Raw genomic sequence first — 72,089 nt, 5'->3', positions numbered from 1 at the left:
AAAAGTTTCCGAATCCTTACCCAAGACTGTTGCTTCGAGAAGGGGCATGGGGTGCGGGTGGGGGTAGGGGGGCTTCCTGGCATCATCACTCTCAAGAGAGGAAGGAGGGAGGGAGAGTCTCCCCGAACCAACAGGCACACACTTCGCGATACACGTGCATACAGAGACACTAGACTTTGCCTTCCCGTCTCTGACTTAGTCAACATGTTCCCATGTGGACCCAGGAACAGATAACACTGCTACCTGTCAACTGCAGAGCTAAGAAGCGAAGATGGAGTTCTTGTTCTGGGGCCGGGAGACAACAGACGACGCGGTCGTGTTAACGGTTCCTCACTGGCCACAGTGGTACCTCATTAAAGGAGCCCACCAGCCTGAATCCTATGACTGTCATGATTTCACATGTTATTAACGGCTTGCTAGCGAAGACACCCGAAAAGGAAATTTCGTTCACACTGACCTGAGGCCAGGAAAAAAACCAAAAAACAAAAACACAGTGACTGAAAAGTAAAGTGGAAAGACTTATCATTCTACCAAAAGAGAAGAAGAAGAAGAAGAAGAAGAAGAAGAAGAAGAAGAAGAAGAAGAAGAAGAAGAAATCCTTCTAAAGAAAGACTACAACCCAAACTACAGTATTTTCAAGGCCGCAGAGTCCCTGTTGGACAATCGTGTGTTTACAACGAGCCTAAGCATAATTGCTCTGATGGGCTGTCAGGGAAAAGATTAATTTGGCAAAGATTCGTATTGACTCGCTGTTTATTAAGGCTTTTAAACAGCTGTATCTGGCAGCATTCCTGTAAGTGCCTGTCATATCTGAAAATCAGCCTCACACCCTGGTGCTCGCCAGCTGTTACTAAACAATCTTCTACCACTTTGAATGTCTTTCTCTAGGCCAAACAGCAAGAGCAAACTATTGCCAAATTAGCCCTTTTCTCCTCCTGTCACTTTTTTTTTTTTTTTTTCCTCTCTGAGGTGGGGGTGGGGAGCTTCTGAACGCTGAAATGTCAGCTCGTGGCCGATGGCTTGGCTGATAAGAGCTGCCGGAAGTCAGTAGGTGGTTTGGGTGCGAGATGAATCCACTCCCCACATGGAGAGTGGCAGGGCTGTGAGTCACCTCACGCAGACAACAAAACCACAGCCTGCAACTGTTACAAGGCAAAAGGTTTTACAGACAGTTAGAAAGGGGGCGGCCAGAGGTTCGGGGCCCTCAGATTTCCAAAACGAATGCTTGGTCTCCTCAGGCCGGCGCTTGCCCAAATCCGGAGCAGAGCCCGCAGGGCTCTTTCCTCGGGGAAAGTTCGGGAGCTGCCTTTGGTCTTTAGCATGGGGACTGAGGTTGCTCCCTAGCACTTGTCAAAGTGCTAGGAGGTGCTAAGAGGACCAGTCACTTGGTAAAACATGCACCTCGCGTTTTGATTCAGTGGAAACCTGTAGAGTAAGACGGGTTCGGATGTTTTGAAGTCTGGAAAAAATAAAGGGGGGGGGGCAGATGGAGTTTTGCACTGGAATAAGACCTAGCAGTTTCAAATCCAAGTACAGTCATAAAGGCAGTGGAAAGAATGACATTCCAATGTAGTTAAACGTCAGGCTATAAAGGCCCCAGTGTTATGGGGAAAGTCACATTAGTCTTTCCAAAAGGACTGCTTTTCCGAGGATTAATCGCAACCTGTTGGAGTTGCATCACACTGAAATAAGCTGTCAGAGCAGCTGCAAAAGAATATTGTCATCTCTTCACCCACGCTGGCACTTTCTGTTACTCTGCGTGCAGTGGGGGGAGGGGAGGGAGTTGGCCTACGGGGCCGGGTTTTCTGGATGGGCATGGAAAGCGGGTGTTTGTCAACGTCTAACCTCCGGGTAACATTGTTTTGAAGTCCCGACCGTGGATGCAGTCTGATGCTTGACGCGGGAACCGGGATCACACCCCGTGGAACTGGAAGGCGTAGACAAATGAACCGTACTGCTCAGCCCTGAGAGTAGGCCCTTCCTCCTCAGGCAGCCACGGTTCCTACTTCTTTCCATGCACCATGATGGTGGGTGAAAGGCCGAGGAGACATACTACTGATTCAGCACTTCCAGTGGGAGAAATGAAGTGACTCACTATGGAGAGCAAAAGGCAAGATATGCGTTTCACTGAGCCCCACCGAACCCCTCCGAGCTGGGCTCCCTGCTGAGAGCTTTCATTCCTGGTCCCGCCCAGGTGAGGGACAAAGGAAAATCCAGAGTGCGGAAGCTACTGAAAAATTAATCTCTGACCGTAAGTCATCGAGCATTGCAAATCCTGAAATAGGCCTAGACTCGTGTGGCCATCTTCCAGGGCAAGAGCTCCCGCCGTAGGAGGCCTGCCCGCTCTGAGAAACGAGGCCACATGTCAGATTGTGCAGAAATGCACGCTCTCGACTTGATCGGGTGGTGCCTTAAACCTTATATAAAAGGAGCATCTCCATTGGTGGAGTCAAAGCGCACCTGTTGCTAGTTCAGTTAACCTGAGCGAATACAGCGTCAGCCATTTATTCCAAAAAATGAATATTAGTAGAATTCAAGAAACTCCAGGGTGGGGTGGGGAGGGGATCACTTCGGTGTATTCTTTTTTTTTTTTTTTTTTTTTTTTAATTTTTTTTTTTCAACATTTTTTATTTATTTTTGGGACAGAGAGAGACAGAGCATGAACGGGGGAGGGGCAGAGAGAGAGGGAGACACAGAATCGGAAACAGGCTCCAGGCTCCGAGCCATCAGCCCAGAGCCCGACGCGGGGCTCGAACTCACGGACCGCGAGATCGTGACCTGGCTGAAGTCGGACGCTTAACCGACTGCGCCACCCAGGCGCCCCACTTCGGTGTATTCTTAATCATGCTTTGCGGGACAGCATTTGGCAAACGTGTTCTTCGTAGCTTCTTTTTGGTTCGGTTGCCACTCACTGGCCTGTAATTCTTTGATTATTCACACGAGTAAACGGAGCATGGGAGGTGAAGGAATAAACTCCTTGGAGGGCTCACTGTGCTTACACAAGAACCAAAGAGAACAATGAATGAAGGGAAGCCATGCCCATGGCGCGTGGTTCATGGATAAAAGTCCTTCCAGGAACTTAGCATTATGGGTATGAGGGTGAAACCCGTAGAAATTGTAGCATAGGAAAGCAGCTGGCCCCGAGAATCATTAAGTCTGTCTTTGATCTGGTTCCATCCAGTCTCCCAAGCCTGAGGAAACTGGTTGGAATACCTCTCTCCATAAACTGTAACCAACTCTGTGGAGTATTTTGTATCTTGCTGTGTGTGTGTGTGTGTGTGTGTGTGTGTGTGTGTGTGTTTATCAAGGTAGACCCACAGAAACCTAAATCTGGTCTTGGTTAGAGTTTCGTACAAGAAGAAAAAAGAGTGGCAGATCTAAATGAAACTGCAATTTCCGGGTAGTATTACAAAATACACATATCTACAAAACCATTCTAGCTGTTGAGTTGGGTCACTTTTAACACCTGGTTTCAAGATGTGGTTTCAGCAGACCAACATAACAGAAGTGACAGTCCTTTACAACGCCGAGGTCCCTTGGAGTAGCTCTAGATTAGGTTTTCTTCTCTCTCTCTCTCTCTCTCTCTCTCTCTCTCTCTCTCTCCCCCTCTCTCTCTTCTCTCTCTTCTCCCAGGGAAAGAAGCTGCTACTTTATATAACCTATCAGTTTCTCTAAATGATTCTGGCCTTGCGTTCCCAGCACAATCACCTTCAGCACATGGACAGCTGGGGGAGCCAGATTGCCCGCAGCCAGCACGAGTTGGTGTCATTGTCACTTTGCTGATCACTTTGTTAATTCTCAGATAAATGGAGAGAAACTCCATTTTCTTCTCTCCCCCTCTTCTTTCTAACATAGTGTAGAGCAATCAGAAGTCTCCGAGGACTTTTCTATATGACTTCCCATTTCACACCACAGATGGTTTAGATAAAAACTATTAGTTTCATTTATTCCAACAGCTTCATTTCACCAAAATGAGCGTATTTTTAGCATTTTGCCTAAAGGTTTGCTCCCCCATTTTTTGTAGATGTAAAGGAGTTTGGCTGATGCCTCGGGCTTGTATCAGCACCTTTCCTGCCGCCCCCCCCCCATCCCTCACAGCTTTTGGACTGAAGCAAAGTTGAGGAGTCCTCTAAGACACAATTTACTTTTTTAAAAAGTGGTGTTACGATGCGTTCACAGATGTGATCTTGTCTTACAACCCTCGACTGTTTGCATTTTTCCGTGAGGTTAGTTGTGATCTTTTCCATTGGAGCACAGCGACTGTAATATGCATGCCTGCCTAACCGGGATGCCAGCTCTTTGTCTCGGTTTTATCTTGATGGCATTGCTCTGGAGAATATTTTCATTTGCACACCACCCTGAAAAAAAGAACACTTCAGAATACACATTCAAAGAGAGGACCTACCAACAAACAAGTTCAAAACTTTACCCACTTTTGGTTGTTGCACAGAGTAGATGGCGGATGTTATCTTACGTTCAGTTCCTGGGCCAAGACAAGAATTTTTTAAAAAATTGTCTGTTATTACTTTAGGATTAAAATGGCTGGCAGGTGGAAATATATATATATAATGTGATATGTAATACATGATATGTGATATATGATTATATACATCCATCTGCCATTTTGAACCTTAAATAACAACACATTTTTTAATTCTTGTCTTAAAAGTATTGGGGCGCCTGGGCGGCTCAGTCGGTTGAGCGCCGACTTGGGCTCGGGTCACGATCTCGCGGTCCGTGAGTTCGAGCCCCGCATCTGGCCCCTGTGCTGACAGAGCCCAGAGCCTGTTTTGGATTCTGTGTCTCCCTCTCTCTGACCTTCCCCCATTCGTGTTCTGTCTCTCTCTGTCTCAAAAATAAATAAACGTTAAAAAAAAAGTAAAAAAAAAAGTATTATAGATTTATATATATAATGATCAACTCTAGCATAAGCAGATTATATAAATATAATAATCTACTCTCTATATAGATTATGTATGTAAAATAATCTATTCTAGTATATATAGATTATATAATAATCTGTAGTATATATAGATTGTATATATCATAATCTAATATATATAAGTTATTATATAATAATCTATATATTGATTATTATATATGATAATATACCCTGGTATATATGTTATATATATACATAAATATATAAATTATATATATAATCATATATATATAACCATATATATATAACCATATCTATGTTATTTATATAATCATATATATATAATCATATCTATGGTTATATATATAATCATATATATAATCATATCTATGGTTATATATATATAATCATATATATAATCATATCTATATATAATCATCCATTGTAGTATATATAGTAATCTACTCTAGTGACTCATAACAAGAATTATACAGTGGTGTGAAAACTAGATTAATTTCGTAAAGCTTAGCTGGTATAAACTAACCATCCTGGCTTTCAGATCCAATTTCCCTCCCCTCTCCCCATCTCCCTTACCTATTTGGGGATATTTCTGTTTTTCCTAGAGGGATCATGTGTGCCTATGGGCTCAATGGCCATGGATATGTAAATATTCCCTTATTATTTCCCCTTCTTTGTTTCTGAAACCTTCAAGCCCTCGCATTCCTTCAGAGACTTTAAAGGCACCAAATTTTGATGTTTTATAGGATTAAGCCAGAACATGTCAGCATCCAAGCCTGGCTTTCTTGACCACTAGGTTTTCAAGTAACTCTTCAATCGTTCCTTTAACCCATTTAGATACAGGCGTAACCATCCACCCTCAATATAATGAACACAAAGCCGCCTTCACTGTATGTCTACGTGCATGAATCTAAAAATGGTATAGCAGAATCATATATTCAAGCTGTAGTTCTCAAACTTTAGTCTATTAAAAGTAGATTCCCAGACTCCATTCTCAGATAATCTGATTTAGTTAGTCTAGAGTGATGCTCTCATATCTGTATTTTTATGGACATCTCAAGAGATTCGATGCAGGTGTGCACAAACTAATCCCATAAGGGGATGTCAAGTAAATCTTTCCATCACCTTTGAAGACTCTGAAATGCTCTGCTGCCATTGCCTAGAGTTAACACTGACTTGAAGAATGAGCTTCAGATGATTTTCATGATCACACACTCAGCTAACACATCTCTAAATTGTCCGATTAAAGCTCTTAAACAGTCTTGCACAACAAGAAATCCAGGGATACCTTGACCCCGGGCTATACAGTGCTCCACAAGGCCATCTCACCCATCATCCTCATTGCCTCACTGAGAACTCTGGGAAGGAAGAAGGAAGAGAGAGGAAAAGGAGCCATGCCTTCAAAGACAAAAATCTCATAAGCACGTGATTCTCTAGACCAAGAGATAGAGCAAATCGCCACCCCCCCCCCCGTGGTGATTTTTTTGGTTCCCCAAACCAAAGGAGAAATCAAATTCCTTTTACAATCACGGCCACCTTCTAAAGAGTCTGAGTCCTCTTACAAGAGGTGTTTGTTTGGTTGGGTTTGTTCTGCAGAACGCCACGATGGAATCTCATATGCAACAATGAACACAGAACTGAGTTCAGGTGCAGAGTCTAAAACGAGCTGAATTGCTCAACCAAAAACAGAATGCAGATAATTTTGAGTGACTGAAACTATTTTACACTAAAAAGAGTGAGGATGAGGAGTTAAAAAGGAAGAAATATTGGAGTCAGTAACATGACCCTAGGGGCTCTGGGAGAGATGAAGTGGTCACCAGTGGCTTTTTAAGGGTATGTCCCTTAAGGAAACTCACGTGGCATTGTGTGTGATAGCTATGACTGAAAACAAATCTACATGTTTATTAGTAGAAAAATGGATAAATTGTGGACTATTCGTGCGGTGGAATACTATACAGCCACTAAGGAATGAGTGGGAACTACATGCATCGATGTTGAATACAAGAAAAGCAAGTAGGGGCGCCCGGGTGACTCAGTCAGTTAAGCGACTGACTCTTGATTTCGGCTCGTCATGATCTCATGGTTCATGGAATTGAACCCCAAGTTGGGCTCTGTGCCGACATGGTGGAGGCACCTGCTTGGGATTCTCTATCTCCCTCTCTCCCGTCCCTCCCCCACTCACGCACATGCAGTACGTCTCTCAAAAATAAATTAACTTAAAAAAAAATTTTTTTAATGTTTAATTATTTTTGGAGAGAGAGCTACAGAGCGTGAGCAAGAGAAGGGGCGAAGAGAGAGAGGGAGACACAGAATCCGAAGCAGGCTCCAGGCTCCGAGCTGTCAGCACAGAGCCCGACACGGGGCTCCAACCCACAAACTGTGAGATCGTGACCTGTGCCGAAGTCAGATACTTAACCGACTGAGCCACCCAGGTGCCCCCCCCAAATAAATTAACTTTAAAAAGAAAAGCAAGTACACAATGTCATATACAGTTGGACGTCAATTATGTACAGTTAAAGACATGTAATACACGAACCTATACTGATTCCAGCCACATATGTAAGTAAAAGAAAAAGTAAAAAAACCAGGCATGAGAATAACACTTATTTAATGAGAGCAGCTGTCTACTGGCAGAGGGAAAGGAACAAGATTATATTCGGATATAATAATTATTATTAATTAATAACACTATACTATTAGCTGCTTCTGCCTCTATATTTTAAATATTTCAAAATTTGAGTTTTCTCCATTTTAATCCCCAATACTCACTAACTTAAGGACATCTGAGTCCAGGAACATTAAGCCTGAAATAGCCTGCATTTCAAGATTAAACAGTTTGCTCTCCCCCTAATTCCCTATCCCCACGAATGTTCCCCCACAATTTCACAAAAATCCTCTATACGCACGGAAATGTATAAGCATAATTTTTGCAGAGATCACGGAAAGGAGTTGAGTCCCACGTCTGGGTCAGCACAAGGGAAAAGAGTAACAACTTGCACCAAGTGACAAAATAAATAAGAACTTCCCCCAAATGCAGCAGATGTTGGAGCCTAGGATCTGAGGCGCCCAAGAAGTGTGAGCCTCACCCTCCCTCCCACTGCCCATGAATCCTCGGGAGCATGGAACGAGCTTTGGATTTCCACAGGACACGGGAGAGGGGCTTTGAGCAGATCTGACCAGGTCTCCAGAGCAAGGAAGCTTCAGACACATGTCCCCATGTACGGTTGACATCAATGTAATCATAAAGAGAGTTCCACAATCTTTGGGCAAACACCTAAATATGGCTTTAATAATCAGAGCTTCCTTTTTTTTTTTTTTTTTAATTTTTTTTTTAACGTTTTGTTTATTTTTGGGACAGAGAGAGACAGAGCATGAACGGGGGAGGGGCAGAGAGAGAGGGAGACACAGAGTCAGAAGCAGGCTCCAGGCTCTGAGCCATCAGCCTAGAGCCCGACGCGGGGCTCGAACTCACGGACTGCGAGATCGTGACCTGAGCTGAAGTCGGATGTTTAACCGACTGAGCCACCCAGGCGCCCCTCAGAGCTTCCTTTTGTCTCTGTTTATTTTATTAGAATATGACATCCCTCCCCCCTTATATACTGTGGCTGGACTGAAGAAGAAAATGATAGGAAATTTTCCAGATTTTTGTTTCCAATCTCCAAAACAGTTGTGTTCTGACTCCAGCACGTGGGGAAAGATCATTTGAAGCAGTCCTATCAAAACCAGAGAGTGTAAAGACAAATCGTGGATACCAACCAAAGTGCCCTCTAGACATTTCCCATGTCTGAGTCTTTCCCAAAGCCAAGGTTGAAACCAGAGAACAGGATGGGTGCAGAATGAAAGAAGATACATCAATAAGGGGAGAGTGTCTACCTCACACATGATAGTAATGTGGTAAGAACTAGGTTGCAGAGTTTGCTTTTAAGCCCTAGCAAAATATCTCTCTTCAAAATGGCCTCATGAAACAGAATATAACCAAAGGCCACATCAGAATGACGAGGACTCACATTTTCTGGAAGCCTGGAAGGGTAGCGAGGAAAGAAAGAAAAAGCAGGGGGAAAAGTCCTGAATGAATCACTAAAGGCAGAATATAGTAACAACTGGGCTGAGTGGTGACTGAAATATTTCACATGGTTACAGGCCTGAGTAATTCCGATAAGAAATCTCCCGGAGACTGTATCTATTTTCTATCTACCTATTCCATGCCTACGTCAAGCTTGAGACTTCTTCACTCTCTTCTCCTAAAGATGCCCAGTAAGTCATTCAGGGAATGGATAGCAGCCGTTAAATGATCTCTCTCTCTCTCTCTCTCTGGCCTTTTCCAATGCTTTGATTCTTATTTTAATTCTTAAGCGAGTCATTTATTTAATAGACAATCCTCTCCTCTGCAGCTATATGGAGAAAATGTTACTTGGAAACCCAAATGGTGTCAATGGTTCTTATGGAAGAGTGACATTTTCTGTCCATTTCTGAACCTCAACCAGAAGAATTCCTAGCCTGCCTTTGGAGAGGGTCTTCCCGGCCCGTGGCTTTTGCTTTTGGTGTATCGATTGGTTTTTAAATTGGGAGCTTTCTAATTCTCTAATTTAGTTGCGTAGTTTAGTAAAGAGTGAAAGCTCAAAAGAGACTTTGTTGTTTTCACAGACATAGAAGAGACCCTCATTTCTCTCCTTCTGCCTCTTTTACTCTGGTAGGTAAAAATCACTTAGAAAAAGAAATCTCTCCTCTGTCAACCGTGTGATGAAAAAACTATTGAAAAGCATGATTTTAAGTTTTTTTTTTAAATTAATGTTACTTTTTAAGACTACTCAAATCATTCCATGCTAAATTCTAACCCGAAAATGTCTTTGTGTATACCATTAATGGGAGATGGGGGGATGCCATCTTTAATAAAAATAGAAATAGATGCTTTCTGCTAAGACCAGCCGAATCTCTTTGAAGTGATGTCTAAGGGACGGTGCCGTAATTCCTACTATGAATAGATTTCTGGAGGCTGAGCCAATCAGTTAGTTGTTTCAAAGTTATGAGTCATATTAAGCTAATAATATAGAATGTTTTTTTCCTGAAGTCATTCTCCGTCATCGCTCTTACAACTATCAGACCAGGGAGGTTTGATAACACTAGGGGTTATGTGAGGGTGGGGAATTTTCGAGACGTTTATCTCTGGCTTGTAGTGTTATGATCTGTCTTGCCATGGGGCAGCCCAGGGCAGGCTGCAGCTGATGGGAATGCCTTTCTCACTATGCTGACACTCTCCCACCTGACACCTCCCAGCCTCCCACCTGACACCGCCATCAAGAGAAGGCCAACCGTCTTGTACCAGAAGAGCAATATGGGTTCTTCTGACTGGGAGCTGCATTCGCATTTCCTGGGAAAATACCAAATATCTTCTTGGGCACTGGCTTGAAGATCACTTTGAGAACCTAAACTACTCATCCACTCGCCAGACAGTATAGCGCAGTTATAAAAGTCAACACACATCCCAGTGCCCTGAGTTGTAAAAAGAACGCCAGAGGGCCTCATCAACCTAGCAAAAACTTAACATCTCTCCGCCTTCCATCGCTTTTCCTTGGGGTCAGAATTTTGTGATCCTACATGTTTGGGGGTGGGGGGGAACCCTTCCTGAAACATGTGGTAGCGGCCCATTGCCCCCGCTCCGTGTCATGGAGGAAGACAGAAGACCGTTGGCAGAAACAAGGACACTGTCATGACTTTGACAGGCTATAACGTTCTAAGACCATGTGCGAGGCATTAGAGGAAGCCTGTGAGATTTGGTGTCAAAGGAACGGGACTCAAAAGCCAGAGGACATATCATCAGACTCAAGAAACTGGAGTCAATGACAGAACCAATGGGCTGACCAGGGCCACGCTGAATACGCTGGCGGGAGCACCCTGCCTCTAAGCCACACGGGCCTTGAGCAAGTCAGTGCACCCCACAGAGCCTCTATTTCCCCATCCATAAGATCAGGTTGGAAGAATTCCTACATCTCAGGGGTTGATAGCGAGCACTGCACAGACGTAAGGTGCTGCGTGCGTGGATTGTGTTGGGAGCTGTGTCCCTCAGTGGCGGGTATAGCCCAACTCTGGAGCTTGCAGACCTCCAGTTTTACCGCACCCCCCCCACCCCCACCCCAGGAGAACACCACAGCCCTCTAGAACCTGGCAGTCCTTGCAGCCAACGCCCCAGAGCCAAGACTCCTCAGGGAGGCGTGTGTTTCTCTGGTCTAAGAACATATTTCCCTGTCCAGACTCCACAGAACGGTCACAAACTACTCTTAGATGGAAATGCTTTTTTTTTTTTTTTTTTTTTTTTTTTTTTTTGTCATGAAATAGCTACAAACACTCAGGCGGTCAGACGCGGAGACCTTGCAGCAGAGTTTAAAGGGATGTATTTTTAATTGTTAATGTTTATTCATTTTTGAGAGATAGAGAGACAGAGTGTGAGCGGGAAAGGAGCAGAGAGAGAGAAGGAGACACAGAATCCGAAGCGGGCTCCAGGCTCTGAGCTGTCAGCCCAGAGCCCGACGCGGGGCTCGAACTCACGAACCGCGGGATCGTGACCTGAGCCGAAGTTGGACGCTTAACCAACTGAGCCACCCAGGCGCCCCTAAAGAGACATATTTTTAGAAAGCTCATTTTAAAAGCGCCTCCCCTCTCCAGCCTACATCTGCCTCTGTGCATCTAGAAAGACTCGTAAAATCCTGAGCCTGTCAGCATAGCACATCAGGTTAGAAATACAGAGATCGTGTAAACACAAGCAATAAACATAGATACAGGATATAGGATGGGCATATGTACATACATACACATGACACAGAGGAATTCTAATCCCCAAACTCAGCAAATATGTTGACAGGAACCAGTCCCATGGCAAAGAGGCACCATGCAGATGCCACGGTGGGCATCTCTCCCTTCACCGTGGAGGCGCTCACTTTCTAGCCGTTGAGTGTTAGCTCCTGGACTGTCAGCCGAGTTCCCCTTTGGGAATTGCTCTCAGCCCAAGAAATCTGCCTTGCCCAAGTTCAGGGCCCCTCTCCAGGGGCCACACGCATCCAGTGGCTGGCAGACACGGCGGCCTCAAGCTGGGACGACTCTGAAGGACCATCCCAGCCCCAGAGCTCCCGACCCATATTGTTGCCCATAGAGCTCCATTCCTGGGCCAGTTTCCTAGGAAACGGAACCTGAGATAATGCGCTGTTCCTCTTTTTGGTTTCTTGGAGGCAAGAGGAAGACTTAATAAATGAAAAGAAGCTGTGCTAAAGGGGTTCCCTGAGACATTCGACACAGGTCTCAGGCATGAGCCGGTGAGAGAGGCACACTGTGGGCCACCTGCAGCCAAGCGAGCGTCAGAGAAGACACAAGCACAACCCACAACCCGCCCACAAAATAAGGGCTTGTGTCTGAAGGGCATAATCCTCCCAATAAGCACTGAGTCTTTTAACTGTTCTTTTAATGAAGGCATTTATGACCATATTCTTTAAAAAAAAAAATTGCCTATCAATCCAATTATTTCACATGGCACTAATCACATCTGGGAACACACTATCCCCTTATCGTCAACTCACTCCCTTGGGGAAACCTACCTGGCCTGCAGATCTCTCCAAGATGGAAAAGTCCCACTATGGAGGTCCGATAGGCAAATAGGAAGGTTCCGTCGTATTTTGATAACGCAAAGATCAGAGGAACAACTCTGTATTCCTGAAATCTAATTCCCCATGTGACTCTCAGAACACTCTCCTCCTGGCTCATTTCTTTGGCTGAGTACTGTTGGGAAGGAAATCCCTCTCATAGTTGACCTTTCGTCTTTCTACACAGATCTGTGTAAAGAATCTGGCTGGAGGGCTTTCCCTCAGGCTTCTGATGGGACAAAAGTTTTACAGTGTGACAATAGGAATTCTCTAAAGCTGATCAGTCAGAAAGGTGGGCCCCTGGACAAGTCAAAAAGTGCCCTTCAAGACGCAGTTTTTTATTATCTGCAAAGCCCTGTGAGCTCAAGGGCAAAAAAGACACTATGGAATAATAGATCCTGAGTCTACTTTTGAAATTGCCATGTGCACATAAATCCTTCCTTTTAAATTATGAACCATAATACATTAGTAGTGAAATTGAAACTAGGTGAATGAAATTCAAGGAACCAGAAATTATTACGTACGATTTGCTACACAGGATTCTGGTCTATCTTGAATTCCTAAAGGGACTGTGAACAAGAGCTAAACAAGGGAGGCATTAGCATTGACCCCACGATGTTGGACATGGGCAGATGTCAAACCTTCCCTTACGCTCACAGGCCATGGAACTCAACTGTGAGCTGACGAACCACATGCATTCCACAGGCGACGGTCTGACCCTCTTCCTAGCTCTTTAGGCTCAGGATTTCTAGCTACCCTCCAAGAGTAGTTTAGGAATGGGACTAATTTGCTCCTGTGGTATTTAATCTTTCATTTAATTCATGGCATAAATGCGAACTAACCTCTACAAGAAGCAAAATGGAGGCCGCTCCCCTGCATGATCTAACATATCCCCCAATCCGTTGCTTTTATGTACCTAATGGAATTTATAATTTAGAGAAGTGTTCGGGAAGAGCTCTTAGAAGTGATGAGCCAAAGAAATCTGAAATTCTAGGAGTGGAGAACTCAAAGTGGCCACTCATAGCAAGCCTCTACTTTGTGTCTGGCCTTCTTGCTCTGTACACACAGCAGCAGGCTAAATCGCCAAGAGAAAGCCTAGAAGGTGCCAGACGGGATTTCTGTAGGGGCAGGTAGGTCACATGTAACCGTTTATGACAAGATGTTGCCAAGGTGATGGGCATACTGTGCCTGGATAGAGGCAAATCCAATACCGTTCTGGGCAGGAGCGGCTGCCTGAGGGAAACTTCTGCTCACTATCACTCATGGGCTTAACTGTGAGGTTCTTATCACCTAGAAGTGTTTGTCTGCACAGCACATGCCCTGCCTTACGTCCAACATCAAAGAAATACCCGGACTAATACAAAAGCAACCCAGAAGTGCTGTGTAGTATTTGACTCAGAGCCTGGCACTTTCAACCGATTGGATTAGCTTCTTTGATAAGGAGGACAAACACACAAAAAGATGGACTTTGGAATTGGAAAGAATTGCCTGGAATTTTTTTTTTTTTTTTTTTAATGGCAGTTTGAATCAGGCAGGAGTTTGAGAAAAGAAAATTAAGCCTATTTCCTTGTTCCTGTTTCCTACTGGGAGTTTCTCCCCAAACGAATCTACAGGTCCCCAGTATAGAATGAAGACTTGATACGTACATCTACTGAGCTCATCCCGGTTATATCCAAGTGGTCTACCAAAACGCAGGCAAAATAAAGCTGTAAACCATTGGCCCCTGTTAAACAAAATCTTCAGCTTTTGACCTTTGTGGGCCCTGCTCCTGGGCTATACTTTGACTATACTTTAACATTGACCGGTGTCAAAATGACTCTGCAACCCCTCAGAGCATGGGCTCTATTTCTGTGCTGAGCACACAGTATACGTCTGCTTTGTCAAATAATACCAATAACCAGAAAGATGCATTGCAAACAGGAAGATAAGAGACACAAAACACAACAAAAAACCTCCTTGGTTCCCATAAGATTAAAGTCATGCAGCCTTGCACACACTACAAACATAAGCTAAAAGTCTGCAATTTTCTGGAATGGCCTTCGTCATGATGATTTGTAACTCTCTATGTAAAACATATATATAACGCTGCCCCCAGTGTGCCCTCCCCGGAGCACTCTCCTCTTTGTGAAGGGTGTATGTCCTGGGCAGCTGGCCTATTCCTTGGGCTGGAATAAAACTCTTTATTCTTTCTCTTTAAAAATGTCAAGTGTGTTCATTTTGCATGGACAACCCATCCAGAGGCTTCACCTCCCTTCGTATTCTGCTTTCACTCCCTTGCTGTACTGAGCACCAGGCAATTAAATTGAAGGCCCAGTAACGGCCTTCACCGGGCTTATAGTCCAAGGGGGACACACAAACGTAAGAGTGCGGTCTTCTCTAGTTTTGCATGAAATCTTGAGGACTCGGAAGGAATCTCTTGGCCAAGAGATGCACAGCAAATCCCTAGTGACAGAGGAGAGAGAAGAACTCCTAACTCCCGGTTTCTGTTTTCTTTTGCTATTGGAACCCAAATGACCTTTGTCTCACCCTCTAACCCCAGTCCCGGTCCCTCCCACCTATAAACTGTGTGCCTCATTTCAAAGATCTACCTGGAAACTCCTTGCTTAACTCAACATAATAAAAATATTTGCTACATTCATGTATTTTTGTGCCAAAGAATCAGGTAGCCTTGTCTGCATGGGATAGTACCTGGGAAGATGAATGGAGGCGAAATAATCCTAGAGAACCCTAAAGAAATCACCATCAAAAAAGTCTGTTAGCACCACCAAAGCAGATGAGGTTTTATTGGCCTGTCTTCTCTAGGGTTTCTGTTATGCAAATATAATTCAGTTGATATGGGTACTTCTGGGTTTTTTGGCCTGAGTTTCAAATCGTTCTGCCTTCCTACTCCCCCTTCCATAAAACCCCTGCTACGGAGAATATAGTGTTAGTTTTGTAGGATACAAAAATCTTCCATTAGAACATCTGCCCCTCATAGAGGAGTTTTGATTTCGTTTTGTTTTGTTTTTTTAATCCCAGACGCATTTACAAGTATGACTGAGTCTGGAGAATTGAGTTATTTCTACATTAAAATGAAGGCCGACTTCTGAGCATGTATCAATTCAAAGACAAAGTCATTCACAAGTGGCCTGTCGTGGGCTGTCAGACAATGAATCTGTCAACCCTTCCCTCCTTCAACAACAACAAAATTATTCACTACGTTTCCTAACAGTAACACGGGGGTAAAATAAGGACCAGATGTTCATTCCTTAAAATCTCCAAATTCCATGTATGTGACTTTATTTTCCTTTGAGTGACTATTGAAAGATTATACCATAGTGACTCCATGGATTTTTTTTAAGTTGTGTAAAAATTTTGGCAAGCGTTTCTGCTAGAGTTGAGCCCACTCCCTACTTGAGTTTTAACCCTTCCTCTTTCTCCATTTGAGGTTTACTGGAGGGGAACCCGGTTGGCTCAGTCAGTTAAGCGTCTGCCTCTTGATTTCGGCTCAGGTCATGATCCCAGGGTCGTAGGTTCGAACCCCACATCAGGCTCCACGTTGAGCATGGAGTCTGCTTGGAATTCTCTCTCTCTCTTTGCCTCTCTGCCCCTCCCCTGCTCACACACTCTCTGTCTCTCTCAAAATAAATAAATGAACATTTAGGGGAAAAAAAGGTCGACTGTATACATACAAAGAAGAAGAGACTAAGTGCCAGGAAGATGCAATAAGGTAGAAAAAGACCATCCTTTCCCTCCCGGGGTGCCCTGTTCATTTTTGTTTTCCTCTCTCAGTGCTTGTCTGCTTTCTCAGACTCTTTCTATCTCTCTATCTTTGTCTCTCTCTTCACTGGGGGATTTCCCAGCCAATACATCCAATGATAATATTTCCACTAATATACAATGCTGAACCCATTATGTCCATCCTTCTTCCTAAACCTACTGGTTTTCCCAGAGCCCTCCACTCAATTAATGATGCCACCATCATCCTCCCTCCCTTCTCATTGATCCCAAACCAAAACCTGGAAGTCATTCACATTTCCCTTTATCTCTTTCATCTCCTAGAACGAAGCAGTCATTAAAACCAGCTGTAGCCTTGTAAAGACTTAGACTTTCTTGACCTATCTTTTCTCTCCATTCCCATGGTCATTGCCTCCGTTCTAGTTGTCCTCCTTTCCCATTTAGACCCTTGCAAAGGATCTTCATGCTAGCTAACCCTTTGTTCTGATCCATCCTTTTGTATCACTGAAGAGATTTTTCTAAAAGAGGAAACTAACCATCGAAACTCCTGTTTAAAAATCGTTCAGTGGCACCTTACTCCCACAGATGAAACTCACACATGTAGCACACATGCATGATCCTTGCGATTTATGTTCTGCTGGCTTTTTCAGTGGCATGCATCTCGTGTTCTTGAGCCATACTTAACTTGGTGCCATCCCCAAGCACCAAAATCTCATGTCGCCTCTACTCTGCCCATGTTCTTCATCGATCTGTAATACCCGTACCTCTCTTTTCCACATGGAACGCCCTCGTCAAGACTTAGCTCAATATCACCGTCTCCAAGAAACTTTTCACAATTCCTGCTCTCCTGCCCTCTTCTCTCTTCTACCACAGCACATGATGTTAATGTGCTCTTTACCTCATTGCGTTTGAACTACTTTCCCATGTCTCTCACACACCGTATTGTAAGTTATGTGAAGGTGAGTTATTTTGTGTATGTTCTTTGTATCCCTAGCCATGCCCCACGAATAATATGCTCTCCTAAATGAATGGCTAAGTAAATGCTGATTTCCAACTTCCTCTCGGTTCTACAACATTCAACACAGTCACCTGTCGGTCCTTCTAGAATTTTCTATGCATCTGTTTTGCCAAGTACTATTCTCTTCTTATCTTCCCCTACTTCTCTGGACTATGCTTTATCCAGATCCTCTGGTGATGCCTATTATTGTTCTTATTCCTGTAATATTTGATATTTTAGTGACTCCTTCTTCCATTCTTTCCTTTTCTCCCCTATATCCTTTCCCTGGATGGTAGATTGAGACCTTGGCCTGTACACGTAGCCTCAGATGTAACCAGCATTAACCATCAGCTTGAGGCAACTATCACTGAAATGCTATTTTTCCGATATTTCCCTCTGTTCTCAAAGGTGTTTCTCCAGCCATGTTTTTAGTCTTTCATGACCCCATGAATATATTTTCATGCATATTCTAGATTGAATCAAATGATTATCTTTTTGTCATATATGAGGAACAAATAAAAGAAAGGCTTAAGGAAATTTCAAGACCATACATACTATCCATGAAAATAAATAAAGTCTGTGAACATCATAACCAAAACTACACTGATAGTTGTAGACTCAAGAGAATCCAGATAGACGCTGAACACAGGTCACCTCTATTTTTTGTTTTTATTTAGGGGCTATTCGTGGTGGTTTGTGGGCATCGTGCAACTCTTAGAATGATAGCTCATTCCACAATGTAAATCCCACTGCTGGGGCCTCACCTGGTAGGGTGTGATAGATTTTATTCAAGTCTTGAGTCCGTATGTGGGAAAACTGTTTAATTCTGGTGGAAGGAAAGCCGGCATTATGCTCCCAGTACGATGTCTTACTGGGGAGGCAGAAGCAGGTGGGAATTCTTCTCCTGGAAGGACAGGCTTGACTCTCTCAGTGGTTGATTTTTTTTTTTTTTTAATAGCTGATCTCTCACCAGCTACCGTATTTGTTTTCTTGGGACTAGAGCAGGCAAGAATCACATTCATTCATTACTCAGTTCGCAGACTTATTGTTGGCAGTTTATTTAGCTTTGGCATTATGTTCAGGTCTTGGCCTCATAAGGGAAAAGTTTAGGATCTGAAAAGATAGGGATTATCTCACAATTCAGTTATTTCCCCTGATGGAGAGAACACAATTTACCAATAGCATTTTGTTGTGTGTGTATGCGTATGCATGTTTGAAATCAACTGCTTGCCCTCAACTCCACAGCTTGAGGATTAAAGAAAATCACTGATCCTTTCTTGGACTCACCATAAATTGTGCCTGGCCCTGGCCATCTAGCTCTCAGCAGGACTGATTTAGTGCAGTGATGAGGTCCCTGCATACTCCCTTGAAATGACCGATCTTCTCTTCCTAGATGCTCAGTGTCCTCAACTTTGCCCCAGAGCATTATACTTGAATTCTGATATCATAATTCATGCTCTACAGAGCTATGAAAAAAAAAAAAAAATTCCCTATAAGGACTCCCTAGCACTCACATCCTAACACTATTTCTCTTAAGCTGTCCAATCAGAGATGTAGCAGGCATTGTTGGCCACCTACATAACATTCATCCTCCCGAGCCTCGTCCTTTCCATCAGAACCCCAGCCTGGGAGAAATCCACTGCTCCTTCACATGGCCACGCAACTCCCCTCCCACTACTGCTGACTGGGTTAGAAACATGTGATATAATCCCAGTCAAGGAAAATTCGCTGGGAGCAGTAGTGGTTTCTCAGAAAGATTCCTTTACTGATACAAAGACACACACACACACACACACACACACACACACACACATATTTCTCTGGGTGCTTCATGTGACATGACACTTATTTTGCTACGTATTGAGACAACAGACATCAACAGATGTGAATTTCATGATCCTTTGGCAATAGTAATTTGAAGAGGCAGGAGTTTGTGTGAAATACACACGTTTATTTAATATTTTCATTAATTTTTTTTTCATTAGGACTAGCCACGATGAGGTTTAGAAGTTAATACAGATGGAAGATTCAATTGAAATATAGAGAATAATAATGGATCTAATTGTTTACTCTGAAATAGGGGAAGTAGCCCCAAAAAGGAGCATGAAAAATCCTCCAATCTTTATATCCTAATAATTTATGATGTTGGCTTCAGGGAGGAACAAGGCCCAGTTTTTTTTTTTTTTTTTTAAATTTTTTTTCAACGTTTTTTATTTATTTTTGGGACAGAGAGAGACAGAGCATGAACGGGGGAGGGGCAGAGAGAGAGGGAGACACAGAATCGGAAACAGGCTCCAGGCTCCGAGCCATCGGCCCAGAGCCCGACGCGGGGCTCGAACTCACGGACCGCGAGATCGTGACCTGGCTGAAGTCGGACGCTTAACCGACTGCGCCACCCAGGCGCCCCAAGGCCCAGTTTTTTAACATCAGAACAGACCCACTTCTCAAGCTCTACCATGTGGGTAGAAATCACCCAACAGGACGGATAGAACATTGGCATGGAATGGAAAAGGCCAAGACTCGAAACCAGCACTGTGGTGGGCCACAAGGACTGTGGAGCTCTCTTTCTCTCCCCTTAAACAGAGAGTTGAACTCATTGGTCTAGAAATCCTTTCAGTTGAATCCTTCAACATTATGGTGTTGACTAGGGGCCCATACCACAGGGGGAAGTCTCTGGGCCCAAGACATTCAGAAGTACAGGAAGCGTGGGGAAGGGACCCTCAATTGTTGGGACAACTCCAAGTCATCTCTTTCTTTTTCTTCTAAAGGTGTGAAACACTTAATGAAATGTGCTCCTTTTTATGCCCTGATCTCCTCTCCACTTCTGTCCTCTTTCCATGTCCTGATGCTTCTGAGCTGGCTCTATTCACTCTGCTTCCCAAAAAAGTAACCAAACAGGGAGGAAGATTAGACCTGTGACCCAGCTCAGGACAGGCAATAGCCTGGGTCTTCCTTGTGTCCACATCATCCTCAAAACCACTAACTCTGTCCCGCAGCAGGGTGCTGTATTCCTACAGAGATGAACCCTAAAGGCACCAGCTTCCTTCCTCTTTTGTTCAGTCACAGTTTTCCTTAAAGAAAATGTACCCTTCTTGCGGTGGTTCAAGTGTCACCTTGGCTAGGCCATGATACCCATTGTTTGGTCAAACACCAGTCAGGACATTGCTGTGAAGGGATGTGTTGTTTCTTTGGAGAACTATGACTAATATATCCCTAAAAACACAAACCCAAGTCCTCCTGAAGCCGAAGGAGAGAATCCATAACAACCAATATATTTTTGGCTCATTGGTCTCTCACCTGGCTTTCACGCTCCACCAAGGCCATTGAACACTTTGTGAGTGATCATCCAGAGGAATTTTAAGATCTTCCTGGAGTCACCACAAGAATACAAGACGGAAGTAGGAAGTTTGATTTTACATCTAAATTAATTTTTCATTAATTGAGGAAGAGTAGTTGATTTACCAAAGCCCCTTCCCCTTTCTGGATTGCTCTTTTGGCGGTAGTACCTGAAATTCACACTGTGTTTTGCAATTCTGTTATAAGAAACAATTTCTCTTTGTTTTCTGTAAAACCTCCCTAGTTGGTCTTAGTACTTTGCTTAGTGTCTGGCGTTCCCTTTATTTTTAGATTTGGTATGATGTCTGGTGCATAATAGGTTTTCAATATATATATTAAGACTGGAGAAACTTTCCGATAGATAAATAATCTTCTTCCAGCTAAAACATTTAGGGTTTTATAAGAGAAAGATGCCTGGGATTTTTTTGTCTTCCATTTTGAAATCTGTTTTAACACTCAAGCAAATTATTCAAAGGGGGGAAAGTCATCTGTATTTGCTTGATCATAATATATTGTTTTAATTCTTCCATGATGTCTGGGGACTTTGAGAAACTGAGACACCAACTGAAAGTCAATATTAGGAGTTGATTTCATTTCATACTCATGCTTAATAGGGCTTTGGGTATTTCCAGTGCTGCGATCTCAGACTCCCTCACCAAATCATGGGCTAGATAATATGGCAGGGACATTTAGCCTTCACCGAGGGATATTTAGATAGGTGTCTCCAGCTCCCATTGGGACCACCCTTCTGCCTGTTATTGAGGGCTTTGGTCTCTTCCTTCTGGGGCACAGCATTAATTCTGGAACTCTGGCCCTGCTTCAGCTCCTCCAAAAAGCTACATTTGGAGATTTTAGTAGGAAACTACTTCTGTATCACCTCATTTCCTCAGAGGTTGATTGAAAGTTGCCTTTCATATTTTGTATTTCTGTTGTACATTTTCAGAATGCCTGACCCAGTTGCAAAGCCATACTCTGTAGTAAAGCACAAGAAAAAGGTGATAAAAGACCGGCCTTGGTCACCCACCCAGGATGAAGCCTCTGGCAACAGCCCCTGGAACTTTCGAGATTATGGGTAGTTTATTTTGTTCTTTTTTTTTTTTTTTCAACGTTTTTTATTTATTTTTGGGACAGAGAGAGACAGAGCATGAACGGGGGAGGGGCAGAGAGAGAGGGAGACACAGAATCGGAAACAGGCTCCAGGCTCCGAGCCATCAGCCCAGAGCCTGACGCGGGGCTCGAACTCACGGACCGCGAGATCGTGACCTGGCTGAAGTCGGACGCTTAACCGACTGCGCCACCCAGGCGCCCCATATGGGTAGTTTATTTTGAAAGTCTGGTGTTTATGACCCTTAAACATCCCCACTTTGCTTAAAAATTTCTGAGTTGCCTGGGCATATCTTCCCTATAATTACCTAAATCTCCTTGGACTTTTAACCTTTCCTACCTTCACGTGGCTATCCCAACCACATCCGAAGACTCACTTTGCGAAGACATGTATGCTTTCATTGGATATAAAGCAATGTTTCTCAAGTTTTTGTATACTGGCATTCTGTGTTTAATTAAAAGCCCCCATTGGGGTGCCTGGGTGGCTCAGCTGGTTAAGCATTGGCTTCGGCTCAGGTCATGATCTCACGGTTGGTGGGTTCAAGCCCCACATCAGGCTCTGTGCTGACAGGTCAGAGCCTGGAGTCTGCTTCAGATTCTGTCTGTCTGTCTCTCTCTCTCTCTGCCCCTACCCCTCTCATGCTCTGTCTCTCTCTCTCTCTCTCTCTCTCTCTCAAAAATAAAATAAATATTTTTAAAATTAAAAAAAAAAAGCCCCTATTAACCAGATCCACCCCTGTCAGGATGTTGAAGACCACATCTTTATCCCAAGGCAGTGGAAGACACGGAAGGAAGGAAACAAAGCCCCCACTCCAGTAGAGCTTACTTCTGGTGGAAGAAGACAGATAATAAACAGTCAAATCAATATATCATATGGTGGGGACAGGGCCGAGCAGAATAACAGTTGGGCAAGGCCAGCTTCATAGGCTTACAAACCTGTGCAAGCTATACAAGGGCCCACACTCAGAAGTGCCTCACACTTGTGATTATAATGCCCTGTGGTCACTGCCTCCAAATTCTGAATCTTATTTTTACTTTAGGTTTAACGAGTGAAGTCTGATGTGACAATGAAGCATACACAGGGGGTTGAAGCTCCAGCCAGATCCCGCCTCCTGAGCTTCCTCAAGACAAGTTCTCCGCTGCCTCTCCTCACCTTTGACACCCCAGGTCCCACCTGGCCTTCCCATCTCTTTCCCCATGCCATGACCACTGCCACCCTGCGGCCCCAGTGGAGACCCGAACACAGACATGGAAAGGGTCGGGGTTGGGTGCGTCTCAGGGCAGGGTGTAGCAACGGTTGTCTCCATCACTGGATTTGCAGTGCTACGGTCATTGGGTGGGTGATTCACTGGGGCGAGACTCTGTCCTACCCCTGATCCAGGTACCTAGTGTGTGACAGTGCTGAACTTGTCACTCCCACTGCAGTGCCTGTAGTGCCAGATCCCCTCGCCCACTGGCTGCCGGACTGCCACGCTGTGCCCAGATAGGGATAGGAAAGTCAGGCCGGACATGTCCCCTTTCAACGGGTCCAACACACTGTGGACAGGCAGCCCCACCTGCTTCTGAGGGTGTGCTCTCATTCTACAAGTGTCCCCATGACTTAGCAGTATGACATTAAATAGCAAACACCACGACAGGTTGACAGAGAGGTCAGGGAGGAAAGGGAAAAAGCTACCTATTTTGGTACCTTTAACATTCCCATTGTCCCCCCGGTTTTTGAACCAGGGATCCCACATTGCATTGTGCGCTAGGCTCCACAGAGTATGTAATTGGTCCCTGGGTCAGGAGAAAGAAAGTGACGGATGAAGGAGCTCTGGTTGATTTAGTGTCTCCTGTGAGGGCTTCTCTGATAAGGTGACATTGGATCAGAGTTCAAAGAAGGGAGACTGAACCATGCAGGTACCTGGAGTAAAAGGGTTCCGGGAAGTAAATGGAACAAATGCAAAAGTCCTCTGGCAGGAACTTGCTAGGCTTACATCAGGAGCTACTCAGGAAACCATTGTGACTTGGCCCAAGTGGATGTGGGTGGAGTGGTAAATGAGGTCATGGTGGGAGTGGGAGCCAGTTGTATAGGAAATGACAGAGATTGTAAGGACTTTGGATTTTACTCTGAGTAAAATGGGAAGCCACTGGGGATGTTTTAATATTTAAGCCAAGAAACAACTTGATATGATTTCTACTTTAGGAGAATTCCCTACGAGTTCATACCGACCATTTCTAGAAAATATCTCCTTCCCTCTCTCCAACATCATTCTCCAACCCTCTACCCTGACTTCTCCTACTTCACTATACTGATCATCACCTGATATATTGGATGTATATTTTTATTTGCTTATCTCCCCAGGTTAGCATATACACTCCGTGGCAACAAACCCTTGTTTACTGTGTCCCTGGAGACTCGATCAATGCCTGACACGTAGTGGGCTCTCAATGATTATGTCCTGGGTGAAGGAATGAATGGACCTCTTAAGACAGAGTACAGAGCATCTTGAGAGACTAGAAAACCCAAAGCTCTCTTTCTTCTCAATTGACTTGACAGGTCATCAGCCAGAATGAGCAAGCCAACCCAATACATTCCACTCATGAAAATGTATCATTGTTAGCTGGTTCTTCCAAATACTGACCGAAATCTGACCGCCTTAAACTCCATCCATAGTCCCCACTCTGTCTCTTTACCGTTCTGAACATCGGTTTCCTTTTTAAAAGACGTTTTCCTTAGATATACATGCAATGTTTTTGTTTATTAGAGAACATTGGGAAAGAATGGGGGTGGGGGAAATAAAGTATAATGGCCAAGATTGTAAGCTCTAACATCTCACAGAGCTGGGTTCAAACTTTAGCTTTTTCTCTGCTAGCTGTATGAACTTGGAAAAGCCACTCACCCTGGCTGGCCCTCGGTTTCTCCATCAATAATAAGGGGACAAGACGATTGTCTCAACAGATTTTCTTAAGGATTAAGACAAGTGACATTTATGAGGTGTTTGACACAGTGCCTGGTGGCACTGTAAGCAATCTGCACTGTTGGGAATGCAAGCTGGTACAGCCTTTCTGGAAAACAGTATGGAGGTTCCTCAAAAAGTTGAAAATAGAACTACCCTACGATCCAGCAATAGCACTGCTAGGAATTTATCCAAGGGATCCAGGAGTGCTGATGCATAGGGACACTTGTACCCCAATGTTTATAGCAGCACTTTCAACAATAGCCAAATTATGGAAAGAGCCCAAGTGTGCATCAACTGGTAAATGGATAAAGAAGATGTGGTTTATATATACAATGGAATACTACTTGGCAATGAGAAAGAATGAAATCTTGCCATTTGCAACACTGTGGATGGAACTGGAGGGTGTTATGCTAAATGAAATAAGTCAGTCAGAGAAAGACAGGTACCATATGTTTTCACTCATACGTGGATCTTTAGAAGCTTACCAGAAGACCATGGGGGAAGGGAAGGTTAAAAAAGTAGTTTCAAACAGAGAAGGAGGTAAACCATAAGAAACTCTTAAATACAGAGAACCAACTGAGGGTTGATGGGGGTGCTGGGGGAGGAAATGGGTGATGGGCATTGAGAAGGGCACTTGTTGGGATGGGTACAGGTGTTGTATGTAAGCGATGAATCATAGGAATCTACTCCCAAAGCCAAGAGCACACTGTATACGCTGTGCTTTAGCTAACTTGACAATACGTTATATTTAAAAGAAAAACAAAAACAAAAACAAAAACCCACAAAAATAAATAAATAAATAAATAAATAAAACTATTTTAACTTCTTTTTGGTTAAAATGAGCTCTCTGTAGAATGATGTCAGTGAGAAAAATGAATTTCTGTCTAGAATTTTTAAAAGAGTTATAAAAAGTGAGGTTTGTTGGGTCATCTCAGTATATGAAAAGGAAAATAAAATATCTTTTCTACAAGTAAAAAAAATAATAAATAAATAAATAAATAAACAAAAAGAAAAAAGAAGAAAATGAAATTATTATATAATCACACCAGCTAAACACAACCATTTTATCACAACATTCCTTATAGTTGAAGACAATTCTTATTTTCCCCCCAAGTCTTCATATCTCTGAATTAGCTCTCCAGGCACTGAGCCAATGTCACACAGAACAGTAACAGTTGAGTTCAAATAAGTACTGAGCCATTCTTCTCATCCTCTTGGATCTTCTCAGTGGTGCTTCTCCTTAAATATGTTTCCCAGAACTGGACACAGCATGGTCTGATTAGCACCAGGTGTCCTGGGACCATCACCTTGACCTGAACACTAGACTTTGAGGAGAACAGCCTAGGTTGCAGTGACTTATTTTCCCAGGATTATTTCCAAGCTTTCATCCTTTCCTACATAATTTCTTTATCTTTATTAAAGTACAGTACAGTTACTCTGCTGGATGACATTTCATTGGTTGAGCCCATAAAGCTAGCCCCGTGAGACCATTTTGAATCTCAATTTTATCATCTAATACCTAAGCTGCCTATTCAACAGGCATATAATCCCTGTTTATAACTATGCTCTTGATTCTAATGTTAACCTCCAAACCTAGGGCATGCCTCCAGTGGCCTCTCTTGAGTTTGACAATTATCTACTAATCCATATATTTTGATTTCAAAAAAAAAATGCATCTACCTAAATTTATCATTTTTTAGGGTATAGCTAGGATATCTTGTTAAAATCAATTTCACCATTGCTATGGACTGAATTATGCCCCCCCCCAAATTTGTATGTTGAAGCCCTAATGCCCAATGTGATTGTGTTTGGGAATATGGCTTTTAGGGGTAATTAAGATTAAATGAGGTTATAAGGGTGGTTTCCTCAGTAGTATTGGTGGCCTTACAAGAAAAGAAAGAGAAAGATCTCTCGCTCTCTCTCCACATGCATACACCAAGGAGAGGCCATGTGAGGATACAGTGAGAAGGCATCTGCAAGGCAGGAGGAGTTCTCACCAGGAAATCTCACCAGGAACTGAATTGGCTTGCACCTTGGTCTTGTACATCTAGCCTCCAGCACTGTGAGAAAATAAATTTCTGTTGTTTAAGCCACCCTGTCTATGATATTTTGTCATGGCAGCCCTAGCCAGCGAAGAAAGCCATCTCTGTAACATTCTTCATAGCTGACAGAGTAATAATCCTATTGAAAAGGGGAATAAATTACGTTCAGCAAGATTTTCTTGTCGCGAACTGATTCTTACTTCCAGGGTTGAATGGTTCTTATCAAAGTGCTCATAAAACTTCAAATAATGATTTCTAGAGTTTTTTCCACAGTGTCATCATTAAACATTAAATATACTGATTTGCAGCTCCAAGAAGCCGCCTTATTTTCCTTTTGAAAATCTAAACTTTTGTCCATGTTTTATCTTCTGGCAATATTCCAGAACAAGATTATCATTGGTAGTTCCATAATCACCCATGCCATTTCTTTTGGTGGCTTGTGACTCAACAAATACATGATTATGTAACTAAGAACTTTCTAAGTTTTAGATTCCTCTTATCTCATCTTTGGATCACCTGGGCCCAGCACAGTGCCTGGTTTGTGGTAGGCACTCAACAGCTAACTGTTTGCTCAAATGAAGCCGATCTTACTGAAGAATGAATGATGTTATCTAGTTTGCCAATGACTCACAGAATTGTTGAAAGATTCAAGAGATGATGAATGTGGACATGCCCAATAAACTATCCAGCACCATGCAAAGAGTCTCAAATTGTAGTACGTGAGGGAGCGTGGCAGAAAACGTAAATGGGTGGCCCTTTGGATTGTAAGAGTCAACATGGAGTGGATCATGCCATGCTAGAGATCTTGTGATCCTTGTTACAGAGCATGTCAATTAGAGTCAGCTAACTGTTGCACCAGATGGACCCAAACATACCCACTGGATCGAACATAACAGGAATTGTTTATCATATAATCTTGTTCCAGGTTGGGGCATGGTTGTGGGGAGGGGTAAAAGTGGGTAAGGAGGTTCTGCTCCACACTGCCATTCACGAAACAAACTGCCAGGTTGCTATTATGTTAAACTGCTTGCCCTGGGTATTTAAGTACAGTCAAGGGAAGAGCAACGAGCTGGGAGGGTTGCTCATTCATGATTGGTTTTTATGAGCCATACCTAGAGGAGGTACCCATAACTTTCATTCACATTTCATTGACCAAAACTCGGTGACATAGACATACATTACTACAGTGGAAGCTGAGAAATGAATCAAGCTGTGTGCCCAGGAAGAAGCAGGAGTAGTTTGGTGAATAGCCAGCCTGTCTGTGATTTTAAATCTGGGTAACCACTAAAAATGTTTGCAAACACTATCTGGCCAATGCTGCATGAGCCAAACAAAACATAGCTGGAGGCTGAATGTAGCTCAGGGGCCTTCAGGTTGCACCTCTGCCCTGTTTATAAATGTTAAGCGCATTCTTATTAGCTACAATGTCATTCTTTGGGATACTGAGACATGAACTCATTTAAAGTGGCATATGATTGCTTTAGTCAGACTCCCCTCCTCATCCCACCTCTATCCTCTTAGAGCCACGGGTGCAGTGTTTGCTGCTCTAAATTTGTCATATTCTGGAAATGCCAAGAGGAAATACCAAAAAACAAACACACAAAAAAGTTACGTTGAAAGGAAAGGAAATTCTAAATGTGAATTTTCATTTCCAACTACTTGAAGCCATCTCTCTCTCTCACTACTCTTTAACAAATAAACAGATGACTTTGTTTAAGGCCTGGATCTGTTTTAAAGTTGCAAGAATTTCTGAGGAAGAAGAAGTGTTTGCTCTAGATTCCAATGGAATGGACCACTAATGGACGCTACCAAAATGAACGAAGGGTGCTTTCTTCAAGGAGCCCATAGTCTACAGGAAATAAAAACACATGCATGTTTTTAAAGGCTGTATGACTAGGGATATATTGATAAGTTAAAAGAATAGATGAAAAAAATTAATCTCGAGAAAGACATAGTCTTTCGTGATTCTTTCCTTGCCTGAGTATTTTCTGAATTTGACTCTGATATGCCTTGTTGATGGTTGGTTTCTGTTGAATCTACTGGGAGTCCTCTGTGCTTCCTGGATTTTGATGTCTGTGTCTTCTCCAGGTTAGGAAAGTTTTCCTCTATGATTTGCTCACATAACCCTTCTACCCCCATTTCTCTCTCTTCATCTTCTGGGACCCCTATGATTCTGATGTTGTTCCTTTCTAATGAGTCACTGATTTCTCTAATTCTTAAATTGTCCTCTTTTGCTTTGGTCTCCCTCTTTTTTTCTGCTTCATTATTCTCCATAAGTTTGTCCTCTATATCACTGATTCTCTGCTCTGCCTCATCCATCCTGGCCGCTGTAGCATCCATTAGAGATTGCAGCTCAATTACAGCATTTTTTGTTTCATCCTGACTAGCTTTTACTTCTTTTATCTCCACAGAAAGGGATTCTAATCTATTTTCCACTCCAGCTAGTGTTCTTATTATCATGATTCTAAATTCTGGTTCTTGCTTGTATCTGTGTTGGTTAAGTCCCTGGCTGTCGTTTCTTCCTGCTCTTTTTTTGGGGGTGAACTCTTTTGTTTTGTCATTTTGAAGGGAGAAAAGGAATTAATGAGGTAAAAAATTTAAATTAAAAAATATTAAAATTAAAAGAATTAAAATTAAAAACAACACACACACACACACACACACACACACATACACACACAAATCAAATAAATGATGCTAGATCCTAGGTGTGTTTTGGTCTGGGTGCTGAAAGAGGCTTGATAGATTAGATTAAAAGGGGGAAAGAAAGGAAAAAAAAAAAAAGGAAATCGTTTCAAAATTTGAAAACATGATGGGAATTCAAACTGGTGCAGACCACTCTGGAAAACAGTGTGGAGGTTCCTCAAAAAAAACTAAAAATAGAACTACCCTATGACCCAGCAATTGCACTACTAGGCATTTATCCAAGTGATACAGGTGTGCTGGTTCGAAGGGACACATGCACCCCCATGTTTATAGCAGCACTGTGAACAATAGCCAAAGTATGGAAAGAGCCCCAATGTCCATCGATGAATGAATGGATAAAGAAGATGTGGTATATATGTACAATGGAGTATTACTCAGCAATCAAAAAGAATGAAATCTTGCCGTTTGCAACTACGTGGATGGAACTGGAGGGTGTTATGCTAAGTGAAATTAGTCACAGAAAGACAAAAATTATATGACTTCACTCATATGAGGACTTTAAGAGACAAAACAGATGAACATAAGGGAAGGGAAACAAAAATAATATAAAAACATGGAGGGGGACAAAACAGAAGAGACTCATAAATATGGAGAACAAACTGAGGGTTACGGGAGGGGTTGGGGGAGGGGGGATGGGCTAAATGGGTAATGGGCATTAAGGAATCTACTCCTGAAATCATTGTTGCACTATATGCTAGCTAATTTGGATGTAAACTTAAAAAAATAAAAAATAAAACAAGTTAAAAAAAACAAAAAATAAAATCTATGATATTTGAAAAAAATTCAAAAAAATGAATACACTGAAGTAGAATAAAATGAAATGATGGAAATAAAATAGAAGTTGAAAAAAATTACACAAAAGTAAAAAATATAGTAGAAAAAATTAAAGAAAAATATTTTTAATAAAAATCGAAATTAAAAGTAACTTTTTTCTCTTTCTGTATTCAAGTAAAGAAACAAAAAAGAAAAAAAGAAAAAAAAAAGAATAAAAAAGAAAATTGAATAGATGGACCGGTCAACAGGCTTTAATACGATTGAAATTGCTCCGTTTTCCCCTCGAAGTCAAACTATGAAGTGCTTTATAGTCCGTAAACTAAGCAGGCAGAGAGATTTGTGTGTCTGAAGAGCGAGGTTGGCCCAGTTGAGCTTGGCTTAGTGTAACGGCTCCGTTCTCCACTAGATGGCGCTGCTTAGCCAACCGGGGTGGCTGGTTGTGGCGTTTGTAGGCGTGTGTGCGCATGCGCGGGAGCCGTGAAAATGGCGTCGCCCAGCTCCCCAGGCAGTTCTGTTCTTCCCTGATCGGGGATCACCTACCCATCCTCTGCCTTCCACTTGCGTCCACTCCCCGCTTTTTCACTGTCTGTGACCAGACCTCAGGCAGCACCTCCTTCCTAAGTTTTATCTCAGATGCAGCTGTTTTTCCCCGATCCCTTACTTCTGAGAGACTGTGGCCCCATCCGCCCCTCTGCCAGAGGGCCTCCCCGGACCCTGACCGGGTGTCTCATGGCTGGTGACACCGTGCTGCTGCCGACTCCCCGAGACTGCGGCCGGGCGCCAGCCCGCCCCAGAGAGAGTTCACGTGACCGTGTAGCAGCAGAGCCTCAGGGATTGTGGATAATCACAACGCACATCTGGTACGAGGCTTCAGCCGCAACGACCTTGTTCCAGCACCAGCGAATGTGGTTGTTCTCCCAGGTCCACTGGAGCCTTTGTCTGTTGTGGGGGAAGGGGGCACACAGCCTCTACCAGGTGTCCTCCCAGCAGGCGAACCGCCTCTCCCCGTGTGGCCCGAAGACCCGGGACTTCACTCTGCTCCTGGGGATCCGCCCTTCCCACCAGAGCACCGCCAGGTAAGGAGCTGCGACGTTTCCGACTCTGCGCTCCCCCTGTTTATAGGAGGAATTTAGTCTTAATGGAATTTAATGGAGTTTAAACCGTCTCCTTTCTCCTTTCTCTCTTTTTAGTTCAGTCCCTGGGGCTGTTTCCACTTTTCCACTTTCTCTCCAGCTGCTTTTGGGGAGGGGTGCTTTCCCGTATCCTTCCCCCACCCCCAGTCCTCTCCACAAGCCAAAACAGCTCCCTGCCCATGGCTTCTCTCTCCCCCCAGTTCACCTCTCCGCGCCGCATACCTGCTGAATTCTGTGGTTCGGGTTGTGCAGATTGTTGCGTTAGTCCTCAGATCAGTTTTCTAGGTGCGCGGGATGGTTTAGTGTTGGTTTGGCTGTATTTCATGGAGGCGAGATGCCCAAAAAACTTCCAGGCTGTTCTGCCATCTTGGCTCCTCCCGAGAAGTGGTCTTGATCAAAGTCTAGTGTTGGCAAAGATGTGCAAACAGGGATGGGGCCTCCTAGTAAGGGTAGATGCAACCGGCCAGGAGCGCAATCCATCAGTATGCATAAAGTCTGTAAGTCTATTTCTTTTATCCAAGCCAGTTTTACTTCAAATCATTTCTCTTAAAGAAATAATACAACAGGGGGTAAATGTGTGTACATAATTTCCATTTGATTATAGTGTGGTGTATAATGGGGAAATTGAAAACACTTGAATATTCATTTATAAGGGACTGATTAAATAAATTATGGTACACATATATAAAGAAATGCTATGTAATCATTTTAAAAGATGAGGCAAATCTATATGGGTTGCAATTTAAAGACATCTATTTACAGTAAATGATAAAAGGAGATTAATTAAACATAGTATAATCTTAATCAGAGCAAATGATATTTATAAAGGCATTAGAATGTCCAAAAGGATACTTAGTAAATCATGTGCCACAGTAAGTAGAGAGGGTTCTAGGAATTGTCAGAGTTGTAATTTATCATCATCATTATGCTTATCATCATCATCATCAACATTGTCATTTGGGGGGCACATACTATGTATCAGACATTAAGCTAGACAATTTACAAATATTACCCCATTAAATCCCTATGAGAACTCTGTGTTAAGCATTATTATTCGGAATTTAAATATGAAAAAATATGGCACAGGAAGGTAATCTAAGGCCTAACAGTTAATGAGATACAGAGCTGGACTCAAACCTCTCTGCCTGACCTGAAAGCTGACACTCTTTCTAAAACACCTCCAAAACAATATATAAGATCTAGTACCCAGGTCCAAAAAAAAAAAAAAAAAAATAAGTTTATAATCTAGTGGAGGAGCAGAACAGGAGGAAAACACACAGACAGCTAAAAATGATGGTGGTGATAAAAACAATAGGAATTACTAAAGCTTATTTAAGTTTTACAGTTTACCAAACTCTATTCTAAGTGTTTTCAATTTAATAACGTGTCAGAACTTTATGGCAACTATGTGATAGGTGCTATTATCCCCACTTTACAGAAAAGAAAACTGAGGCCCAAAAAAGATTAAAAGCTTTCTCAAGGTCACAGTTTCAGGATCTTAGTGTTTAGCTACTCTGCTTATACTAAGTGTTAAAGTAACTTAAGAAAAGGACCAATGGATTTTCTTGAGACATCAAAGGATAAGATTACTTCCAAAGGGACTTGTAAGCTCTCCGAGGGTGGGGCTCTTGCCTGCCTGTCCCTTCAGTGCCACCAGGGCCTAACACCGAGCCTGACAATTAGCTCTGCCATAAAAGGTTATCGAATGAGCATCCTGGAGGAAGCATTTCATCAGGACCTTATAGAACTGTGAGATTGAGCCAGGGTTCGGGGGTGAAGAGGGGCAGGGAAGACCAGTGAGGACACTCATTTCACAAACTCTGAGTTCACACGCTGAGCCTGTGAAGGGTGGCTCCCAGAGAGGAAACATAAAATAGGGGTACTTGGCTGAACATTAAAGCACACGAAGGAGTCTGTGGAAGATAAGCTTGGGAAGTTATGTCAGCATAAGGTGATGAAGAGCTTTGAATGACAGGCAAAGGAATTTGGATTTTAGTAAATAAAAAGGGCCTTGTTACAATTTTTTTCCCCCCGCAAAATCTTGACAGACACAGAACAGGGCATTAGTTAACAACCAGCAAGATAAAATGAAGGAGGGAGAAACTAGGAACAAGAGACCAATTAAGAGTATTATCTAATAGTACAGATGAGAGATTGTAAGGATCCAAGCTAACAAAGTCATTCCAGGATGGGGAGGGGCAGAGGGATGCAGAAAATATTGAGAAGGTAGAATTGGCAAAGGTCTCTTTGGATCTCCTCCACAATTACAGCATTGTGGTTTTTGAAAATATGGCTGCAAATTCTTTGACAGTCCTCCCACTGGAGATGGAGTCTATGTTTCCTTGTCTTGAACATGAGCAGAAGTTCATCACACCGTGTGATTCCGAGGCTAGGTCATAAAATTGCATGCGGCACCCATGGCCGGCTACCACCCTAGAGGTCTGACCACCCTGAGACTACCATCTAGAGAGGCCACGTGGAGCCCTTTCCATCAACAGTCCAAGCAGACCCCACTCTTTCAGCTACCTCCACCCAAACTCCAGAGTCTGTGAGGAGGGCCAAGTCGAGCCCCGCCCCCCACCACCAGACCAGCCCATCTGGGAACTGAGTACCACCAAGTGACTGCATTCAAGGCCAGTAGAAGCAGAAGAATTGCCCAGCCGAGGTCCACATGAACTCCTGACCCACAATACTGTGTGCTGTGTTTCAATTACTATTCTTTTCAGCCACCAAGATTTGGAAGGGACTTGTTTGTTACATAGCAATCAACAGCTGGAACATGGGCCAATAGTATAATTTATCACCAAAACTGGGGTATTTGGGGGAATGCAAGTAGGTTTTATAATCATGGCCAAACAAGGGTTCAACTAGGATACGGTTATCCTGGCTATAAGCTTCGTGAGACCTTGTTCACTATTTTATCACCAGCATCTAGCATTGCACATAAGCAGAACTTTACTGCTCAAATAAGTCAGTTTCTTTTTCTTTTCATTAATGTATAACTTCACTAAAGTTTACAAATCTCCAGTGTACACCTCATGAAAATTTTAAACATAAATAAGCCCATGCAAATGCTACCCAGATCAAGATATAGAACATTTTCACCTCTGTCTACCTTGTGCCCTCACCCAGCCTACAATCTACCCAAAGGTAGCATTTGATATCTAACTCCATAAATCAGTTTTTTCCTCGATGTCATGAAACTGAAATCATAGAGTATGTACTTTCTTAAATTGTGTCTGTGAAAGTCAGTCATGTTATATATAGTTACATTTTGTTCTTTTTCATTGATACGTACAATTCCATTGCATGACTGTATCACAAGTTACTTACCCATTCTACTGTTAATGAAGATTTGGGTTAATTGATCTTTGGGCCATTATGAATAATGTTGCTATAAACATTTTTGTCCATTGCTTTTGATCCATCAGCTGACAATTCAGTAAGATCCTCTTTGCTGTTTTCACAAAGTTTCAGAAATCACTAGCTCATTAGATTCATTCACTTTATCACTCTGGGGAGAACCTTAAAAGCTTTACTAACATTTTGTAAGCGATTATTAATTACCTGCTACTCTTTCACTAAGAGGCATGTTGTTGGTTTGTTGGTTTGTTGGTTTGTTTTGACCCAGTAAATGCAGAAGTAGGGACAAGAATTATAATAGCATTATCTTCAAAACACCTTTGTCAATATTATATTGTCCTGTGTTGATTGTGTCTAGAGCCTACTTTCACTCTCAGAAATGTCCCAGTTTGGATGATAAGTCTTATGGTCAAGTGAATTTCTCCACTGCAGGCGACACACTGAGGGAAAAACGTGCCTTTCTTTTGTGAAGTGGAAGAAATATGATAATGACAGTGAAGGTGGTTTGCATGTGTGTTCTCAGGAAAATTAATTTTAGGAAAGAGTATATGTGGATGTTGAAGATCTGAAAACTGATTCCCTTTAAGTGTTTTTGTCTATGAACCTCCTGGAAAATCTTTTCCATCTCAGAAGCTCTTGCATTCCAGTATGAAGACAGCAATCTCAGCTCACCTAAAGTGGAACTATCTCAGAGATCAGAATTGAATTTACTAATTAAAAAAAATTTTTTTTCAACCAACTGGTTGTTCAAGAACTTAAACTCAATAATTATGGGAAAAGATGTCCTAACACACGAGCTTCTATTCAATTGTTATACTTTTCAAAAAGCCATTCATTCATTAACAAATATTTCTAGAGCACCAAGTATAGACCAGACATGGATCTGGACCCTGAGAAGACAGCAGTGAACAAGGCCAACATGTCCCCAGATGCCAGAAGTTTACAGTCAATGGAAAATGCCAGAGATATAAGTAAAGAGGATTGATGGAGCCAGTCAAAGAATCCTCCAGAAGGAACCTCAAGAAGAGGCTTTTCAGTAAATCTCAAAGTTTATCTTCATTGCTTTGGTTTACAACTTAAAGATAAGACGCGTCTGAGTCAAGTGTATATAGGTATATATTTAAGTGTTATTTGCTAATCAAAGCCATCAGCCTGGTAATACACAGAACAAAACTGACCAATGTGGACCCCAGATCCTGCAATGTTATTGTTCAGTCTTTCATTTCTGTTGGGGTCTTTCATTGTGTATTGCCTGTCCATGAACTTGATAAACACATTCCAGCCATACACATTTCACTTTTAAAGTTAGGAAGAAAGTAATATTTCACATATTAACACTTAAAACCAAAGCCATGGTGTTTTATTTAAATTTACACATTATGATCCTTCACAGAGCTATAAACAGAACTCTGGTTCATTAAATTGGTAATGACTCTTCCCTGCTGAGAGCATTTATTTCTATTTAGTTGTAAGCCACAGTTCATTCCTACTCATAAGCAAAGGGACCTCCAGTGAATTGTTATCTGAGGTTTGGCAAAAGGTTTGTCCCAAAATAACTGTCCCCTTTAGCCTGTTGAACACTTTGAAGTAACCAAAATTGCACTTAGTGTGTTTCCAAGAGTGAGCGATTCTGAAATCATCTAACACATGTCTGGCACATACATGTTTATAAAATATGAATGGAGAAAAAAGTTTCCTTAATATTGCAAATTTATTCACCCAAAGACCAATCTGTTAAGCTCTTATCAGTCTAAGTGAAGTTGTATTATCATTTTAACTGTTCAGTTACCTAATAAGGACTCAAGAGAAGGGAAAAGAATAGTAACTCTTGTCCTACAACCTCTCTTCCTGAAGGCCACCACCCTGATTAGAAGATTTAGGAGGACATTGGAGTGTTCGGGGAATTGAAAACAAAATCACTGATTATAAAGGCTCCAAAGACCCAGAGTTGCACCTTGAACCCCCTTCCCTCAAGTGCTAGAAGACTAAAGACAGCTTTGCTCTCACTGAAAGTTTTAGTGCAGGTATCTGGTAATGGCTGCCTGTGCACCCTGCTGAAATGGATTCCTGACACATCTGGGCTCTGTGGGTGCTGGGATCTATTGGTACTGTCTGCCATGGGCTAGCAGAGACGACAGGCAAGACATATGGTATACATCTGCCATTTCTGTGCGCCACAATGATGTTTCTGGCACTGAGACGTGTGCTGGGTAAATTTCAAAGTCCGGGAAACTAGAACCATTATCTCCCTAGTAAATAAGATTAGATTATCAGATAGATTATCTGATGCCCCACCATTCTTTCCTTTAGGTGAGTCATCCAACGAACTGTTCATTCACTGTAACCTGTCTGGATATTTTCTTCCTTAAATAAGGCTGCAAAATATATTTTTAAAGGAAGAAAATCTTAACACTTGATTGAAGTGTCTTGTCATTTTCTAACCAAAGTCTGTCAGTCCTAAGTGATATAATTCTGTGATTCAGAACATTTAATTAACCACCAGTTCATACAACATAAACCATCAATTAAGCAGTTAATTGATGAACCGGCAGGTTAAGTTCACAAGGAGCAGGCAGGGTTGTTATGAGCTCTCATTCTGGAGCCAGCCACCTGGACTTTCTTCTGTTTCTTTCACTTCCTCCCCATATAACTTTAGACTAGTTACTTGCCTAAATCCCCTAAACTGTGTATTTCCTTGTTGTAAAATGGGCATTCTAATAATTCCTTCTGTGCAGGTTGTTTTGAGGAAATACTGAGATAATCCTAGTCAAGTGCACATGGCACACTGCATTTACTCAATAAATATTGACTATCATCATCACAGTTTAGAAAAATCTGGGAGATGTATGTTTTTACCTCATTCCACAGCCAGATGGAAATATAATTAATCTGGTGTTACAAATTATTTTACATTTCTATATCTCTTCTTCCTTCCATGATCGCAAACAATGAACTTCTGCCTGTTTTGAAGGTTTTACATATATTTATGTTTAAGAACGTTCTACATGTGAAAGGTCCTATAATATCCAGATAAGTCAAGTGAAAATAAAGCAAGGAATTAAATTATATTATGATGTCCTTAATTCCCTTTTTAGCGCAAACATGGCCTCAAAATACACGAACACAAAACACATTAACAGACGATAGTGTCTGGGAAGATTCTTCGTATGTGCAGAATTTTTTATAGAAATTCAAAGATTCCCAAAGCTTTAAGGGGAGAAGGCAGAAGAATCAGAGATACAACTATAATTATTCAAAAGGGAATAACTGCATTTAAAAGGTAACTATTCCCACTTTGGCCCGTTACCATGTTTTACCTTACTTTCCATATAACCATGGACTGGTCTGGTGATGGATTAACCTATTGATTGTCTCAGGGTATTTAGGTATAATTTTTCTTCATGTAAGCCCCTTTAGATTGCTGTCTACATTCACAGTGTGAAAGGGTGCTCCTGGGGGAAACATATGAATCATCCTGGCATTACATAAACTAGGTTTACCTGCATTACAAACACTGCGACTTTAACAGAAAAAGTTTCTATTCATTTTGTGGCATAATTCTGACTGTGAGTTTGGCTCTTGGAGAAGTGTGGGTGTTTCCTAATCCGAAAAGGCCTTAATTTACCTATTTAGAACTTTAACTTGTTTCATTCTTCAAATGCAAAGGCCTTCATCATTTCACTAAGTTACTCAAACATTAGTTCGTTCTTGTTTAGAAATTAAAGAACCTGGTTATATTTGTTTTGATACTATCTTGATCTGTGCTGCAATTGTAGTTTTCCAGAGTCAGATGCTGAGATGGAGTCTGGGTACAAAAAATCTATTAGGAATCCACAACCGTAAAGGGAAAACAGTGGAAGTACGTTTGGACAGAGAAAGTAGAAACACAACGAAACACAATAAAGTACTAACAAAGTCTCGGCCACCCCTACAGGAAAGTCCAGAAGGAGGGTTGACCTTCAGAGTGTCCCACATCAGGATGAAAGGGTCAGGCTTTGGTCCCCCATCACGCTCAGCGATGCAGGCTGCTCCAGGAAGGATGTCCCCTCAGCCGGGTGGCTCCCTGCAGCAAGGGGGTGTCCCAGGGCGGTTGACAGCTGGACATCTTGCTGACCACACTCCCTGAGCTTGGGCAGTGTGTAACTTCCTTGAAGGGAGAGCTGGCGGTGTGGATCTGTGTTGATCACCTTCTGTCTGTTGACACATATTAAAAACGATGGTCTCCAGAATGGGATAAGTACAAGTGACCCACCGGAGGCAGGAAAATAATAGTAAAACCTCGTGTTTATCTTTTACCTCACGTTTTTTTAATTATGGTAAAACACACATAACAGTTACCATTTTAACCACCTTTAATGGTACGGTTCAGTAGTGTTACATATATTGACGTTATGCAACCAATCTCCAGAAATTTCTCATTTTAGAAAACTGAAATTCTATACTTATTAAACAACCCACCGTCTTTCCCCTATCTCCTGGCAACTTCTCTTTTACTTTCTGTGTGTATCAATCTGACTATTCTGGGTACCTCATTGGTGGGAATTGTATGGAATTTGTCTTTTTGTGACTGACTCGTTTCACTTAATGTATTGTCCTCCAGGTTCATCCAGGTCGTAGCTGTGTTAGAATTTTCTTTTCTTTTTTTTTAACTAATATTTATTTTTCTTAAATATTTATTTATTTATTTATTTATTTTGAGAGAGAGCACATGCGCACAAGCGAGGGAGGAGCAGAGAGAGAGAGAGAGACCCAAGCAGGCTTAACGTGGAGCCCAACACAGAGCTCAGTCTCACAATGGAACCGTGAAATCATGACCTGAGCCAAAATAACCAGATGCTTAACCAACTGAGCCACCCAGGCACCCCCAGAGTTTCCTTCCTTTCACAGGCTGAATAATATTCCGTTGTATGTATCTACCACAGTCTGTTTATCCATTCATCCATTAATGGACCCTGGGGCCACCTTCACTTCTTGACTATTATCAATAATGCTGCTATGAATATGAGTGTGCAAATCTCTGAGTCCCTGCATTCAGTTCTTTTGAACAAATGCCCACAAGTAAGATTGCTGGATTATATGGTAATGTTATTTTAAATTTTTGAGGAACCTCTACACTGTTCTCCATAGCAGCTGCACGATTTTACCCACAAGGAGTACACAAAGGTCCCAGTTCATCCACATCCTTGCCAATCCTCTTTATTTTCTGTTTTTCTGATAGTAGCCATCCTAATAGGAACGAGGTGGTATCTCATTGTGGTTACTCCATCTTTTTAACTTTTGTCTGTGATTTATAATACAAAAGCTCTAATACTACAGTGGCAGACATATAAATTCACTTACTCAACAATGAGGTCAGGACAGAAGCAGAGGCCAAAGCACGCTGCCTTGCAGGTTCTGAGATGCGCATTCCAGCCTCTCTCAGCCAACCTGGAAGCTGTCAGATCATAAGTATGTAACATACATTGAGGTGGTGATGAAATATTTTATCCATAAAGTTTTAAGATCAAAATCTTCCAAACAACTGTTTCAAGGGTAGTCCTTTGGGCTTCCAGAAAGCAGAGCCTAGAATCCTTAGATAGTATCTGCCTCCTACTTCTCAGCCAAAAACACACATAAAATCGCTATCATTTGGCTTGTACAAAACACACACACACACACACACACACACACACACACATTAAGATCTAAATTAAAATGTGCAAAACTCATTTCTTGGCAGCGGAGTAAAAACTGCATCAATGGTAATAAAATCTAAATAAGAATAAAATGAAATAAAACCTAAATTACTGATTAAAAGAGAGGCACCTCTCCTTAACGCTCTAGTTGTTCTCAAAGGCAAAAACCCAACTCAGTGTGCAGAAAACGTCAGGGTTTAAGAGTTCAAGGCAAACTTGAAATGAGATAGCCCCGTGGTTTTTTTTGTTTTTTGTTTTTTGTGTTTTGTGTTTTGTTTTTGTTTTTGTTTTTTTTTTTTTGGAGACTGGTGACTTATAAACACATGCCAAAAACAGCCCTGCAAGAGGATAAAAACAATAAATAGAATCAGACAGTCCTATTAGACACGGCTCTCTTCCGTGTAAGTTCACCTACTGAGTGAGTGTCAAAAGATACAAGTGCACAAATGAGCTCCCCAAAGGCTCCTCTGGTGGCTTTTGTACTAAAATCCAAGTCATCTTTTTCCATCCAATTCCTTTCAAACAATGGAGTGCCTCGGCAACATTGGAAGTAGATAGAAGACTTCTAAGAGACTCTTAGAAAATATCACTATTCGGTCTAATTAGGAGCTACTTATAAAACCACGAAAGACTCATTTGGATTAATCAGTTTATACATTAGGTTCGACCGAAGGCTTACATTTATCCCCACCCCCCAAAATCAAGAAGGGGATGTCAGACCAACAGAAAGGGCACCGGTGATGTGTTCCAAGGAGAAGTCTTGGATTTCATGGCAGCCAACAGGCTCCCAAGATGTGACTCGTCTCTTGAAAGAGTAGCAACAGTGAAATAAAGTACAAGCACATTTGGTTTCTAAGGCTTTACTTGCATTTATTTCCCATATGTTTTTAGAAACCCAGCTAGCTCAAATGATCTCTAACTTCTCAGAGTCATATGAGTAACATGCCATCAGTGAGGTCTGAACCATTTATGAAGATCCAGGTGCCTGAAAAGTGCCTAGAGTTATTGAAACTATTGTAATAATAAAGTAATCTGGATGTCTCCTAGGGTACAGAGCTGGCTGTGTTATTCTCCACGCTACCAGATGCAAAGCCAAATGTTCCATGTTCATAAAAAATGCATTGAGAGCTGCCCCATATTCATAAACAAGATCTGCCTGCATGAATTTTCCATTTCTTGTAATATTAGAGCTATGATAAAGTAGCAAAACTGTGCTCCTACACCATGGTTAAAAGAAGATAAACCTTTACAATTAGCGTCTGAGATAAGGGAGGTTTTGTGGGGTTTTTCATGATTAAGTTGACACAGAATGCAGAAAGCAAATGTAAGCCCCAAATCTGAGGTCGGTTCAGTTCCCCAAGGGCAATCATATCATGCTTAGGAAGATAGGCTATTTAGCATTGATGATTTTATGATAACCAAATTGTTTCAATCTGTTCTACAAGCATGGATAAAGTCATTTACAGAGAGAAAAATAAAGTCAAAATAAAAAATTTTTAAACTAGTCTAAGAGCATCACATATGAATACGAGAAAGAATGCCCCAGACTTGTATAAAATTCAGCTAGTTCCTGTGCTTTGGGCCCCAGCCAAGGGATATTAGCTACCAGCAGAATCACAACGGACACAAGCCTTGATCCTGAACCACAAAGTTCCCAAGCCTGGATCTTAACTGCAAGGGAGACACAAGGTATAGTTACCCAAAGTTTAGAGATTGGATCTCATTTATGAAAGGGATCAAGACATGTCCATTTTTTAATGGTCACAACATTATATTGTTATTGACAACCTCATTTATTACATGGTTTTTTTTACCATGTGCTACACAATAAGGCAATGTGCTAAGCATCTTTACATATGGATTTTTAAGTTTAATTCTAAGAAACATGAGGTCGGTACTATTATCGTTTCCATCTTGCAGATGAAGAAACTGATACTTAGGGTGAGTAACTAGGAGGTAATATTTATTGTTTGATCTTTTTAAATTTCTATATTGTAACTGGAAAGGAGACACCAGGATTTAAACTCTGACAGACAGACCTTCAGAGCCCCAAGTGCCAAAATGCCTCCTAGGGAATGGAAGTATGTGTACATTAAAATATATTTTTAAGAGGTACCTGAGTGCCTCTGTCAGGTGAGTATCTGACTACGGCTGGTCATGATCTCGCAGTTCGTGAGTTCAAGCCCCACATAGGGCTCACTGCTGTCAGCCTATTAGCACAGATCCCATTTCAGATCCTCTGTCCCTCTCTCTGCCTCTCCCCCATTTGCACTCTCCCAAAAATAAATAAATATTTTAATTAAAAAATATATTTTTAAATAAATAATTTTTCAATGGAAAGGTCTTTCATTTTATTTTATTTATTTATTATATTTTTATTCCAATATAGTTAATACACTTTGTTATATTAGTTTCAGGTGTACAGTATAGTGATTCAACAATTCCAAACATCACCCAGTGCTCATCACAAGTGCCCTCCTTAATCCCCATCACCTATTTTACCCATCCCCCAACCCACCTCCCCTCTGGTAACCAGCAGTTTCTTCCTTATAGCTAAGAGTCTATTTCTTGGCTTGTCTCTCTCTCTCTTTTTTTCCCCCTTCGCTTGTTTGTTTTCTGTCTCCAATTCACATATGAGTGAAATTGTATGGTATTTGTCTTTCTCTTACTGACTTATTTCACTTAGCATTATACTCTCTAGTTCCTTCCATATCATTGCAAATGGCAAGATTTCATTCTTTTTTATGGCTGAATAATATTCCATTGTATATAAATACCATCTCCTTTATTCATTCCTCTATCAATGGACACTTGGGCTGCTTCCATAATTCGCTATTATCAATAATGCTGCTATAAACATAGGGGTATATGTATCCCTTTGAATTAGTGTTTTTGTATTTTTATAGTGCAGTTACTGGATCATAGGGTGTTCTACTTTTATTTTTTTGAGGAATCTCCGTGGTGTTTTCCACAGTTTGCATTCTCACCAACAGTGCAAGAGGGTTCCATTTTCTCCACATCCTTGCCAACCCTTATTATTTCTTGTGTTGCTGATTTTAGCCATTCTGATAGGTGTGAGGTTACTTTGTGGTTTTGTTCTGCATTCCCTCATGATGAGCAATGTTGAGCTTCGATTTGTATTTCCCTGATGACGAGTGATGTTGAGCATCTTTTCATGTGTCTTTTGGACATCTGGATGTCTTCTTTGGAGAAATGTCTGTTCAAGTCTTCTGCCCGTTTTTTAATTATATTATTTGTTTTTTGGGCTGAAATGTCTTGCTGTAAGTAGAAGGCCCCTTTAGAAAGTACTCCTAGAACATCTCAAGTTAATCTGGGGATCCTTTCATTTTGAAGTCTTAGTGACTATTCCAATTTATGCTGTTCTTTTGCCTTCAATCTCCCCTATTTCTCATTGTCTGAAGTGTCAGATCCTTCAGATCCTGAAGGCAGATCCTGCCCCCAAGATATCAAAATGCATCTGGCCCATATGAAACACAACATGATTTCCAGCAGTTCTGAATTCGCAGCGCCCTGTGAAGGGCAAGGGACGTGCCGCCGCCATGTGGAGAGTCTTGGACACAAGGTGCAGCCAACTGGTTCTCAACACATATTAGAGAAATTAGCGGGATTAGAGGCGGTCTCTCAGTTTTCCTGTTTGTCTGCAGGCCCCTTCTTGAAATGAGGTTTTTACTTAGATCCAGTGGGAAAGTCCAACACATGAGAAGACAGAGCTCTGGCTCTAAGTTTTCTATCTGAAAATGAATAAGCAGTTAAATGTTCTTGTACGATAGTAAGAATACAAGGGGGTGTTGACAATTATAACCTGTCTACAGTATTTCATCTACACATCACCACAGCTTTCCCTTACTGCCCTCAACGCCCATATTTGCACTGCAGAAGGAGGATCTAGAAGGAATCTGAACCCAAGGGTCTCAGAGCTGACCTGGAAGGCAGCCATGTTGTCATCGTGAGTCACAGCTGACTGCACAGGGGGGTCTACACCAAATGTGATTCTTAAGAGCATGGGGCCAATGAAGCAGAAAGCCTGGATTCGAGTCTGTGCTCTCTCCTTACCACACGTGATTCAGGGGAAATAACCTTTCAAAACCTCACCTTTCTCATCTATACAATAGGAATACAAATATCTCTCTCACAGAATTTTTGTGAATATTAAAGCAGACAGTGCATGAAAAATTAATAGAAATCCTGGCATGCGGGAACTACTTTATAAATGTTCCTTTTCCTTTGTTGTTTTTTTTTTTTTTAATGCTGTAACACTAGCTTTGTCCTGTTTTCCCCTCAGTGAATCATATTGATTTATTGAATGCTTTGGCATCATCACAACACAAACTTTATCTTTCACACAACTGTCTCTTATTTATGTTTAAAATAAAGGATAGAGCAGGTTTGGGATTTTTAAAATAAGTATAGTCCCAGTGATAGTAGTTACTTTGGTTCTGACTGTTGAATAATTTCATACAGATCAAGAAAGATAAAAAAAAAAAAAATATATATATATATATATATATATATATATATATATATATATATATATTGACCATGTTCTGGGCAGCAATTACATTTTTGAAAAGCCAAATATTTAAAATTTTGAATAGTCCTACCAGTTTTTGAAAATTCTGCAGAAACGATTTTCTTTTCTAAAATTGATAAGACCCTTAAAATTGATAAGGTTACTTTTAGCTTTTCAGAAATAGTACTGCATGAATAAAAGATGTTAGTCTGAAGCATTTTTGTCCTCAAGGGCAAAAAGGAGAAACTACATTCTGGCTTTCCCTGCTCCCTCCTCCACGACCCAGTGCCTGGTGCTGAGTTCTGGTCTGTAGAGGGCGCCGAGCGGTATTCTCACCTGCGCGTGACTCACTGCCAGTCCAGAAAAGCACACTCTCTGCGTTGGATCTCCTCAGATCCTATTCAGTTCCCAAGACATTCTCCACTAAGCCTTTCCCTACCCGTGAACTCACGCCTTTCAACCCCGACAGCGTGTACGGTCTGCAGCACACATTCAAAGCTCTATCATCCACTGTCGGTCTCAGTAAGTTAGTGTCATAGGCCTCAGGCAGATTATAAATTCCCCGGTGGTAAAGACCATACCTTTTGTTTTTTACCGGTCACCGACAGGACATAGCAAATTGTTTAGTGCTTGTGCTCTGAAATGGTACTGCCTGGGTTTCAAGCCCACCCTCCTACCTGGTAACTGTTACCTTGAACAAACTGCTTAGCCCCCTGTCATTCAGGAATAATAAAAGTACCTCCCTGGTTGGGTGGTGACTTAATAACATAAAAATCTTAGGAAAGGGCCCAGCATCTTGTAAAGCGCTATGCAATTGTTAGCATTTATTAGAGTGCTGAGCCACATATTTAAGTCTGTTAGGTCCCTGCCCCGATAAGCACGAGAAATGGTAGATGAGCAAGGTGCAAGATCGGTAGACAGTTCCGAATACACTGGGAGAAAAGACCACAGAAAAGATGGCCCCCGGACTCTAGGAGCTTACAGTCAACCTGTCATGGATGGAGTAAAGAAAGAGCACCTCACAGGCAAGGACTACATAAGTCCCATCTTTATTTTCTGGGGCATGGTACAGTCCACGGCCCATGGTGGGTCTTCACCAAATGTCTGTTGAACTAAACAAATCATTAGACTACAGAAGGAAGTCTATTTGCTAGATACTTATGAACACATATTCCTGTTAGGTGATGGCCCCCAAATAATTGTAAAACGAAAAGCCTCATTGGACTGAAAAAAACAATGGTGGTGTTTAAAGATGGGCCATCAAAGTCATAATCTCACCAGCTTTTGCTTGGCTCCATTTGGTTCCTGCCAGGGCTGACTGGATACGAATTCAGCCAAAGCTGGAGCATCAGGCTGCTCCCCATAATGGCAGAAGCAAAGATAACGGAGGTGGCACTTTAGGATTCTGTTATTACCCCTCTCTCATTTCCCTACTTCTCCATCCATGAGAGCTTCTTTTCTTTTTTTTAGGTTTATGTATTTATTTGTGTGTGGGGGGGGGGGGTGGTGGTGAGCAGAGAGAGGGAGAGAAAAGGAAGGAGAGAGAGAGAATCCTAAGCAGGCTACACAATGTCAGCACAAAGCCCAGTGTGGGGCTGGAACCCCATGGAGCCAGGAGATCATGACCTGAGCCGAAACCAGGAGTTAGATGCTTAACCGACTGAGCCACCCAGGCATCCCCATGAGAACTTCTATTAGGGACACGGCTTGGAGATGCTCTTCTGATTAAACCAACAAGAGCTGTGGGTCCAGTCAATGATGTTTCTGAGTTGAGTCTTAGCTATCACTCACCTACCCCTTACCTGTTCTAAAAAGGTGGTTTTAATGCTTGTTTTCCAAAAGTCAGTTTACCATACACACCTCTCTACCCCATTGTGTCCCATTATCAAATAATAATGTAGTGAGCCATCTTTCTCTAATCTCCTTCTCCACTCTAACAACCTCTTCCTTGTCCCTGAATCCCACCCGGAACCCCTGCTACCAATTGACAGAACTCTCTAGTCGTACCTCTTCTCTGGGTGGCCCATCATTGTCTATACTCTGCCTACCTGAGAAGACACAGCTGTTTCCTTTGGTGCTGGCTGTTGACAGAAACTGGCTTCACACTGAATTCTTTAGATGCCATGCTACGTCTGTCTGAATATCCACTCTTACCCAGACCACTCCCAAGCACTGGTGCAGCCCAGTGAGTGACTCACACGACAGACCTCATAGTCCCTTTCCTATATTCCTGTCTCAACACAGAACCTTAAAATATAACAACTAGAACAATGTCCCACCATGATGGCTCCTTTGCTGGGGTCCCAGGTGTGGAGAACTGCCGAAAGACCAAAGCCAAAGCTTTAGTCATGGACCACGCACCATGAATCTCATTTCCCAAGACATGACATGACTTATTGTCCAAGATAGTTCTTTTTTTTTTTTTAGCCATTCCTTTTACTAAGAAGGAAACGTTGCCAAGACAGACAGAAAATCTGTTGTGTTTTTCAAGTTTATGGATAAACCATAATGCATTTGTGTATTAATCATGTTTGGGTGATTATTTTTGGTGCTTTCAAAATTTTGTTATTCTAAACTACTCTGCAATAAACAGCCTTTTAAATAAAAATTTGCATGGGTGTCCATTTATTTCCTTAGGATATATTTACGAAAGTGGAATGGCAGAGTCAAAAGAGCTTATCAAAAAGGCCCTAAAAAGGGCGTTTGATATGTTTGATATATTTGATATATACAATCCTTCAGAAAGGTGGTAGCAGTTCAGAATTCCAACGGAGCAGGTGTAAGTCATAGAATTCTAAGGCTAATGTAAGAATCTTGGGAGTCACCTGCCTAACCTTGGACTTTGAAGGTGAGGATACAACAACCAGAGATGTTAAGCCATTTACTCAAAGGTGGGAGCCAAAGTGTAATTTTTGCCCTATGCATTTTGATGACCCTTTTTCTTATCTTCTAGCATGCCCCTAACATCACACATTAAGCAACCTGAATTATGAATTTAAAGATTTAAGGTGGGCAGCCAGTCTGTGTTCTCACCATCACCCCTATTTCTAAGTTTTAGTATTCGACACTACATTATAGACTCATGAAATAGTTTCAATATTCAGGGAATATCTCAAGCTTCAAATTACCAAGAAGGAAATTCTACTTGGAAAAATGCCTGTAGCTTAATCCCCGGTCCCGCCTTCTGGTCTCTCTTTCAAAACCATCTGTTTTATTGATGGACAGGGCTGAGCTCAGAAACCAGATGTGGTTTCCAAAGAAGTTGCTGTTATTCTAGAGGACAGAATGTCTGACACATGACAAAAGGCAGGAATTTCTTTGTTTATATTAGTTGTTAAATATGGAACAAATCAACAATATGTCTCTTCTTAAAACTACTTTGGCAGGCTAGCTTTTGTCTATTTACAAATCTTTGCTAACATAATTACAGGATTGCTTTCCTTAAAAATCTTACTCTGAACTTAGCTAGCAGAGCCCAGAATCCTGTGTGCTGTTGTGAATTTTTTGCAAATACACCACTAACAGTAAACAAAAGTGTCTTCTCATTTTTGCTCTCAAATAATAGGGTTCAAGGACAGAAGGAATGACTGGGTATAGCAAGTTTTTGATAGTCACATGAATATTTTGAAGTGTAAGGCAACAGAGAAAAGGTCTGCATGTTGATCATTCCATACATTCATTTGACAAACATTTATTGAGTCCTAACTCTACATCAAGTACTGTGCCAGATGTTAAGGCTACAATACAAAGGTGAGCGAAACCCGCAAACATAACATACAGTGGTGGAGTTTTCTTCTTTTGGGGTTTTCAGTTGCTTTACTTATGTCTAATTTATAAGGAACTTTGTCAATTTTTTTAAAGTTTATTTATTTATTTTGAGAGAGAGAGTGAGAAAGAGAGTACCAGTGGGGGAGAGGCAGAGAGAGAGAGAGGGAGAGAGAGAATCCCAAGCAGGTTCTACACTGTGAGTGCAGAGCCCAGTGTGGGACTCGATCTCATCAACTGTGAGATCATGACCTGAGCTGAAGTCAAGAGTTGGACACCCAACTGACTGAGTCACCCAGATGCCCCAAGAACTTTGTCATTTTAGCTTTGGTTTCCTTGTAATGCCAAATATGACATTATAAACCTTTCATAAATCTTTAGTGAGGTCTGTGGTGGACATCTCCCTCTCTTGCAGCCTACAAATTTGAAAGTACCATGAATCTTTGATGCGATCAGGGAGAAAGTACACAAGGCTTTTGAAAATTCTCCCCCAGGACAGATGCGATGCTTCTTTTGCCCTCCAAGTCTATTCCAATTAGGCAGACAAGATGCCATTCACTGATGTCTGCCTTGATTTGCATAGAATGGAGAATCTACTCTAAGAAACAAAGGATGGTTAGTATAAAGATTTGGCTTACCGTACACTGCCAGGAATTTGCAGCTCCAAAATATATTCTGTAGGTCTTAGCTGATTCATGCTTTTCTAAGTCCTAAAATTTATCGTAAGAGATCTCTCTTTGAATCACTGTAATAAGCTGTTTTGTTCCACATTATGTCCCTTTAAAGGTTGTTTGCAGTCAGGCCAAACAGCAAAAGTCCTACAGGCTCAGCCTAAAGCATAATTAGCCCAAACATTTCTTGACTTAAATCCAGACAACTTCATGTCGGTATATTCTTTGAAAAAAAAAACCCAACTTTCCCTCACCCCATCCCCCAAATTCATACAAGACCAACACGCTAACAAATAAAGTTCTAGGTCTGAAGAGTTCCAGAAGCCCCCTGATCCTCTTACCTCCCTTTCAACCAGTCATGATGCCTGGAAATCCACTATTAAAAAGTGACCCTTCAGTGTTTTACTTCTTTTAATGTCTCCAGGTGAGTTTCATATGTCCGTAGGAAGAATAAGTCCCCATCCATTCATTTGTCCATTTACTCTCATTGGTTTATCCATTTATGCAACAAACACTGGGAGCAGGGGACATTTTCATACACCCAGCACTATATTTCCTTTGCAGTGTTTTGAGTGATTTCAGAATTGAACTGTCCACAAAGCTCAGCTTGCTACATGACAGCACACAGGATCAGATGATCAGCAAAGATGCACATTGATCCGCGATCTCACCAGGCATCAAGCTTTACTAATAATTTCAAAGGTACAGGTCAAAGAAGGGAGAGGCCTGCCAACCTCCTGTGGCTCTCTGGGGCTTTCCCTGCCATAGTGGGCATGCTCTGGCCACATTAACATAAAAGATCTCTAAGTTATGCATGTGTCCACATCACTAACACAGAAGGCAGTCCTCTCAGGTGTGAAGTTTTTCCATCTCATACTCAGCATTATGTAGCTTCTGTGAGGGAGTCCAGGGGCCATGCCCCAAACAGCCATAGATTCCAGGTCTATTTACCACCGGCGCTCTTATACAGATAATACATCCTCGAAACCCTTTCGCTTGTTTTCCGGGTCTGCCATTGCATCCTCGAAACCCTTTCGCTTGTTTTCCGGGTCTGCCTTCGCATCCTCGAAACCCTTTCGCTTGTTTTCCGGGTCTGCCTTTGCACCCTCGAAACCCTTTCGCTTGTTTTCCGGGTCTGCCATTGCACCCTCGAAACCCTTTCGCTTGTTTTCCGGGTTTGCCTTCGCATCCTCGAAACCCTTTCGCTTGTTTTCCGGGACTGCCTTCGCATCCTCGAAACCCTTTCGCTTGTTTTCCGGGTCTGCCATTGCATCCTCGAAACCCTTTCGCTTGTTTTCCGGGTCTGCCATTGCACCCTCGAAACCCTTTTGCTTGTTTTCCGGATCTGCCTTTGCACCCTCGAAACCCTTTCGCTTGTTTTCCGGGTCTGCCATTAGCATGTTTAAGCAAAGATTATAAAGAGGTCCCGTTGGAAGAGAATGGATTGCAACCTTACTGCCTTATCAGCTAACTTTCCATCACTCAGTGTGAGACCCCAAAAGAGGGGTAGCAGCTCTAGGGTGGACTTGATGATTTTTGCCTGGCATTGGCCTTGATGAATCAGACCGAATCATAGTGGGTTTGCATGCAAGTTGGGAGAGATGAAGCAGTATACTTGTGCATTTCATGGGTATTTTGCTACACATTTTCCATAGCCAGACTCCCCAAATGGCAGGCATTCCCTTCCATATTTTGGAATTGACACTACTATCAGTGTTGCCGCTGTTACTTCTTGCCACATTTATTGAGCTCTTACTGTATGGCAGGCATTGCACGGAGCATTTACATGCAAATGTCTCATTTTAAGGGGCTCCTGACTGGCTCAGCAGGTTAAGCGACCGAATGCGGTTCAGGTCATGATCTCACGGTTCGCAGGTTCGAGTCCCGCGTCGGGCTCTGTGCTGGCAGTGTAGAGCCTGCTTGGGGCTCTCGGCCCTGCCTCTCTTTCTCTGCCCCTCCCCTGCTCATGCTTTCTCTCTCTCTCTCAAAATACATAAGTAAAACTCTTTTTTCAAAAATCTCGTTTTGATTCTCAAAGCCCTGTGAGATGGGCACTATTGATCTTCTACCGCATATGAGGAACTGAGGCTGAGACAAGCTACAGACACCAGTTACACGAAAAAGCCAGCGTCCCATGCCACCAGAGTGCGTCAAAGTCTGGAATCTCAAACGTGACCCAGTCTGGGTGTAAGAGCATAGAATGAGTTGGCTCAGAAACTCCAGGAGCCCTTTACTCCACTGAGGACCCAGAAGCTGCAAAAGAGAATCCTTCCCAGAGAGTGAGTTCCCTTTCTAGACCATTCTCTGGGTGGGAGAGCACCTCACATCCCAGTCCACTTTTCTTGGGAAAATTCACATTAATGAGTGCTCTAAAGGACAGTGCCTGTGCCGACCCAGATCAAAGATGGCAGATAAAGGTCTCACAGTGACCTATTTTGGTCTGTGACAATCAGAAACTTTATTCACCTCCAGAAGGTCCCCAGAAGTCCTTTAGAACTTCCTCTGTTCAAGTATCTTCTAAACTGTAAATTCATGAAAGCATGTCAAGGTTTGAGAAAGTGGACATCCTGGGGTGGTACCTAACAGTACTGAGCAGCGTCTTCTGAAAGGTATTTGGGGTGCGCTTTTGGTCCTCTAGAGGACACAAAATGCTAGGATGGCCTCACTGTGCCAATCAACTAGAATAGAAGTCCCTCTGTATCTGTGCCCAGGGTTAGAGGTATTTGAGATCATTTTCTTGAATTCAGAACCCCAAATATTGAGTGACCCCCCTATTATGCTGCAAAAGGACCTCCTGGCATTTGTTCCTAGTTTTAAAGAACAGCATAACGAAGGATTTTTTGAGGTAAATGATAATACTTTTCAGGACCAATAAGAAGAAAAAGATTTTAATCATATAAATTTTGTAATTGAGTTTGGATGTATTTTTTTTTTCTCCTGCGGTAATAGAGACAATTTTTAGAAAGAAATTGAATGTATGCAACCAAGACAAAGAACATTTTGAGGCAACACACATCTGTGGCTACTGAGTGCCTGTTTTGAATTACATTTAAATTGCCTGAAGAGCATTTGGCAAATGGAAAATTTTAAGTTGGTTTAAGCTTTTCCATGGACAATTTAGGTTTTGTACTGTTATTGTTATATCTGTGCTTTTGCATTCAAATCTTTTCAACCAGCATGGAAAAGAGAAAAACATTGTGTTAAAGGCTTTTTAATGACATAGTAACTCCTCTTGACAAACAGTGGATCTGTTCCATTATCTTATCTGCCAAAAAAGAAATATCTTCCAGGAGAATAATATGTGCTTAATCATGAAAGGCTTCAGCTTTGAAAGCTTCAAATGATAGAATCAGCAACAGAAATAAGTACTCTACATCCCCAAATTAGATGTGTTCTTTTGATTATCTTGCAGTAACATCTGTGGTAACAATACTTTCTGGAAACCGCTGCTGATATACTCAAATAGCTTTACTAAGTTGGCCTGGCTTGTCCTGTAAAACATCAGTGATTTCACCAAGCATAGGATTGCCCCACCCATCGCCACTGGCCCTTGGGCATGGGTGCCCCATGAGAAGCTTCAAAAGGCTGCTATGAGCTCTGACTTCAGAACACAACAGTGCTCTGATTCCTGCCCCCCCCCCCCCCCCATGGAGTGACTACCTTCCTGTGGGTACTGACACCAGTCAACGCCACTGAAGTCATCATCACTTTTGTTGCCTGGAGGGTTACATAATTGCAATCAAAAGATAATTTATGCATTGAGAAAATGCACCCACTCAAAATAGATGTATTGTTGTGTTTTGAGACAATTCTCAGTGGAGCCCTTCCTATTCCCAAGGCCAGGCTACCTTGCAGGTGAGAACTGAGGGTAGGACGGCTCAAGCCCACTTTGCCTGCGTTGGCCCAGATCAGAGGTAGCCCAAACACATGGCACTCTAGCAATCTATGATTATGAACAGGAAGTTTTGTGATTTGACCTCATTAAGAAATAGATCCTTTTCTTTATGCTTGTGGGGTTTTGTGCTACAGGTTTGTGCATTTATTAAAACAATATTAAGGGGCGCCTTGGTGGCTCAGTTGGGTAAGCATCCAACTTCAGCTCAGGTCATGATCTCATGGTTCGTGGGTTCGAGCCCCGTGTTGGGCTCTGTGCTGACAGCTCAGAGCCTGGAGCCTGCTTTGCATTCTGTGTCTCCCTCTCTCCGCCCCTCCCCTGCTTGTGATCTGTCTCTCTCTCTCAAGAAATAAAATAAACATTAAAAAAATTTTTAATAAAACAACATTAATATGATGATGACAGAAAATATAAAATCCATTTATTTTGTCTGCTTGTTTTTTTGAGAGAGAGAAAGAAAGCACAAGCTGGGGAGGGGCGTAGGGAGAGAGAGAGAATCTTAAGCAAGCTCGTCATCCAGCATGGAGCCCGATATAAGGGTTGGACGGCCCTGAGATCATGACCTGAGCTTGGATGTTCAACTGTTCGTCCGGCGGAGCCACCCAGGAGCCCCTAAAATCCATGTAGATCAGCATCATGGTTGGTGCATTCGTGGACGATGGTTTGCTTATTTGGGGAGGGGGTGAGTTAAGAATCCGATGACAGGATTATTAAAATATCAAAGGTCCGTATTCAAATGTGTTCTTGGTTGTCAAAATGCTGACAGATGCTAAATTGCTGAGAGATGTTGAGCTTGTGGGATACTCAAGAAGAGAATGCTGAGGATTTTCCATGTCACTGCTTTAAAACTTTTCATTCTTCACCCTATTTCACCTCTCCACAAGGGAGAGAACCTGTGTGGTACAGCAGAACTGGAAAGAAGCCCTGATCTTTCCAGAACCACTAAGTAGTTTATTATTCATGGTTCACATCGTCCCCAAGAGACAGAAAAAGCTGTCCTATATCTCAGATGAAATATTATCAGTGCTGGAACAGAATCAGGGAATGTGGTTCTCACAATGTTATACTTCATATGAAAAGTATAGAAATAGAAATAGAAAAATAAAACCCTGAACAAATGTTATCATCTAAAAATAAAATTTCCTATACCCACCCTCCCTCCTCGTCCTCCAAAAAATATATAACACAATTAAAATATAACCAAACAATATTATACATGAGAAGGATTGCAATATTATGCATGCCTCGTGGGTAAGATTAGCTCTAGATAATTTTGCAGAAAAGAGGAACGTTAATATGAAATCATTCTGATAGTATTAGGTTTTTCAAAAGCATACAAAATCTAGGTCGTGCGTATGCTCGTATGTGTGAAAAATACGTTCAATTTACTTAGGAATCTTTCACTCTCATATACTGCATGGTAAGGGGTGTAATGGCAGTGATGGTGAAAGTGACATTTTGAACAGCTATGGCAAGTTTATTCACACGCCGATTCTTATTTTCTTTTTCTTTTTTTCTTTACACACTGATTCTATTTGGTCACAATCCAAATGCAGAAGGATTCCACCCAAACTTGGGGGGAGAGGGGGAAATGTATGGCCATTCAAAGTGAACCAAAGTACATTTTTTGAAAAGGATACTAACAGTACAAAGGCCTTTTCTATCTGGATTTGGAAAAGCAGAATAAAAATGAAACTCATTAGAGAGTATTTGTGGGAAATGTAGATGTTAAAAACCTGACTTAATTGACTGAAAAAAAAAACACAAAGAAAAACTGCTAAAGAGAATATGACTGGAGTGAGGGTTTATTTTAATTAAGAAAGAGATCACAGTCCTAATGGTTTTGAAGGAAACTATGTAATTCTCTGCACTTGAGCAGGACTAATATGGACAACTGCCAACATTTGTGCCTTTCTGCAAATGGTTATTTTTAAAAGCACTTCACCACACTGCTTATAAAGCTCAACCGAATCCATCACAGTTCAGTTGTATTTTCCTTTGTTGCCATAGAAGCTGATCACAGAGTCCTCAAATCACTAGTTAAAGGTCAATTTGATATGAGTGCTAAAATTATCTGGGCTGACCATATTGTGGCCCAATTATTTTGGTAATTGGAATTGGTGAATTATGTGTTGATATAAACAACCATGCTACAATTACCCTGGAAATGGTTGATCTCAGGAGCTATGTAGATGGGCACATTCACACCCTGCAAACACACTAGAGCATCAGAAACATTACTGAGGTGCGGTTTATCAACCCCAAGGTTCTGACTGATGTTAGCTGCCTTTCGCTCTAGATTTCCAACTTCCGGGAGAAAAATCAATTAGATATATTTCCTAGAAAAGTCTTCTGATGAAAGATAGTTCTTCTCCATGGAACTAATTCCCTGCTTATAAAACTGACTTTAAAAATGCCTTAGGGCTGGGGTGCCTGAATGGCTCAATCAGTTAAGCGCTCAGCTTCGGCTCAGGTCATGATCTCCCAGTTCAGGAGTTTGAGCCTGGCTTTGGGCTCTGCACGGCCAGTGCGGAGACTGCTTGGGATTCTCTCACTCCTTCTCTCTCTGCCCTGTCTCACTTGTGCTCTCTCTCTCAAAAATAAATAAATAAACTTTAAAAAAATGCCTTAGGGCTGAATGTAATACTGTTCCCTGTTTTTCTGTCTTTTCCCATTATGGAAAGAATAGATTATTTTAAAGGTACATCAAAATGCTCCACATATATATATATACTACCACCACTGGGCATATGGGAGAGAAAACACACACAAAAGTATTCACTGCTACTCACAATATCCCTGAGGCCAGCTGGGCCAGCATAGCAAAGTCATAGCCATCTGAAAAAGGCCAAGTATAACCAAGAAATAAAAGGTAACATACTAGCAGCTCTTCTTTTTTTTTTTTTTTTTTTTTTGGCCCAAAAGGATTTTTAGGCAAGAGCTCAATGAATTCTTCTCCCACTGCTATATAATTTTGTTGTCCGTAATAAACTAAGGGCACAGGGTGAATCTGTTCTATGCTCTTTGTTATATTATACTCACGCAGAGAAGCCATCAGAGTTGAAAGTGACATCCTACCATTGCTCCAGAAGTCATAGTAAAAAGTGAACCTTGGAATTTGTGATAAAGAAAGAGCGTATCTTCAGAGGAGTGAAATCTAATAGCATCTTCCTTCTATAGGACAGGCAGTCAATCAAACAGTATCTAAACCCAGTATGGAGAGAGGGTAGAGAGACACTCTAAACTCACTCACTGTGATTGAATTCCATCGCCTATCCAACTTTGTTAGATGGGCTCTTGAGGAAAGAATGAGTTCAGCCTCAAGACTGAGAAATTATACTCAAAAAAAGTATAGTTTTTTTGCTGTGTATATACATATACATAACAAAAGTATATATACTTTCACCTTCTGTTTTATCTTACCACTGTGAATGTGTAGGTTAGATAAAATTAAACATATAAATTGGATAAGTCAGCTATCTTTTATTCTCCCTTAATTATGCTATGCTTAATCAATATGAAAGAGGATCGGGAAATTTCTCTTCAGTGGTGAATAACTACAAAATTAAACAGAGTGAGAGGTGGCTGTCTAATCTGGTATAATAACCCTCTTAAGAATTGCCTTATTACGGAGTGGCTCTGTTATTGTTCTCATGGAAATGTCTGAAACGGTGAACAATTTAGGAGGGGAGAGGAGCACAATAACAGGAGAAGCCTTCTTCCTGAGGTTGTTCCATTGCTGTGTAAGAGGAGGACAGTGACAAACATTTATTATCCCCGAGATATGAAAAGCCAATCTGGGTACTGACATCAACTCAATAATTAGCCAAAAGTTGAACATGCTCTGCTGTCCTGATTTCAAATTCTTGTTACTTACCATCTGGGGGGGGGGGGGGGAATTGGAAAAGATGAGGGGACAGAAAAAGTACCAGAGACGGGTTTTCCACCATTCCTGAGCAGACAGGTTTAGTGAACAGAACTGGGTCTGACCCTACACCTTGCCCTGGCCAAGTCCAGGGGAAGCCTTGGCTGTTTGGCTCAGGGTGTGTCTAGCACAGGGGGAGAGTGTTTAAAAGCAGAATCTATCCCTAGGAGGGAGAGTTAGTTCTAAAAAAGAAATTCGTCTGGAAGGAGGAATGTGGTACTTATCTCTCAGGAGGTCAAACATTTAACAGGGTGTCTTTGTCTTGGCTCCTATCTGACGAGGTCAAAGATACGAAGACATGAACGAGACATCTGTACCACAGAAAGAATGTTTTCCGTGCTCAAAAGGAGACAGCTCCAAAATGGAAGTGTATTTGCAGAAGCTGGCTGCGTACGGAAATCTAGGGCTAATGATCCAAAATAAGTGTTCGGAAACTAAACCAACCATTATCTTCTTTGGGAGCTAAGCAAAATCTCACCATGGACAAGTAGCCTCTACAATGGCATGCTTCTTCCTACACTGCATGATTCACAAAGAAAGTGACTCCTCTGGACTGTATCACTGACGCTTCCTTGCACTCCAATGGATTCCATCAATCGGTGGCATCAGCAGGAGATCAGAGGACAAGAGAAAAGAGAGGCTGGGACATTTCTCCCCCTCCTCTCTCTCTGTTTTGGTGCTCTAGTGCTGGCAGGGTCATTACCTTTGTAACTACATCTCTTGCCAGACCACTCCTCCTCCACCACTCCAGCCTTTATAGCTCTGGTTAAACTATTTCCTCCCTCTGCCCCTGCAGGTCTAGGAGTGTGTTCAGCTCAGCTTCTCTAACTATGCCCACACCTTCGTGAATGATTAAATTATGTTCAGTGAAGTCCATTTGCTTCTGCTGTGAACCTGAGACAAAAAGTTTCATTTGCCACTTGCTTACTAACTTTCAAAGATTCATATTCACCTTAGACCATGTTCTTATGTTCAGGGTTATATATTTATTCAACAAATAAATATTGATCATCTGCTGTTTGTTGGATGTTTCCGTAGGTTTGACATTTACAACATTTAACGAGACAGTCTGCCCTCAAAGAGCAGCTCATTCAGAATATACGTAAGTAGAGAGGTCATTAGAGATGGTGAGTGAATGGTATCTTAGGGCTACCTGTGAGCCAGGTATTTCTTCCTGGATATCCATTTGGATCTTCATGCCCAACATTCTTAAATCTGAACTCACCAGCCCCCTTGCCTTCTCCCCATCCTACTTTGCCTCTCTTTGTTGAGGACACCATTGAACCACTCATTGGAGTTAGAACCTTTTGGAGTTAGAATCATTCCAGATTCCTCCCACTCTCTTTTACTCATCAATGAGACACCCAGTCCTGGAAATTACAGCCTAAATGGCACTGAAAAAAGTCATATTCTCCCCACCCTCACTGCCCCTCCCAAGTCCAGATATGCCCAGCATTCCTCTCCGTCTCTAATCTTCTTCCACTGCATCCTCCACTACCAGTCCCTGACAACATCTAAACATGACCAAAATTCTATTCTAGTCACAGTGTTCTATGTGACCCCTTCACAGAGGAGATGAAAATGTATACTCCTCACCCTTGTGCACTGTTGGTGGGAATACGAAATGGTGCAACCACCGGGAAAAACAACATGGCGATTACCTCAAAAAACTAAAAATAGAATTACCGAATGATCCAGCAATTCCGCATCTGGGTATGTACCCAAAAGGATTGGAAGAAGGGTCTTGAAAATGTATTCGTACACCCATGTTCGTAGCAGCAATATTCGCAAGGGGACATGAAAGCACCCCAAGTGTTGATTGATGGATCAGTGGATAAGCAAAATGTTCTATATACTCACAATGGAATATTACTCAGCCTTAAAAAGAAAGGAAATTCCTACACAGGCTACAACCTGGATGAAACTTGAGGATATTATGCTAAATGAAGTAAGCCAGTCACAAACGGGACAAATACTTATGATTCCACTTACATGAAGCATTGAATGTAGTCTAAATCATTAGAGACTGAAAGTAGAACAGTGATTGTCAGGGGTTGGAGGAAGGGAGAATGGGAATGGGGAGTTAGTGTTTGATGGGTACAGAGTTTCAGTTTTGCAAGATGAAAAGTTTTGGACATGGATAGTGGTGATGGTTGCACAACATTATGAATACACTTAATACTCCTGAAGTATGCACTTAAAAATAGTTAAGATGGTAAATCGTGTGTTATATGCATGTTAATAAAAAAAAAAGTTGTAGGGGTACCTGGGTGGCCCAGTCAATTGGGCATCTAACTTTGGTTCAGGTCATGATCTCGTGATTCCTGAGTTTGAGTGCCACCCGCTTGCGATCCTCTCTCCCCACCTCTCTCTGACCCCTTCCCTGCTCACGCTATCTCTCTCTCAAAAATGAGTAAACATTTTTAAAAATTGTTCAAAAAAAACAACTCTTTTGTATCCCTTGCAAGGTCTTTTGTGATCTGGCCCTTACATACCTATCCAGCCTCATTTCACCCCAGACCCCTGCCCAACTACTGTCTGACTTCCTGTAGCGCTAAAGTAATTGTGGTTCCCCAAACATAAGCCAAGCTTTCTCTTGTCTTGTACCCTGAGAGCATTCTATTTTCTTTCAAATCTTGCTCAGGGGTTGTCATCTCTAGGAAGTCTTTCCTGTCTTCTACGAGCATTTGTAATCTCCCATGATTCCTAATACACAATTCCCATAACACCGGTCTCATCATAACTATTGAGTCACACACCCATTTCCTCCTCAAGCTAACTCATTCCTTACCTCCGGGAGCTACGTCTTTCCTTTTGTGAATCTATGACACAGGCATTCAGTAAATAATATGTGAGAAACCAATAAATGAGTGCATGCTTTATAATTTTCAAATCACATTGACACCCTGTTGTGTGATTTACTCCTCCCCAGGAATGACAGTTATTATTGATTAATAAGAAGTTAACTGGAGCCAATTTGGCTTTTTGGATTTTTCTCCCCCAACTTTATTGAGGAATACTCGACAAAGTTGTACAACATGATGATTTGATATATGTATACATTGTGGAATGCTTACCAAGACCAAGATAATTAACACATCCATCACTTCACATAGGTCATTGTTGGGGGTGGTAGGCAAAGCGGAGGACACTTAGTACCTGCCCTCAGCAACTTTCTAGTATATAATGCCATATTATTAATGATAGTCATCAAGCTGTACATTACATTCTCAGAATTTATTTTTATGACTGAAAATTTATAACCTTTGACCTACATCTCCAGATGCATCCCTCCCCCCTATCCCCTAGCAATCACCATTCCATTCCTTGTTTCTATAAAACTGGCTTTTTTTTTTATTCCACGTATAAGTGATACCATCCAATATTTGTCTTTCTTTGTCTGACTTGTTTCAGTTCAGCATAATGCCCTCAAGTTCCATCCATGTTGCTGGATGTTGTTAAGAAAGAAGGAGGTTTTCCTTCTTTCTTAAGGCTAAATAATACTCCATTGTGTGCATGTGTATATCACATTTTTTAAATCTATTCATCCATCAAAGGGCATTTAGGTTGTTTCTATATCTTGGATGTTGTGAATAACGCTTTAATGAGGGTGCAGATATCACTTCAAGATACTGATCTCCTTTCCTTCAGGTATATACCTCAGATTGGGATTGTTGGATCATATCGTAATTACATCTTTAATTTTTTGAGGAACTACCATACTGTTTTCCATGATGGCTGTACCAATTTACCTTCCCACCAACACTTTCCCCACTCTGTTGCCAACATTTTCTATGCCTTGTCTTTTTGACAAAATAGCCATCCTAACAGGTGTAAGGTGATATCTCATTGTGATGTGATTTGATATGTATTTCTCTGATGATTAGTGGTGTTCAGCACTTTTCATGTACCTTTGGTCATTTGTATGCCTTCTTTGGAAAAATGTTTATTCAGGTCCTTTACTCATTTTTAAAATGAATTAGTTTACTTTTTTGCTACAAAGATTTGTGGGAGTTCTTTATATATTTTAGATATTAACCCCTTATCAGATATATGGTTTGCAAACCTTTTTCCCCATTCAGTAGGTTGTCTTTTCAATTTATTGATTGTTACCTTTGCTGTGCAGAAGCTCTATAGTTTGATGTAGCTGCTTGGTTATTTTAACTTTTTTGCCTGTGTTTTTGATACATTATCCAGGAAATAACTGCCAAATCCAATGTTAAAGAGCTTTTTCCCTATGTTTTCTTCTAGGAGTTTCATGGTTTTAGGTCTTACATTTGCCGTTAATCCACTTCAAGTTAAGCTATGAGATAGGGATCCTGTTTATTCCTGGTTATCCACTTTTACCAACGCCCCTTATTGAAGACACTATCCTTTCTCCATTGTGTATTCTTGAGGTCCTTCTTAAAAATTAGTTGACTATATATACATAGGTATATTTCTGGGCTCTCTAATGTGTTCCACTGGTCTATGCACCTGTTTTTCGTACAGTACCATACCGTTTTGATTATTACAGCTTTGCGATATAGTCTGAAACCAGAAGTGTGATACCTCTGGCTTTGTTCTTTTTCTGAAGACTGCTTTGGTTACTCAGGGTCGTTTGTGGTTCCATACAAATTTTAGGATTGTTTGTTCTATTTCTGTGAAAAATGCCATTGGAATTTTGATAGGAATTGCAATGAATCACTTTGGGTAATGTGAGCATTTTCGCAATATTACCTTCTCCAATCAAGAACACAGAACATCTTTCCATGTATTTGTGTCTCCTTCAATTTCTTTCACTGGTGTCTTATAGCGTACAGGTATTTCACCTCCTTGGTTGAATTTTTTCCAAAGTATTTTATTGTTTTTGATGCCATTATAAACAGGATTACTTTCTCTCCATTTCAGATAGTTTCTTATTAATGTATAGAAATGTAACCGATTTTGGTGTGTTGATTTTGTATCCTGCAATTTTACTGAATTCATTTGGAACCAATTTGCGAGTAAGGTTAGCATAGTAAGTATAATTTTGTGTCAAAGAACACAGATATGGAGACTCCACAACTCTGGAGCCCCCTATCTAATTTTATGATCTCAGTCAAGTTACTAAATCCTTGAATTCATAGATTATTCGTATATAAAATAACAGTAATAATGATAGTAACTATCACAGAAGCTATTGTGAAAATTTAATGAGAAAATGCATGTTTAGTACAGCGTCTGAACTAGGGTGAGTCTCAATATATGCTAGCTATTATTTCACAATCCACCACACGAAAAACGTTGCCCGTAGCAAAGGTCAGAAGACACGGAGACGTGCAGTTAATTTATGCACTCGTAATGATATTGCTTTGACTTCTCATATTTTCATATATATGTGACTATTAGAGTGTCAGCAGTATTCCTAACCTGCCTTGAGCAAGAGTCTTACTTTATTCATCATTCATGAATCTGATACATGGAAAGGGAGGGGAAAAAAGAAGAAGAAATGGCAGAAGTAAAAAAGCTGATAGCATAGAGGACAAGGGGAAAGTCAACTGCCAGTCTTCCTAATCTGCCTTTTAGTAGAAAAGGCTCAGTCAAGTACATAGTGTTTACCTTCCAGCAAAAGACATCTTTCCACAATTCCTACTGTCAGAATAGGTAAGTGTGGTTAGTTGGCAAAGCACCAGATTGGTCTGCTGAATTCAGACTGTGCGGGCCTGTGTGTTCTTTTTTCACACAGCTCACATCTTTTTCCTATTGTCAACATTTATTATAGCTATTGTGGGGAAAACACTCACTACCTCTTTGTTGAAGAAGCAAAGCAAAGTATGAAACATTGAGCCATGTTTTCCGCGAAAATCTGCGTTAGGATAGCATGCAATTAGAAACTTCATTGCCACAACTTTTGTACATCCTCATCAAACCTACATTGAGAATTTGTTTGAACTTTTAGAGCAATTTTTCATTTTTCTTTGTCAATAGAAGCGTTTCCATCACACTTACGGAGCCACATAATGATCTCTAGGATAGCGGAGGAAGTGATGGTGCCACTTGACATACTTCTCATTTAGCTCATGGGTTCCCATTAGATATGCTCTTCAAAGGAGACAAGATTCAAAGGTTCGAAGGATGATTAACGGGCCATAGAGTTTTTCACCTTTGTGTCAGCACATCCAGCATTTCCATAAGGAAAGCCTGACCGTATGACAATTTTTCCGTAATGCAAAAGTGTATTTCCAGTAGAGTTCCCCGTAGAATACCCATTCTCCAAATGGCCACTTAGAGGAAAAGGCACTAGATCAGGGGTTATAAGACCTGAATTCTAGTCCCAACGATCACTAACTTTTCTTTCCATCTCACTGAACTTCCCAGGAGCCTCAATTTCCTCATCTGTCAAGAGAACACATAATAAAAGTCCTATAAATGTCACAGGAGCCCTTTTAAAAGCCCTTTAAAAGTTCTGTAGAAAGTATTAATTGCAATACAAATCATAATCCTGTAATCCCAGAGCAACATGATTCTGATATGTTCTACCGGTACCTGAGATCTTTGAGCTCCAGAGCTCTGTCTCACATGTCCTATTAGCCAGGGTTCCTAAATGCAGACATGGAACCCACTTCAGCTAGCTCATACAAACAGAATCGAATAAAGAATACAAATGACATAACATTTAGGGGAGGGCTGAAGAAACAGAGTCCAGCTAAGCTTCCGGGAATAATTCCCACTACAACACCATTGTTGTGAGCCTCCAAGATGACTACTGTCTCTCCCACATGCTGGGAGATGCTGGAGTGGCCAGACCTGTGCACACATCACCTCTGCTACATCCACACCTGTAGCACGAATGCCTCATGTTCTGCTTCTCTCCCCGCCAGGATGCCTTTTTAAGTCAGAGTCTTGAGTGATCGTATGTAGTTGTTGGAAAGAAATCATAACCTTCTCAAGTGAGTCTGGAAAGTGTAGTTTTGAGCATTCTAGAAGGGAGTTGGGATGGGTATTAGCACAAATGAGGGTCAGATTCTACCATGTTTGCCTGAAAAAATAATTGGCACATCAGTAAACATTCTTGGCTGAATTTAATACAATTTTTTAATTGCTTGGGGGCACTTGGGTGACTCAGTTGATTAAGCACCCAATTCTTTTTTTTAATATAATTTATTGTCAGATGGGTTTCCATACAACACCCAGTGCTCATCCCAACAGATGCCCTCCTCAGTGCCCATCACCCACTTTCCCCTCTCCCCCACCCCCCATCAACCCTCAGTTTGTTCTCAGTATTTAAGAGTCTCTTATGGTTTGCCTCCCTCCTTCTCTGTAAGTTTTTTTTTCCGCTTCTCCTCCCCCATGGTCTTCTGTTAAATTTCTCAGGACCCACATGAGTGAAAACATATGGTATCTGTCTTTCTCTGCCTGACTTATTTCACTTAGCATAATACCCTCCAGATCTATCCACGTTGCTGCAAATAGCCAGATTTCATTCTTTCTCTTTAAGCACCCAATTCTTGATCTCCACTCAGGTCATGATGTCACAGTTTGTGAGATCGAGCCCCTCATGGGGCTCTGCACTGACACTGTGGAGTCTGCTTGAGATTCTCTCTCTCTCCTCTTTCTCTGTCCCTCCCCTGCTCGTGCACATGCTCTCTCTACCTCTCTATCTCTCTCAAAATAAATAAACTTTAAAAAAATAATAAAATAAATAATTGCTTGTAAAAGCAATCAGGCAATAAATAGTAATTGGATACTTACTATGTGCGAAAGACAGTCTACCCAAGTGGGAAAATCTGAATTAACACAACCATCCAGTACAGAACTGCCTACGCTTTCTCAAGTACTCCATGTCGCTTTGTGCTTCTAAGATTTTGCAGAAGCCCTTCCATCTGCCTCGGGTGGCCTTCTCTTACTCTTCTGCCTCCAGCTAACTCCCAGGGATGAATATCCTTGGTCCTTTAAGACATTACTCAAGCTTCACTTTTTATTAGGATACTTTTAACTCCATGTGATGGAATAACTGTATGTGGCTTCAATAATAAGGATGCGGTATCTCAATAACAAAAAGAAAAAAATGATAAAGACAGAAGAATCCAGACTTGTAGTTCAGCAACACTATGCTATCCACAAAGACCCAACTTTCCTATCTCTGTTCTTCTCTCCTTAGCCTGTAGGAGCTCACTCTCAGGCTGTTCTTTCATCACAACATGGATGTCACCCCTCGGACATTACATTGTCACATAATTGTGATCAAAGCCAGGAAAGAAGTTTCTCCTGGGGCATGTCTCCTCCTCTCAAGAGAAAAGCCTGTTTCGAGTCCCATCTGTAGAATTACCTTTGTGCCTCCCTTTTTCCAGGGTCGTGTCACATGCCCTCACCTAAACCCACGTTGAAAGTAAGCACAGAAGCATGATATTTGACAATGATTGACGTAGGCTTGTGAGCATTCACTTCCTGGGCCCACCAGGGAGAGAGAGAGCAAATAAGCATCACGAAATCAGGACTCTTCCAGCAAGGAAGAAGGAGAGGGGAGCAGGCAACCCATTGTATCAGCTACACCTTCTCAGCAACGACCATTACACCCTCTGGAGCTGTGTGAGTTGGCTCCACTTCAGGGCTCTCATCGAAACCCACAATTAGTGTAATTGTAGCACTTATCACATTATCAACTCACTTATCAGTTCTGCCTCCCTGTGAGCTCCTCTAAGGCAGAGGCCCTTTATTATTCATCGGTATCTCTAGAGTTAGCTCAGTGTCTGGCACATAGGCTGTATCCAGCAAATGTCAGTTGAACTCAAATAAGTTGAATTACATAGGTCATAAAATTCTATCCCTGTGAACGGATATTAGCCATTCAGAGAGTTATTATTTTATCATCTAGCTAGATCACACTTACATGGTCTAAAATGTTTTTTGCACAATTAAATCCAGCTATTTCAAAATGCCAGTGAAGCAACTGGTAAAATGGACATAAATAAACAAACCGAGAATGATTTTGCTTATCCTGATCCTGTTAAGTAGCTAATCTTTGCAGTGAATCATTTCGTTTTTAGTCCTTTCGGTTATAGCATGTCTACGTACGCAAAAACATTAGTTTCGTGGCCTGACTAAATTAAAACAATTTTAGATGAAGTTCAGAAACATGTGGACAGTCACACTAAATTTATGTGCTAATATGTGGAACATGAAAGTAGAACATTTTATGATCATTTATTCAACACATTTGGGACTCACACTTAGAGCTAAAATGTCGGAGCAGGGACCAGACTTACTCTCCACCAGAAACAGCCAATAAAGAAATATATATGTGAAATAATGGCTCATAAGACATTAGCATCCTCGAGGAAAAAAAAAAAAAATTAGGTCATCCTACCATTGTCCCAGGATACTCCTTGAGAGAGTTTCCAGGCAGTAGTGCTCCCTGGGAGGATCTGGGTAGAACTCAGAGGACTTGCTGGATTGAGGAGATAAAGCTGAAGGTCTGGGGAGACTGAGGCAGCCAGTGTTCACAGAACAATACTGGAGAAGAGAAGGCTGCACAAAGAGCGATCTACAGAGGGTCCCACTTACATATTCAGCTGAGCTCAGATCAGAACATGCAAAAAAGGAAACTATCAGGGGCTGGGGAAAGAACCATCCAAAAGATCAGAGGTATGGTGTCCAGCATTTATAGTAGGCCAAGAATAGTGCCTGTTCCCACCAGTCAGACAGGAAAACTTTGTAATTCATGGGACTTGGAGTAAAGTCCCCAGAAGAGTCTTGCCTGAGTAGTGGGGAAAATTATCACTAGACTGGGCATAGCTCTAATCCTACCTGACACATTAAATTCAAGACTGGAAAAGATCAAACTGTCTCCATGTAACTGAACTGTGTCCCAGAAACAAACAAACAAGCAGACAAACATATCAAGAACATTTGTAAGAACTGAAGAAAACCAGAACCGAAGAAAGTAAAATTTGCAATGTCATCCATCTAATCAAAAATTACCTACAAATTCAGTGCAATCCCTATCAAAATTCCAATGACATTTTTTTTTCACAGAAATAGAACAAACAATCCTAAAATTTGTATGGAACCATGAAAGACCCCAAACAGCCAAAGCAATCTTGAGAAAAAGAATAAAACTGGAGGCATCACACTCTGATTTCAAACTATATTACAAAGCTACAATAATTAAAACTGGTATTGTTTTCATTATTATACTGGTACTGGCATAAAAGACACTTAGATCAATGGAATAGAATAAAGAGACCAGAAATAAATCCATGCCTATATGTTCAGTTAATTCACAACAAAGGAGCCAATATACAATGGAGGAGGGAGGATCTTTTCCATAAGCAGTGTTGGAAAAACTAGACAGCTACACGCAAAAGAATGAAACTGAACCCGTATCTTACATCATACACAAAAATCAACTCAAGGGGCACCTGGGTGACTCAGTCGATTAAGTGCCAGACTCTGGAATCTGTCTCAGGTCTTATGGTTCGTGAGATCAATCCTCATGTCAGGCTGTATGCTGACAGCAAGATGTCTGCTTGGGACTAAATCTCTCTCTCTCTCTCTTTCTCTCTCTCTCTCTTTCTCTCTCTCTCTCTCTCTCAAATAAATAAACTTTTAAAAAATAAACAAAAATCAACTCAAAATATATTAAAGACTTGGACATAGATCTGAAACCATAGAACTCCTAGAAGAAAACACAGAGGGTAATCTCCTAGACACTGGTCCTGGCAATGATTTTTTTGGACTCGACATTAAAAGCAAAGCCACCAAAAATAAAAATAAGCAAAAAAGCAAATGGGACTATCTCAAACTAAAAAGCTTCTGGACAGCAAAAACAAAACAAAACAAAAAACACATGCACACAAAAAACCCAAAAACAAAACAAAAAACAGCAACAAAATGAAAAGACAACCTACAGGATAAGAGAAACTGTTTGCAAGTCATATACATGATAAAAGATTAACATCAAAAATATATAACGAACTCATACAACTCAATTAAAAAAAAAGAATCCAGTAGCAAAATGAGTAGAAGACTTGAATAAACATTTTCCAAAGAAGACTTACAAATGGCCAACATCTACAGGAAGAGGCCCTCAATATCATTAGAGAGATGCAAATCAAAGCCACAATGAGATATATCATCTCCACCTGTTATAATGGCTACTATCAAAAAGACAAAAAATCACAAGCATGGGAGAAGATGGAGAAAAGGGAACTCGTATGCACTGCTAGCTGGAGTGTTAATTGGTGTAACAAGTATGGAAAACAATATGGAGTTACTGTCAAAAAACTTAATATAAAACTACCATATGACCCAGTAATCCCACTTCTGGGTATGTATCTGAAGAAAATGAAAACACTGTCTCAAAAAGATATCTGCACCACTGTGTTCACTGCAGCATTATTTACAATAGCCAAGATGTGGAAACAACTTGAGTGTCCAATGGATGAACGGATAAATAAATATTATTCAGCTTTGAAAAAGGAGGAAATCCTGCCATTTACAATGCCATGGATGGACCTCAAAGGCCTAATGCTAACTAAAAAAATAAGACAAATACTATATGATCTCACTTATATGTGGAATCAAAAAAAGAAGAACTCGGGGCGCCTGGGTGGCGCAGTCGGTTAAGCGTCCGACTTCAGCCAGGTCACGATCTCGAGGTCCGGGAGTTCGAGCCCCGCGTCAGGCTCTGGGCTGATGGCTCGGAGCCTGGAGCCTGTTTCTGATTCTGTGTCTCCCTCTCTCTCTGCCCCTCCCCCCTTCATGCTCTGTCTCTCTCTGTCCCAAAAATAAATAAAAAATGTTGGGAAAAAAAAAAAAAAAAGAAGAACTCATATTTGCCAGAGGTCAGGGAGTAGTGGATGGGTGAAGTTGGTCCTAAGGTACAAAACTAGAAAGATATAAGATAAATAACTTTTGTGGATATAATGTACAGAATGGTGACTTCAGTTAACATACCGTGCTGCATATTTGAAACATATAAGGCAAGGAACGGGGACCCTGGGTAACTCAGTCAGTTAAGCATCCGACTTCAACTCAGGTCATTATCTCGCGGTTTGTGAGTTTGAGCCCCACGTCAAACTCTGTGTTGACAGCTGGGAGCCTGGAGCCTGCTTTGAATTCTGTGTCTCCCTCTCTCTGTCCTCCCCCCACCCTCAAAAAATAAATATACATTTAAAAAAACAATGATAAAGATGATAAGAAAGTCGGGTACCTAGGTGGCTCTGTTGGTTGAGCACCGACTGGCTCAGGTTGTGATCTCACGGTTCATGGGCTCAAGCACCACATTGGGCTCTGCACTGACAGCACGGGAGCCTGCTTCAGATTCTCTGTCTCCCTCTCTCTCTACCCTTCCCCACTCGTGCTCTCTCTTTCAAAAAATAAACATTAAAAAAATTAAAAAGGAAAAAGAAAGAAAATGCTAAGAAAATAGATTTTAAAAATTCTCATCAAAATAAATAAAAAGTGTAGCTATGTGAGGTGATTAATGTTAACTAAACTTACTGTGGTCATCATTCTGTAATATATACATATATGAAATCATCACATTGTATAGTTTGCACTAATACAATGTTATATGTCAGTAAAACTGGAGAAAACCAAAAGAAATGATGCAAACAAGAATTCTATAGAGCCAATGTTTTAGAATACTAAAAGAAAAAAAAAAAACTGTAACTCTATAATTGTATTTCTTTCCATTTCATTTTCTCTCAAAGATGAAATAAAGACATTTCAGATATACGAAAGCTGAAATAATCATTACCAGCAGACTCACACTATAAAAAATATTAAAGGAAATCCTTTAGGCAGAACAAAAAGAATACCAGATGGAAATCTGGATCTACACAAAGGATTGATGAACATAGAAAATATATAAGATTTTCCCATTATTTAAATCTCTTTTTAAGAATAATTGACTGCTTAAACAAAAATATTAGCAATATAGTATGGAGTTTATGCCATATGGAAAAGTAAAACATAAAGTAAAAGTAAAGTAAAAGAAAAATAAAATAGCACAAAAATTGGGAGGGAAGGGAGCAAAGTAGACAATTCTTACAATAAGAATTGTAAGGTTCTTATACTGTATGTAGGGTGACCAGCTGTCTCAGAGGAAGGGTTTCTTATGACACCAGACTTCCGGTGCTCAACTAAGTTCCAGGAAAACTGAGATCATTAGTCATCCTAACACATCAGGTGGCATAATATCACTTAAAGGTAGACGCCAGTAGCCGAGCTGAACTTGGTCCACCAGCTTCACGTCTTTGTGCCTTGTTATACTCATCTCTAGAATCAGGAACAATAATGCCTTCTTATTACTGTGACTGCAAGAATTTACTCATATGATGGATGTAAAGTACTCAGTACACACTAGGGACTGACAGACATTAGCTATTATTATGATCTAGTTTCACTCTAGAAAAAATCAAGGTTGGGGCGCCTGGGTGGCTCAGTCGGTTGAGCGTCCGACTTCGGCTCAGGTCACGATCTCGCGGGTCGTGAGTTCGAGCCCCGCGTCGGGCTCTGGGCTGATGGCTCGGAGCCTGCTTCCGATTCTGTGTCTCCCTCTCTCTCTGCCCCTCCCCCGTTCATGCTCTGTCTCTCTCTGTCCCAAAAATAAATAAACGTTAAAAAAAAAAAAATTAAAAAAAAAAAAAAAAGAAAAAATCAAGGTTGTCTTGTGGAGAATGAATAAGAGAAAACATGACTGTAACCACAGAGACAATTTAGCAGGCTCATAGAGAAAATAGACCAGAGGTGATGAGGGCCAGAACGAAGATGGGGCCATTGGCGTGGAAGTCAATGGAAGGACGCAAAAGAAAGTAGAATCCACAGTGTTCAGTGGTCCCCCCTTTCAATAAGTGTTCATTGTGCACCTACTATGTTCCAGGCACTATGCTAAGGCATGGAGGACACACATCCAAGTTAGGAGAATTTTGTCTGACTAAATCCAGCGTTTAGAGCTTTTTCCATGTTTCAATTTTCACCCAGAAATTCAAATACTTGTTATAAGCTCAGTCAACACGTACCTTTTCTCCTCTGTGTATTTTTTGTTGTTTTTTTTTTTAAGTGGAGAGAAAGAAACAATACTTAGAGTCAAAATATGAAAACATTTTTTGACCCAGCCAGAAAAGATCCCTGTGAACCATCAAACCTTAGCAATTCCTCTCTTTTCTTACATAATAAAATTATTTTAGATTTTAGATATTCATAAAAGCAAATGATTGCAGTATTTGATATTGCCTGTGAAGGCTTTTTTTTTTTTCTATATTAAGAGAGACTGTCATTAAAGATGGGAGATTTTTGATTTATAGCTTTTAAACTGTATTTTGTTCGATTTTAGGAAATACATACTGTGATGTTTTCCTATTGTTCTAATATTTCAGAAAATCTGTGTGGGCTGCCTGAAATACAGATTTGGCTCACATGGCTCTTCTTGGCCGAATTAAGGTTAAAATTAATATCCCTCCTATATATAATATTGCTTTTTGGCATTTTGACAAATGGCTGATGATTCAAGAAACATAAAGATGAGATGAGTCCGAAGTTATAGAGAAAGATCAGATTTTATGTGTGCATGTTTCAGCCTCTGTGGATTTTCTTCATTTTTGCTATTTTTAAAAGTCCAAAACATGCTTATTGTTAATACCTAGTAATACATGTATTTTTTGTTTCTCACAGTTAACATCTTAAAACTTAATAGACAACGAAAATTGTTTCATATTGTCAAATAATGCTGAAGGAGTGTGCACTTAAACCTTTTCAGTTCTGGAGGGAAATAAGCATTATCTGAAGTATTGTGGACAGAACTGTGTTTTTCTGCAGCCAGAGGAAGGAAGCGGTAAGGAAAGCACAGTGTGTGGTGCTTTATTTTTAAAAGTACAACCTTAAGGCTTAAAACCATGCACAAGATGCATTTCATTTTCTATCCAGTTTTTCTCCTTTTTAAGATATGGTGACCTTAATTCATACAAAGACATGCTACACAACCAAGCCCTTACAGAAAGGAAGGAAATAGATCAGGTC

The sequence above is a fragment of the Neofelis nebulosa genome, chromosome 14, assembly GCF_028018385.1.
Source record: "Neofelis nebulosa isolate mNeoNeb1 chromosome 14, mNeoNeb1.pri, whole genome shotgun sequence".
NCBI classification, from domain to species: Eukaryota; Metazoa; Chordata; class Mammalia; order Carnivora; family Felidae; genus Neofelis; species Neofelis nebulosa.
This window is presented reverse-complemented; position numbering follows the sequence as displayed.